Source organism: Malaclemys terrapin, chromosome 6 (genome assembly GCF_027887155.1).
Source record: "Malaclemys terrapin pileata isolate rMalTer1 chromosome 6, rMalTer1.hap1, whole genome shotgun sequence".
Classification (NCBI taxonomy): Eukaryota; Metazoa; Chordata; order Testudines; family Emydidae; genus Malaclemys; species Malaclemys terrapin.
In genome coordinates, this window is record NC_071510.1 from 11,605,880 (window position 1) to 11,677,968 (window position 72,089).

The following is a 72,089-nucleotide window of genomic DNA, read 5'->3' on the forward strand; positions in this document are numbered from 1 at the left end:
CAGAAATGGCTGGGAAGGGGTGGCCTTACGCTGCCAGCCAATCACGGCCCGTGCTTCTTGATAATTGCTCGGGTGGTCCCTGCTGGCCTCAAACTCTGACTCTTCCGTCCACACCACGGCACAGGTCACTGACTTCTTGGGGCCAGACATTTCTGCAAATGGCCCTGTTCCAAACGAGCACTCACGTGCTTGGCGCATGGCTCTGTGGGTAGCCACTGTGTGCAGAGGGGCTGTAAGGGAAATATCTTGATAATAGACGTGCCCTTTATTTGTTTTCACATGGGCTTCCTTTGCCAATGTTCCTGTTCAAGAGGGGTTGATGGCTTGCACCTAGACATCATTAATCAGAACATCCTGAGGCGCCAGGCATGCACTAAAGCAATCTCCTTTGGCTGGCAGTGAGAGCTCGGAGCTGTTGCAGACGAAGGTTGATGGGCCATGTCTCCAGACAGCATTCGGAGGGGCTGGAGTAAGGGGTGTATGTTAAACTGTGTGTGTGGCCACCAGTAAGCAAGCTCTGGAGAGAGATTGTGTGTTAAGCGGCCAGCAGCCCCTTGTGAGCAGACCCTGGGGTGAGACAGAAGCAGGACAGCTGGTTGCTGGGACAGGGCAGAAGAACCGGGCAGGAGGTTTCAGCCCGAGGGGTTTTGCTTGTGTGTCGTGTTGTTTGTTGCCATCCTGGGTTCAGAGAGTAGGACTCATGTACATATAAATAAACAAATCACACTGAGAAATTACCCGACGCCGTGTCCTCGATCTCTGCTCCCAGCGGGAAGGGGACAGCGAGGCCCTGCAAATCTGCCCCGCTCGGCCGTGGGGCAATGATCTCTTCACCTCCCAGGCGCTTCTTGCTCTCGCTGCATATTGATCGGGGGGTCAAATTATCCTCTGCTGGCAAACTTTGAGAGAGGCAACGTTGAGTGCCTTGTGCTATTACCTGGGCAGGCTGGGTGGGGTGACTTCCTGGCAGCCCTGCATACGCTTTGCAAACGGTCTCCCAGAGCTGACACCTGGGCAAAGCAGCTTTCAAGCCAGCTCCGTTTGCAGGATCAAATCCCTTTAACCAGGCCCCGGATAGGTGTGCGGTATCCTCTTATTGCATGGACTTACCTGGAATATATCCCTTCCCATGGATACCCCTGCTCTGTGCATGTTCTCTCACTCCAGAGTACAGTATCAAAGGAGAGCTGATGGAGGGAATAGCAGCTCTCCTACAGGAAAGGTGTGTAGTGTCACAAAGTTCCTTTGATAACAAGTGTTGCAAAGACACTTCTCCCTCCTTTAACTTCCAGGGTAAACTTCAAAGGAGCAGCATTGGTGTAGTGGCATGGAATATAGCTGTCGACAATGAGTTCAGAATGCATACAAGTTTAGCAATTACGTCTCTTCAGTGCCAGCTTTGAATTTTAGATGTCCAGGTGGTGCAACTTGGGAAAACAAAAATGCACCGTTCTTCCCCACTCCCCAGGACTAGCTGAAGTAGCTGTTTCAGTTAAAGCTATCTCTGTATATCCAATATTGCAGAGAGTAAAATCACGGCTTTTATTCCAGTCCCCCAATTCTGCAGTTAGAGAGCTGAATGAAGACAAATGAGTGGGCTGGGTTCATGATGCAGGGATGATGATGATGAATGTAGGCTCAGATGCTCAGTCACCTTGAGTTCATCTTTGGCTCCAGCAAGCTGTGCAGAATCATAAGCAGAACCACTTTGTGGCTTGGGACATTTCATGGGGAAATGATTATTGCAAATATTTTTTCCCCCCATGATACCTTTAGATGTTAATGCACAGAGAAAAAAAAATACGTGTCACAGAGAGTTAGCTGATGTCATTGGTACAAGACAGCAGAGAGCTCAAACCCTCAGCAGGATTCTAAAAGGATGACATTTACATGGATAACGAGACCTTCCAGAGTTATGAATAAGAAACAAACAAACAAAAAACTCCATCAACCAGTAGTTAGGAAGGGATATAAATGCTCCTGCTTCAGGGGACAAGCCAACTAGGAATAAATAGTCTGTGAGCTCTCTAATGCTGTTCACCATGGTCTATAGTTTTAGAAGCACACCAAGCAGAGGTGGAGGGTGATGGGTGAGATGGGCAGGGGGCTAGGACTTGCATGTTGTATATATTCAGTAAACAGTTATTTGGCCCCCATCCCACCTGTGTTCTTCCTTTGTAGAATTATTGTTACGTAAAGAGCAAAAGACACAAGGCCAACTGCTAACTTTGGGGAGTTAGGAAAAAACTTCCCCTATGAACAGATTATGTCATAACTGCAGGGACTCCTGAACCTTCCCCTTAAGGAGAAGGTGGGAAGGCTAGTGGGGAGAAAGGCAGATGTGCACATGAGATAAAAGGAAAAGCTAAATAAAATGTGTCAAAAGCAATATACAGAAAAAATGTGTTAAAATCATAAACTGTCACTTCAAATTTCAGGGGTTTTCCTGCTCCTGCTTGCAAGCTAGGGAGTCTATAGGGAAACCTGATCTGGGTCTAGCAGAAATCAACTGCAAAGAGCTGGCCTAGAACAAGGTGGGGTGAGTTGTGGCTGTTGTGGGGAGCAGCCTGCTTTGTTTCTCTCTGCTTTTGGGTCTTATGTGTTAGAATTCTGGATTTTAAAGTAGTGTGACGTTGCAACCTTCCAGAAAGAGTATTTATTTTATGTTGTTAGCTATAGTCTCTGTTTATATGTTGTGAATAAACGGGAAAGTAACCATTTGAAGGGAAAAACAACTGAGAACAGGAGAGAAAACTAAACAGAAACTGAGCTGGAAGAGAGAAAAATAATTGTAGAGGTAAATGAAAGATGAATCCTATTGCAAATAAATGGAGAGGAACTGTGCTGAAGTGTTCCCAGAGTAATAGAGCATCATTCCCAAGGGTTATTCAGATTTTAATAAAAGTCAAATTTAACAGCTACGAAACTCTTTTTGCAAGAAACAATATTGACCTAAAACTCCATAACACTGGATTTTAAAATGCTATATCTTCACTGACTCATTTGCTGTTCCTCTCCTTTACATCGGCGCCAGATGTCAAATCTGTATTGCCTAAAGGAAAATGCTCATCATCTGTTGTCTATTAAATGAATGGGACTGAAATTAAAAGTTTGAATAATATTCCAGCTACAGAGGGCTTCTGCGTGTGCTTGTGATTTATGCCTGCCTGCTTCAGTTTACATTTAGGAGCTACCTGTCTTTTTCTGCATGAGCAACACTCTCTGCAAATTTGATCAAGGCTTGTTGTTCAAGGGCAATACTGATCTAGTGCACAAAGGAAATGAACATTTCTTACCCAGCAAATTGTCTGTTCAGTTGCTGTGGAATCCATCCTGGGCTGGGAAGCATTCACAATGAATAAGTGTTAAGGTCAAATCCAATCAGATGGGCCCGTCTAAACGCATGAGTTTTGTCATACTTGGAGTTTCTCCCTGTAACACGGGGGGGGGAGGAGGAGGGTTGTTTTTGTCTTTGTTTTTGGGGTTGTTCTGGATTTGCCCCCAAAAGGTGATTGTTCAGGAATACGACAGAAGAGGATAAAATGGGGAATAATTCCTAGAGACACCCATGTGCTTTTAAAATAATGTTTCTCTCAACAAAAGAGGGGGTGGGTGTTGGCTGTGTGATCACGCCAGGTCTGTTTATAACTGGAGTTTTAATGAGCTTTTCCGGAAAGCCCACGTTTTTGCTAGCTTCGAGCACAGGAGATGTTCGCCCTGTCTCCCTGCAGCAGAGCGACTGTGAGCCTGGGCTGTGTTCTCAGGTCTGGCTGAACTATGCTCATTGCGGTGACGGGGGCTTTCTGCCACCTCAGCTCTCCTGAGTCTCAGGACCAGCTACCCACAGTCCCAGGCAGCCGTTCTGGCAGCTGGGAATGGCAGGGGTGGGGAATGCTCTGTCCACATTCCCTTCTGAGAATGCTCATTATACCAGAGACCAGTAGGTCAAGCCACCATGCCAGCCGTGTGTCACCTGGGCATTCCCATTACACAGAAGGTGTCCTGAGCACCCGCAGCTGGTGTCATTCCTTTGGGGTTGGTGCACACAGCTGTAAAGCTGATACATTTCCTTTATTAATCAAGCCCTAAAGCTTTTAGACAATCCTGGATGTTCATTAGTGTAACTCCTCTGCCTGTCAGAGTTGGCAGCAACAACGGCCGGGTTCTGTATCTAGGGGTTCCGTTTCAATAACACAATGCAAAACCGGTTCGAGCCCCAACCCAGTGACCTGGGACAATTACATACCACCCCCTGGGCACCTCTAAGAGACAATACTTCCCCTCTCGCAAGCACAGAATTTGAGTGTAGCAAAAACCTTTTAATAAAGGAGGGAAACACTGTGGTATTATGTTGGTGAAACATCACAAACAGGATTCATAACACAAACCATGAGCAAAAGACCCACTCCCAAGTAAGTTTGGATGTGTCCTTTTCCCCTCAGAGTCTTAAGTCCAGCAACCCAATAGTCACCCCACCCACAGTTTCTGTCCTTGGTCAGCACAGCCCCCCAGGGATCAGAAGGGGCCCACACTACCAGATACACATACCTGCCCCCAACCTCTCTCAATTCACTGGGTTTTGGAACCCATGTCCCTTGCCTAGTGAGTGCTACTTAGTTGAGGGCGAGTCCCTCAGTCATAAAATGCCAAATACAGTTCTACTGTCCTTGACTCTCATAACCAGGATAACAACCCTTTATTACTCCTGCTCCAATAACAAGGGGATCCCCCTAAGACTGGGGATCCCACAGCAGCCAAAGTGACCATTTGGGCAAGCAATCCCATCATGCTAGGCAGGGTGAGTGTGCCTATGCAAACGAGATCAGCCCCTGAAGTCCTTTTCCACAGCTCACCACCAGATGTCAGAGTAGAGCCCATTCTGACTCTGCTTACATTAGTATTATGGGAAAGAATGGGCACCTTTCATGGGCTGACCTAGTAGGCTGCTGGCTTTAATAAGAACAGGGCATACACAGATAATATCCATTCACCCTCCCAAATCACCACCTCCTTGCAGAGGATTTTATCAAGCTGGGCGTGTGCATGCGTGTTGTTTAAAGAAACCCTTTCCAATTTCCAGAAGGGTCTTTTGGGATGACGCCTCCACACAGACTGAGCTTGTGTGTTACACAAAGGTAGGAGGAGCTCCAGCGCGTTCTGGACTCAGCCTTGCATCTAGAAGCTTGACGCTGCCCTAGGAAGTGGTTTAAAATGGATTGCTGTGGCCCCAGGCAGGTGCACTGGGGAGCCGAAAAGAAACGTGTATTTGGAATGTGTCTCTGAGCTCGGAGCTGGCAGCAGGATGGTTGTATCTACATTCCACCAGCTGCTAAAATAATATTGCAATGGGCTGTGAAGTGCCTGCCAAAATAAACGTATACTTAATGGGCTGAAGTTTTAACATACACTCTGGATGCTGCAAAGAGTGTGCATGCATGGAACCCGAGTTCCTGTGATGCACAGCAATGCATGACTGGGTCCTGGAAGGCAGAATGCTGTCCTGTCACTGCAAAGTGTTACTAACACTGTCATTAACTCCTCGTTCTGGCCTCACATTTGCTTGCTTGCACCTTAAATTCACAGATCATAAGAGCAGGGGGATATGGTAGCAATGGATGCGTTTCTCACAATATGTAATACAGCAACACAAGGGTTAGCAGCACTCATCCCGTTTAAAATCACCATCTGCACATGATTCTCCCTCTGGGTCTTGGGCTGCCAGATCAGTGCTCCACCAGCTTCAGTGCTTTCATTGCCAAAGGCGGTATCCAGTGCACCGTACCTGGCCCTCTGGGCCAGTTGCCAGCTGCCAGTCCAGCGGTCACCTTTCCAGTGGCCATAGTTAACTGTGCTTCCTCGATGGCTCTCTCTCTCCTTAGCTGAGGCAAAATGGACAGAATGTTTTAAAGGCAACCACTGGGCCTCCTCAGGCTCTAAAATGTCATCAGCTCATCAAGGATAGGTGGGGAGGGTGTGGAGGGGAAGGTCTCTCTCATAGAATATCAGGGTTGGAAGGGACCTCAGGAGGTCATCTAGTCCATCCCCCTGCTCAAAGCAGAACCAATTCCCAACTAAATCATCCTAGCCAGGGCTTTGTCAAGCCTGACTTTAAAAACCTCTAGGGAAGGAGAATCCACCACCTCCCTAGGAAACCCATTCCAGTGCTTCACCACCCTCCTAGTGAAAAAGTTTTTCCTAATATCCAACCTAAACCTCCCCCACTGCAACTTGAGACCATTACTCCTTGTTCTGTCATCTGGTACCACTGAGAACAGTCTAGATCCACCCTCTTTGGAATCCCCTTTCAGGTAGTTGAAAGCAGCTATCAAATCCCCCCTCATTCTCCTCTTCTGCAGACTAAACAATCCCAGTTCCCTCAGCCTCTCCTCATAAGTCATGTGTTCCAGCCCCCAATCATTTTTATTGCCCTCCACTGGACTCTTTCCAATTTTTCCACATCCTTCTTGTAGTGTGGGGCCCAAAACTGGACACAGTACTCCAGATGAGGCCTCACCAATGTCGAATAGAGGGGAATGATCACGTCTCTCGATCTGCTGGCAATGCCCCTACTTATACAGCCCAAAATGCTGTTAGCCTTCTTGGCAACAAGGGCACACTGCTGACTCATATTCAGCTTCTTGTCCACTGTAACCCCTAGGTCCTTTTCTGCTGAACTGCTGCCTAGCCACTCGGTCCCCAGCCTGTAGCAGTGCATGGAATTCTTCCGTCCTAAGTGCAGGACTCTGCACTTGTCCTTGTTGAACCACATCAGGTTTCTTTTGGCCCAATCTTCTCCTGTTAGCTGGGGTGGGCAGGAAAACACACAAGGATGCTGCTGCAGGCCACATCGCCCAGGTGAGGGCTTGATGGATGACAAAGCTAAGGCTAGAAGGGATGCAGGCCAAGCCCAAGCCACTGAGCTCAGAGAGAGGGATTCTCTTGGCAGGTAGGTCTCCTGTTTGGGGACATTTTGGCTAACGAGTAAAGTGCCTAAACCACTGTCGCTTGTTGCTAACAGTAGCTAAGTTAGCAGGCCATACTGACCCATTCTTGCTTATTGCTAAAAGTAGCCAAGTCAGCAGGTCGTAAATTGGTCATGCAGCGGCCTCAGCGTAACCAAGGCAGGCGGGGAGGGGTTTTTGGGTGCCATAGACAGGGCCCTTGACCCTCGTCCTTCCTGCTGAAAATATTGAAATTGCTGATCTATGTATTTTAGAAAAACAGGAAGTCTGTCTATATGCGCCCCCGGGAATGTTTGTCAGGGACCTAAGGCATGGACATTCTGAAAAAAAACCCCACATATCTGGTAAATTGATGACCATAAGAAAATCTCTTGCTTGATCTTTAAAAACTGCTTGCTTAGCAAGTTTTCTTTAAGGGACATGTCATTGTATTACTAATGTATAACTAAGGGGGGAAAGTTTGAGGTAACTGGACTTCTCAGGAGGGGTTCTTCGGGGATGCTCCCTCTGGACACATCTTGGTCTGCACTGGCAGACGGAAGCTTGGCCAGCTGAAGCCTGTTACGGTGCCACTCGAAAGCCACGCTCAGCTTCGGTAATTATTGAGGGTTGGGGGTGTGTAAGTGCTTGAGACTAAGTAAAGTTTAGCTTTAAGTGAAAGCACTCTTGTGTTGTCCTGTTTGTGCCGTCAACCATTGGTTAGACGATCATGTCTCCCCGATTTATTTTCTGATACCACCTCGCACAGAGTAAAAGTTACCGAGAGCTTTGGGTTGAAAGAACCCCGGGTAACGCTACCACTCCCCAGCAACGATTGACTAGTGAGCCTATGTGGTTATGGGAGAAGCTGTGCTGTGGATGAGCTGGGAGCTGCTGGAGAAAAGCATCTTTGAGAAGGTGAGGAGAAGCTACTCTCCTCGCTGGTGGCTTGTCTCGTCTCAGCGTTTATCTATGTCCTCCCTCTGCTGAGGGGCCCTACAGCCTGGCTCTGTAGCTCAGGGGGGTAGCACAGTGGTCTCAGAATGCAGTAGTTGCAGGTTTGAATCTCACAGGTGACTCTGTGTCCATGCATTTTACTCCTGGGGAGATTGTTGTCACAAACACTAGGCTACGTGACTTCCTTGAAGGATGAAGCCAGCAGAGGCGTCAGAGTTGTGTAGGAAAAGCTGGAGGGTGCTGAGGGCAGGGCATCAATAGGTCTATCTTTTCCACGTGCGTGGAACACCCACCTGCCATGGGATTGAGACATCTGACTCTACAAAACCCAAAGGCCTGACCTCTGTGGTACAGCTGGGTTCCCTGAACACCTCTTCAACCCAGTATGGTACTTATGGCCCCTATCACCGTAGTATCTGAGGGTCTGTCTAAACGACAATGTAAGCCCTGGGGTAGTAGAACTTGAGTTAGCAGACCCTGGGTTTGTTCACCTAGGGCTTGAGTGTCTACACTCATTTGTAACCTCAGGAAAGGAACGGTTGAACCCTGGGTCCCAACCTGGGGCTTCAGCATCTACACTGCAATTATGTGGGCCCGAGTCCAACCACCCATTTCCCAGGCTTCCTAGCACCCTCCCCAAAGGTGGCCGAACTAACCCTTTGTTCACGATGCAATGTGGGACAATTTGACTGTTCAGAGGACAAAAAAGTCATCCCGTGGCATTGTGGGATACATTTGGCAAACTCCTAGTGCACAAGTTCAGTGGGGCTGCATCCACACTGCAAAGCAACAGGGCTTGAACCCTGGGTCCCTGCTTGACTCAGGCTCAGACCCTCCACCCTGTGGGGTCCTGGCACACTGGGTCTGAGCCCTGAGTTAGCATGAGTTGTGTGGACAGAAGGGGGCATAGGCTTGATCGTGAGTTCAAACCCTGGGCTTACATTGCAGTGTAGACATACCCTGAGATGTTTTGAGGGACTCAGGGTATGTATCCTTACAAGGAAGTATTGTCTTAATTTTATGAGGGGAAACTGCGATGAGAGACTATGGGTTCATCTAGATGGCAGTCATGGGGTGTGAGAGCAGCTTGAGCTGATGTCCCTGAGCTCAATTTAATCCAGCTCGCTCGAGTACCAGAACTGGGACTGTGCAACCGTGACTTCCGTGACCTCTGTGACATACTCGTCGCCTTAACAATGACTAGGCAATTAAACCGCCTGGCTGTGTGCACACCTGAAGCGAGGGGCTGAGTGATCTCATCGCACTGAGCTTTCTCTTCCTCCTCCATCCCTCTCTATGGGTTTGTCTCCAGGGCGGACAGTGGGTGCCTGCTCAACGGGTGCTGCTCACAGCTGAACTGCAGGTGGAGATGTGCACAAAACGCTCAGCGCCCATTCATCTGCGCCCATGATCAGCAACGGGTCATTTGGGTGATTCAGGCAAACCCTTACAGGCATATTCTCACTAAGGGCAGGTCTTCACTACCCGGGTAGTGATCGATCTATCGGGGGTCGATTTATCGCGTCTAGTGTAGACGCGATAAAATCGATCCCCGATTGCGCTCCCCGTCGACTCCGGAACTCCAGCTCGCGAGAGGCGGAAGTGGAGTTGATGGGGCAGCGGCAGCGGTCGACTCGCCGCCGTCCTCACGGCCAGGTAAGTCAACCTAAGATACTTATAACTATTTTCGTAACTGAAGTTGCGTATCTTAGGTCGACACCCCCCCGCTAGTGTAGACCTGGGCTAAGGCTCTGAAAACTCCAGGCTACTACATTTGTGGCAACTCTGCCAGATCTCTGGCACAGGACCAAACCCAATTTCAAATTAGAATATTTGCTTATCATGAAAGACAAGAGAGGTTAAATAGTAGTGTGAGAGTAAAATGGAAACAGGAATAAAGAGCAGACATCTCAGGGAATGCGTCATTTAAAGTTAACACAAATACAGCTGTTGATTGAGATTTAATAAGACAGGTCTAAAGGGTCATAAACTGAATATTAAACATATCGAGTGAGGCTTTATGTTTAGGTATGCCACAAAGCTGTTAGCCCACAAGAATATGGGTGTGTGAGAATTGGTTGGTATTTTAAAATGGTTTAATTAACTCTAAATTAGTGAATATGGCAACCCTCATTTGAAACACTAACAGCCTGAGATTAGAATGAACCCGTGGGTTCCAGACAGATGACACTCCTGGTTGATTTCCATTGACTTCCCCAGCCAGTGTCATGAGCTAACCTTTAAATGTCACTGCCTAATGTCCATTACTTCAGCCCGGTGCACGCTTCTTTCCAGCCATTAGTTTGCCTAAGCGACCCGCTGTGATTTTCCTCCTGGACAATGGAGTAGTTTTACTGTCAGGCTAGGAACCCAATTGATGGACCACCTGAAATGGACTCTGCTGCATGGGCAATGCTAACCTGACTGTCCCCTTCTCAATGAGCAGAACACCAGGCAGCTCCACTTGGAGGCATGAGGCTGCATCGCCGATCACTGCAGGAGCGTTTCTAGTCCTTTCATGGGGCATTATTGCTGTGATGAACTGGGAATACACACAGAATTCTGTGTGAGATTATGAACCCTGTGCGTCTGTGTCAGGCTGCAAGCTGCATGTCATACACACAGCCTTTTGCCTTCTCTGTGCTCTGATTGCCTCCGTGGTGGGTTGACCATTCCAAAGGCTGGTGGCAAAAGAATAACAGTAGAGGGTAGTTGACTCTTAAGTACCCAATGGTTGGAAATCTGTTACCCTGAGACAAAAGACTAGTCCCTGCCCAGAAGTAGCAATTTGCAGGGAGGAGGTTCCTTTGGCAATGAAATCACCTGGCATCTGTGTGAGGAAGCAGGTAAGGAGATCTACTGCAGTTCCAAGGGTGTTCTGGGCCTGGATCAAAGACTCAAATATGCCCTTCCCCCATCCCACCACAAACTGTCCTCCCCTGCAATCACCTCTAAGTACTTTTACAAAGGCACCTTCCTACCCTTCTCTGAAGCAATCTCATTAGTTAGTTCATCCCAGTCTATCCACCTTGCTTCTGAGTTCTCCATAGAAATCACGGCCAGATTGCTTAACCTTCCCTGCCCCACAGATGTTCTTGGCTAGGTCTTGATTAATTTTAGCTTGCTGAAACTCCTTGCGTTAGCTGCCACGGTTACAAGAAGACAGCAAAAAATACTCAGTCCTGTTTCTGTGTTAGGGAAACTCGCATCTAAAAATCTTTTGTGACTGTATCTGTGACTTCATTTTCAAGTCCTCCTTCAATATTTGCTTGAAAAAGCTGGCAAAGAGCTTGTATACCACATCTTGGCCAAAACAGGAAATGAAAAGTCTAGAATATTTGTTTGTAAGCTATCCACTTCCAATTTAAGAGATTGTGTGAAGCTTTGATCTTGTCTAAAGCATCAAGGACACCCTCAACCCAATTTCATAGAGGATGGATAGCGTCTATCCTTGCTGGCCATCTTGTGGGGCTTTGGCATTTTATGAGGGGAGGGATAGCTCAGTGGTTTGAGCACTGGCCTGCTAAACCCAGGGTTGTGAGTTTAATCCTTGAGGGAGTCACTTAGGGATCTGAGGAAAAATCAGTACTTGGTCCTGCTAGTGAAGGCAGGGGACTGGACTCAATGACCTTTCAAGGTCCCTTCCAGTTCTATGAGATAGGTATAGGTAATGCCAATTTTTTCAACACATCCCAGTGACTAGTAGAAGTGGGAAACAAGGTACACAATCTCTGAACAATTCCATAAAATAGAAGCATGTGGGGAATGGCTGGTGCAGCAGCTTCTCCAACAAGATTCCCTGAGTGGGCAGGACATGGGATGAAAGACACATACTGATTAATCGGCTGAATTCAAAACACCTTTGTATGCGGCAGCCATGTTAGCTCCATTGTCATAGTTTCGTCCCCTGCAATCAGCCACATCTAAATGTCTTTGTTAGCTTCTCTAAAATAGCTTCATAATACCCTCCCCTGTTATGGCATGAATATCAGCTAAATCTATGGGACACTAAGTGGGGCCCTGAAAACATTAGAGTCACTACAGGGGCCCCCAAATAAATGATGGGGGGCAGTAAACAAGGCCCAGAATGGTCCATTTGGAGCATTGGAGTATCTGAAGGGTCAGCGCTGCACCCAGAGGGACTGGGAGGCTGGACAGGGGTTCCAACACTCAGAGAGGGGTGCCAGATAAGTGTGTGCCCTGAGAGTGTGCCTAGGGACCCCGAGATTGGGACAGGGCCTGGACGGCATTCAGGCTCCAGGAGCTTGAAACACCCTGGGATCCAGAGCATAGAGGCTTGGGGTCCCCTCACAGCAGCCCTAGTGGGTGGCCAGGAGGGTGCACTCCCTAGGATCTGTGACACTTGCCCATTAGCACCATCCTTTTCCTCGTGTCAGGGAAGCACCCCCAGTCCCTGCAGAGGACCGTGATTGTTTACTGTAGTGAGGGAGATGAGGAAGAGGGGATGTGATAGAAGGAATGGCCTAGAGGAGGAGATGGGGCATTCCTATTCACCCTCTCCCCTGTACAAGAACAAGGGGCCATTCAATGACACTGAAAAGCAGCCCATTTGAACCTGAGCAGAGGAGATGTTTTGTTTCATATGAGGCACAATTAGCTTGTGAAGTGCTTACAAGGGGGTAGAAGTGTTTTTAGGAAGGCTTTCTCCCTCTGGATTTTGAGCAATTCTGCACCAAAGAAATGCAATTTTAGTGTGGAATGGGGCTTCCCCTCCCCCCGGAAAGGTGAGTTTTCTGGCTTTCAGGGCGAAGTGGGTGTGAGCACTTCCCAAGGGCAGGCCGTCCCCCTGAGCAATGTACCGCTCTGCACAGGTGCTGCAGCACAAGCCTTGTCTCTGTACTGAGGCCCCTCTTTGCTAGTGTTGTATAAGGGCCTGGCCGTGGGCCCTCACTCCTGGAAAATTATGGGAGACTTTTCATTGATGCTGGTAGGGCTGGGTTGGGCCCCACAGCCTGGAATTGTTCTCTCTGAGGAGATCGCTCTGTCATAAAACAAAACAAGGAAGAGGATGACAATGACCAAAGGCTTGTTTTGATCTATATACTGGGAAAATATATCCGATCCCAGGCTGCAGAAGCGAGGAGGAATCCAGAGGCCAGTGGAGAGCCTGTAGCAATGCAGGGCTCTGAGATCCCCAGGCCTGATTCTCCGCTGACTTACCGCAGTTTTAGCCCGGTGTTACCGGAGCAATCTGGGCCGCTTGGTGTGCTGGGTGCAAGCAAACAGTGAATTTTCAATACAGCTATGTATAAACATCTACACCTAGGAACAAGGAACGTAGGCCAATACGTACAGGCTGGGGGATTCTACCCTGGGAAGCAGGGACTCTAAAAAAAGATTTGGGGTCATGGTGGATAATCAGCTGAACACGAGCTCCCAGTGTGACCTTGGCCAAAAGAGCTAAAGTGATCCTGGGATGCATAAATAGAGGAATCTCGAGTAGGAGCAGAGAGGTTATTTTGCCTCTGTATTTGGCACTGGTGTGACGGCTGCTGGAATCCTGTGTCCAGTTCTGGTGCCCACAATTCAAGAAGGATGTTGATAAATTGGAGAAGGTTCAAGGAAGAGCCACCAGACTGATTAAGGGTTTAGAAAACCTGCCTGATACTGATAGACTCAAAGAACTCAATCTATTTAGCTTAACAAAGAGAAGGTGAAGGGGTGACTTGATTACAGTCTAGAAGTACCTACATGGGAATGAATATTTGATAATAGACTCTGCAATCTAGCAGAGAAAGGTCTAATGCGACCCAATGGCTGGAAGTTGAAGCAAGACAAATTCAGACTAAAAATAATATGTACATTTTTAACAGGGGGGATAACTAACCATTGGAACAATTTACCAAGGTCCATGGTGGATTCTGTATCACTGACAGTTTTTACGTCAAGGTGGGTTGTTTTTCTAAGAGATCTGCTGTGGGAATTATTGGGGGGCAGGTCTCTGGCCTGCGCTATACAGGAGATCAGACTAGATGGTCACGAAGGTCCCTTCTGGCCTTGGGAATCCATGAACTGCATTGATTTGACTGAGTATATACAGAGGTGGCACCAATCAGGAAATGAGGAGAAATGCCCTAAGATTTCTAGCTGCAGCTGGTCAGAGAAGCCTGTGTTGCCCCTGAACTTTGTTTAAATAGGGCAGCATTTGGGGGGGGGGGAAATACTGGCTGATTAGTAAACACATATTGCTGAGAATGAGCAACTGTATTATAAAATCAAATCTATGGCAGGGTTATTAAACCTCTGCCAGGAAGTCTAATACTCACCCTGACACCGGATGCCTGAGCCTTTAAATGTCAGTTGAAAGTGCATTTGAATGTGAAGTAATATTTTCAAGTTACAGGGCTGCCAGCATCCCCTGCTCTCGAGGGGTCACTCAGGTTTTAGGGACTTGCTTCGGAGCTCTTCCCGGAACTGCTCCACGGTGTTCTCAGAAGTGGAGAGGCCGAGTGTCAGTGCTTGCGGTTGGAAGCTGAAGGTTTTGTGGAGCTGGGGTGAGGATGGAAGGTCCATTTTGTGAAGGATTTCGAAATGTGGCTTCACCCTGAAGCACTCTGATGGAACCGCACGCTCCGATGGACCATCTCCTTCTGTTTACCTTTCTCTGACCAGTTCTAACATTTTGCACGGTTCTAGCGAGTGAGAGGCAGTTGGGTAATTCTGTCATGGCATCCAGGAGAGGGCTGTGGTGATGCATTCATGCTTCCCATCCTGAAAGGTCTCATTTTTCCATCTGTCTGATGTCTCAGTTTACAAACTGTGCAAAATCAAACCGACCCATTGTTAATGCACAGAGCAGTGCCACAAACTTGGCCTCTTTTTCTCTCCTGTTTACCTTTCGCCGGAGAAGTTAGCTTTCCCTATACACACAATGACACAGTGATCAGTGTGAAAGTGGAGAGGCGACCCTTGGAGTTGGTTGAAGACTTTGCCCATTTCTTATAGAAAGGAGGGATATTTCCTGCACAGATATTTGACAGATGGCAAAGCGACAGCCAAGACACAGTCTCGAGAGCCCGGTCTACCCTTAAAAGTTAAGTCAACATACCTAGGTACTCAGGGCTGTGAAAAATCCAAACCCCGAGTGCCATAGCTATACTGATCTAGCCTCTGGTGTGGACGCAGCTAGGCCAGCAGAAGAATGCTTCTGTAGACCAAGGTACCACTGCACAAGGAGCTAGAGACCCTATGGTGACCGAGAAAACCCTTCCATTGTTGTAGGAATCCCCTTTCCTACCAGGGCCGGCTCTGGCTTTTTTGCCACCCCAGGCAAAAAAACCTCCCGCCGCCCACTGCCCCCCGGCGGGGAGCGTGGCAGGGGAGGGCGCCGAGCCTGGCCGCAGCCCCGCTTTCCCCGGCCGGCCGGAGTGCCACGGGGAGGGCGGCGAGCCTGGCTGGGGCCCCGCTCTCCCCGACCGGCCGGAGCACTGGGAGGAGGGCGGAGAGCCCGACCGGGGCCCCACTCTCCCTGACCGGCCGGAGCGCCGGGAGGAGGGCGGAGAGCCCGGCCGGGGCCCCGCTCTCCCTGACCGGCTGGAGCGCCGGGGGGAGGGCAGCGAGCCCGGCCGGGGCCCCGCTCTCCCTGGCGGCCGGAGCGCCGGGGGAGGGTGGCGAGCCTGTCCGGGGCCCCACTCTTCCCGGGTGAGCGCCGCCCCCTCCAGGTGCCGCCCCAAGCACATGCTTGGAGGGCTGGTGCCTGGAGCCGGCCCTGTTTCCTACAGCGGCCCAGTTACTGTGCCGTAGCTGTGCGGCTGTAGTGCTCGTAGCGTGTGCCGACGTGTCTGCTCTCAGAGTCACACACTGTTTCCATGGCATACAGGAGCCCTCAGGGTCTTTGTGAATGGTATAAGTGAGAAAGCTGAAGGCCAGATATATTTCTTAGGAGCCGGTGATGGAGTGTCCGCCCACACAAGCCCTGAGTGGGTCAAGGCGGGTCAGGAGGGGCCATGTAATATTAGATGCTGCGACTGGAGGGGAACCAGGGCTTGCAAGGGCCTACCGGCAAAAGGAAGGGAGTTGGCCAGGGACAAGGAGGAGATCCAGGGGGCGAGAAAGACCTGGCTCCTGCCCTTCCTGCCCTAGAGGAGTGGAGGAAGCTCTGGTGGTACCCAGAGCTAGGCATGGAGATAGAGAGGTGGAGTAGGAAGGAGCCCAGGGAAACAGCCCCAGGGTCTGAGACTTAGTAGTCCATGGTTGCTAGTCAGAGGGTTCCTGGGCTAGAATCCGAAGCAGGGGGTGGGCCTGGTTCCCCTACCAGCCACTGGCGAAGTGGCCCAGGACTTGGAGTTGGAACACAAGGCTGCCTGACATGGCACAGGGACCCCTGTCTGGTGGGACTGTGCTACCCCAGAAGGGGGGCTGGTATAATGAGCTGGCTGGAGGGACGAGTCGCAGAGGGAGCACCCTAAGTCACGGAAAGAGAGGGGCCCCAGGGCATCAACAGGGCAGGAGCTAATTGCCAGACTTAGCCACAGGAAGGTGTCCCAGCGGTGAGCGAACCCAGGTAAGGTTCTGAGAGTGGACAGACACAAGGCATATCACTCCCGGCTTCAGCGAGCTTTGTAGCCTGATTGCCAGCAGGTGAAGCCAGGAAACCTCTTTCAGGTAACAACCACCCCTTTGTCTGGTAGGGGGGTCAGGCCATTCTGGGGGGCCAGACAAAGGGGCTCGTTCGAGTTCAGTTGTTTCCTAACTGTTTCTATCAAGCAGTAGTGCAAGTCAACGGGTACAATCAGGTATGCCGCACCATCAAGACATTTATTGCCGGTATGCCGTACCAGAAAGACACATTTTCAGAACCGTAGGGCTCTCCTGGGAACCACAGCGGTGAAAGGAGCAGAATGTGGGGCCACTGCTCCCAGGAACCAGCAGCCCACACCGGCAGCTCCTCCGGCACGGCTGTACCGCCCCCAGCCCTGCCCCAACCCTTCCAGGCAGCTGCATCTCCTGTCTGGGGTCTGTACAGCCCCACTGGAGGACAGGGCTGGTGGCTGCATGGGGAAAGGGCGTCGGCAGGCAGACACCTATTTGGGACACAGCTTTCATTCTGGTGGATTCTTCATCGCCTGAAACCTTGAAATCAAGACTGGATGCTTTCCAAAAGACACCCGGCTAGCTCAACCATCAGTTAGGGGCTGGATGCAGGAATTAGTGGAACACATTATCTAGCTTGTGTTCTGCAGGAGATCAGATTAGATGGTCATAATGGTCCCCTCTGGCCGTAACAGCTATGAAAGTGAAAAAGGGGAAATTATGAACTGATTTTTTTGAGGAGTAGAAGAAAAGTCTAGCCAAATTCAGAATGATTCTTTATTTAGAACATAATAACATAAGAACGACCATACTGGGTCAGGCGAATGGTCCATCTACCCTATGTTCTGTCTTCCAACGTGGCCAATGCCAGGTGCTTCAGAGGGAATGAACAGAACAGGCAATCACTGAGTGATCCATCCCCTGTTGTCCACTTCCAGCTGCTGGCAGTCAGAGGCTAGGGACACCCAGAGCATGGGGTTGTGGCTCTGACAATCTTGGCTAATAGCCATTGATGGACCTTTTCTCCATTTATATATTTGGCCTTCACAACATCCCCGGCCACGAGTTCCATATGTGGACTGTGCATTGTGTGAAAAAGTATTTCCTTTTGTTTGTTTTAAACCTGCTGCCTATTAATTTCATTGGATGACCCCTGGTTCTTGTTACGTGAAGGAGTAAATAACACTTTCTTCACACCAGTCATGATTTTATAGACCTCTCTCATATCCCCCATTACTCATCTCTTTTCCAAGATGAACTGTCCCAGTCGTCTTAATCTCATATGGAAGCTGTTCCATAACCCTAATAATTTTTGTTGCCCTTCTCTGTACCTTTTCCAATTCTAATATCTTTTTTGAGATAGAGACAAGAACTGCACACACTATTCAAGGTGTGGGCGAACCATGGATTTATATAGTGGCAATATATTTTCTGTCTTCTTAGATCAATCAATAAAGGATCGATAAGTTAGACACCATCAATTTGTATGTACAGTTGGGATTATGTTTTCCAATGTGCATAACTCAACATTTCTCGACATTGAATTTCATCTGCCATTTTTTTGCCCAAGAAGCCAGTTTTCTGAGATCCCTTTGTAACTTTTCAGTGTGCTTGGCACTTAACTATCTTGAGTAGTTTTTATCATATGCAAATTTTGCCACCTCACTGTTTACCCATTTTTCCAGATCATTTTCATATATTTCATCATATTCATATATGTTGAATAGCACTGGTCCCAGTACAGATCTCTGGGGGACACCGCTGTTTACTTCTCTCCATTCTGAAAACCGACCGTTTAGTCCTACCATTTGTTTCCTGTCTCTTAACCAGTTACTGATGCATGAAAGGATCTTTGCTCTTATCCCACAACTGCTTACTTTGCATAACAGCCTTTGGTGAAGGACCTTGTCAAAGGCTTTCTGAAAGTCCAACTGCATTATAGCCACTGGATCACGCTTGTCCATGTGTTTGTCCTCCCACCCCGAAAGAATTCTAGTAGATTGGTGAGGCATGATTTCCCTTTATAAAAGCCATGTTGACGCTTCCTCAACAAATGGTGTTCATCTATGTGTCTGGTAATTCTGTTCTTAACTATAGTTTCAACTAATTTGCCTGGTACTGAAGTTAGGATTACCGGTCTGTCATTGCCAGGATCACCTCTGGAGCCTTTTTAAAAACTGGTATCACATTAGCTATTCTCCAGTCATCTAGTACAGACGCTGATTTAAGTGATAGATTGCATACCACAGTTAGTAGTACTGCAGTTTTGTATTAGCGTTCCTTCAGAACTAATGGGTGAATACCATCTGGTCCTGGTGATCTATTTGGCGCCCTCAACGTTAGGTTATGCCAGTGGAGACTCTCTCTCAGGTACCAAGGTGTAATTGACATCCCTAGACACCACTGCTGAAGTTGGCCTTAGGACTCCCTTAGCTGAACATTGGCCATGATAATCACACTATTCTTCAGTATTTCGATGAAATGAGCCTTTCATGTTGTGCGCTCCCCTGTGTAAATCTGTCTGGAGTGGTTTTAAACATTCATCCTACTCAGTAATACTAATCTATGGAGATAAAACAATGGGAAAACCAACTTGGAAGGAAAGTTCCATGAGATTTCACTGATCAGAATAAAAGAGCACATTCCATTTGGCGCGTGTGAGTTCTGCACCAGCACAGGAATACACACAGCAGTGAAACACAAAGAATAGAGATTTAGGGAGACAACTCCTGACACGGTTTCATATTTGTTGCCAAAATGCCTTCATGAATAACAGCATCATCTCTCAGTGGAAAGCTGGAGCAAAACCTGAAACAGGGATGGGGGGGGGAACCTGGATGAAGTAAAAGGTTTGTGCTTTCAGCTGATCTCAAATCACACAGTGCCATAACTCTGAATAATACATAAGGCTCAAATTAGACATCTCCTGAGCTTAACACTTGGAAGTTTTAAGATCAGAGGGTTCGGATTCTCCGATCACTCCATTTTGCTTCACAGCAAAATCAACACATTTCTCAGGGAGCTGCTGGCATGCAGAGCCGTGGGCCTGAGTGATTTCCAGATCAAGCAGCTGTCCGCAAGCTGTAGATTTAAAAACCAACCACGGTTCCCGGGCAGTAGCTCGCCATGGTGGAGATGAAGTATTTTGACATGTATCTGTCCTCTTTTGCGCACTTTTCCACAATGACATGTGCTAGCAGCAACAGCAAAACTTCATCAGAAGAAATACTTTTCCCCCTGATAGTTACTCTCTCAGATGGAGGTTTTAAATTCTGCCTAGGGGATTGGGATGCCCAACTGCCCTTAATTTTAACCAAACCGTGTATTCAAATCCTGTAGGTGGTCTTGAAAATCTCAGCCTATCGGTGAAATCCTGGCCCTTCTGAAGTCAACTGCAAAGCTCGCTTGGGCCAGAATTTCCCCCTAGGCTTTGCTAATGTCCAGGCCTGCCCCGGGTGAGATCAGTAGGTGTCTTGGGATGGGTCAGGGCAAGGCCATCTTTCTTCAATAGCAACTGAAGAAAATAGGGGTAATAGCCTCTGTTTGAAGGGCTGATGCTCTAGCATCTTCCTGGCTTCTGTATCCCCAGTGACCTCCCACCAGGATTCATTCCCAGGGCCTTTTATTCCATGCAGTACTAAAGAGCAACAAAACAAAACAAAAAAATCCAAAGAGCTTTGGAAGGATCTAAACCTTCCTGCTTCAGGCCATAAACCAGCCTCTAATTATGGGGGCTGGGAAGACACTTTCCTCTGGAGCAGCTGGTGCTGGCCACTGTCAGAGGAGGCAGAACATGGGGCTAGATGGCGCTTGGGTCTGATCCACTCTGGCACTTCCCAGGGGTCTGTTTTTATAAAATTGCTCTTATTGCCTTATTTAACAGAACTCTATGATGCTGTGGGGCACTGGCAGCAGTGGGTAACTCCACACTGGGAGCAAGTCAATACGATACCATGACGGAATAGAGTTCTGTAATGGCCTCCTATCCGAACGTGGTGGCATTGGCCCTTGGAGCTGGGGGATGGTTCCTAGCTCCCTGAGCTACTGGAGTTAAACAGTAGTGTAGACACGGTCAGATGGGTGAGCCACCCTCAATGCACCCACCCGGACCCTGTGGGTACACACTTGGGGCAGCTAGCCTGTGCTGCTACCACAGCTACGCCACCATTTTTAGTGAGCTTGTGTGAGCGTCTCAGCTCAAGCTGGGAATCATACCTCCAGCTCCAAGTGTAGACGTCACCTGTCCTCCACTTACGGAGTCTGAGTCAGAGGGTGCGTGGGACCGAAAGGTGCTACGTGCATCCTGCAAGGTGCTTAGCACCCTCAATATGCACTGAGGTCAGTGGGTGTTGAGGTTGAAAAGCATCTCGGAAGATCAGACCCTCTAGGTTAGATGGTGCTACACTCGTGATGGATTGTACCTCTCTGATGGCCCCCTTGGGCTGAGGGGGCACCTCTCTTGTCCTGGGTGTTTTTCTCTGGATGGCAGCATGGCTGTTGGCTGGGTTCCACACTTGGGGTACAGCCCTCCGGCTGCACCTCTTTGGGCATCTGCGCCCTTCTTGAGGGCACTGAAGTAGCCCAAAAGAAAAAGGTAAAATACCTCCATGACCTTCAAAAGTGCAGGGCCCCGAGTCTCATGCAGGGTAAAGGCCAATAGTCCTTGGGATCTACTTCACACTGGGGTGTCCAAACAGCCAAGGCTGAACCCCAGTAAAGAAAAGCTGGTTCCTCCGAGGGGTCTGGCAGCTGGTGCTCTCAAGCAGTCTCCCCAGTAGACGACGCCTCTTCCCTGGGGCAGAGAGCTCTGTGCACCAGCTCCACTAGCTCCTAAATGCCACCCGTCCTTCTCCAGGATTGGAGAGCAGTACAGGTGTGGTGAGTTGGGCTGGCTGGGCCCAGATGAGCCCTTTCACCTCATCTTGACTGGGGTGGGGAGCTGCCCCATCATGCCTTATTCAGGGTGAGCTCTGAATGACACACAGCGTGCCACTGCCTTCGAAGGACTCACCAGCGTGAGCCGGGCTAGGCCGTTCTATCTAGCCCAGTGCTTCTCCACCGGGGACGGGGGTCACAATCCGGTGGAGGGGAAAGGAGAGCAATCTTTTATTGCAATCTAAACCAAAGAAAACTGACTTCCCTGCCCACCCTTCCCTTCAAGGTTGAGTACACCCGATCAGCCTCCCGAAACACACACACCGTCTGCAGGCTGAGCGTTCTACCGCTGACCCATTTTGACTTGCTTTTGCAGTAAACGTGAAGGGGCGCCAAAATATCTGAGTTCGAATACGGGGTTGCAAAGGCTGATCTAGCCCTTCGTGATGGCCAGTCCGTTAGGGTAGCGGTAAACACGGCCCCGTGCACCAGGTGGTCTCATAGGGTTGAGCTGGAATGATGCATTCCTGACCCACTCCTTGTGGGGTGGGGCGTGGCTGAGAAGATTGTGCCAGGACACCTTGGTAATGTCTGGAGTCCTCTGCTTCCCTTGACCCCAGTCAGTCTGGCCTCAGGCCTTGTACGGTACCGGAACTGTGCTAGTCTGGTTGCCTTGATCAATGATCCCCTCCAGGCGGTGGATGGAGGGCGGGCGTCCATGCTGACTCTCTAGATCTGCTGGCTTCCTTTGTACCAGCAGCTGTTAGGAACAGTCTCAGAGGACATATTTATGGTGGCCGCCTGGGGTAGAGAGAGTAGCAGTTGAGTGTGTCTGCTCCTTTCTTTCACAGGTATCCTAGGGGCAGTGCTGGGTAATTGCTTCTCTGCGCTGAACGCCTGCTCTTGTGTGGTAGCGCAGTCCCTTGCGTGCATTGAAGGGGAGCGACAGCAAGCGCAAGGCAGCTAGGAAGGCGAATGAGGAGATGTGCATTCAGGAAAGTAGTCACCACTACTTGTCAAAAACTTTCCCTCAAAACTGGTGTTTGACGGAAAATTATTGTTTTGACAAGACAGCATTTCCTGTGGAAAGTTATCTGGTTGCTGCAGAACACTGTTTTTTTGTTGGTGTTGAAATAATTCAGCTTTGGGCTGAAATCTGTTGGTTTTGGAGAAAATTTCTGCGTAAATAATGTTGTTGAAAATGAAAGTTTTGTTTTCATCAAAAATTTCACACGGGAACAAAAACTTCAGAGCCGCGATAGTCATGATGGCCAGCAGTCTGCCTTGGCCTTGTCGGAGCTAGTTGGGTCAGAGGGGTAATTTAATTACTGTCTTCTGGCCAAAAGGGCAGGGTTGGGCTAGGGCTTTAGGGGGGTGGATTGGGGGAGTGGTGATAGGGCCAGTGGGGGGATCTGCGTTGTTACTCCCCCACCTACGGGGCTTGACTCTAGCTCAGGCTGTAGTAGCTCGTGCTTTTAGCTCTGTAGGTCCCTGATTCAATGCCCAGCGTATTGGCCCGGAGAGCAGCTCTGACACATGAGTTGAGTATTGTATTGGTTTATAAATGGGATGTTTGGAATATTGCTCATTTAGAGGTTTTGAGCAGCAAAGCTCACCTTAGGGAGGTTACTTTATGGATGTAATTTCAATTACAAGTTTGTTTAAGCATCTGATATTCAGCCAGACCCTTTAGAAAACAAATAATAGCAGGCCACTGACGCCTGGCTTGGGGGGAGGGATAGCTCAGTGGGTTGAGCATTGGCCTGCTAAACCCAGAGTTGTAAGTTCAATCCTTGAGGGGTCCATTTAGGGAACTGGGGTAAAAATCTGTCTGGGGATTGGTCCTGCTTTGAGCAGGGGGTTGAACTAGATGACCTCCTTCCAACCCTGATATTCTATGAAATCTATGAAATGCCTCTGTAGCGGGGCTGATTCACCGCCACGGTGCCTCCTGCTGGTGATGCTGGGAATTAGCTCTCTTGGACCACCAGGGCACCTTTTAGTAGCAGTGTCTCACTTGCTGTTACTTCCACATCCTCCATCGTCTCCACCATCTGGACCCACGTTGCTCCCAGACTGCAGTGTCCTCTTTGGGACACAGCCCTTTGGCTGTGCCCCAGCCCACTGTCTCCCCTCCTTTTGGGGGACAGGTGGTCCTCAGTCCTTCCACATGACTCAGCGGCCAACTGCAGTCTCTAGTCTAGCCCCGGCTTCAGGGGCAAACTGCAGTCTGGATTTAGGTCACTCTCTTCATTGGCAAGTAGAGGTAAAGGGGAGGGGGTCCCAGGCCCACCTGCTACTCTGGGTCCAGGCCCAGGGACCCTATAGCCGGCAGCCATTTACTGCCTCTCCTCCTATTCCCACTGCCTACTTTCCCTGGGTCACTTCCCCCATAGTCCTAGCACCTTCCCTGCCCTTGCTTCAGGGCCTCAGTCTGACCATGGTCAGCTCCTCTTGCTCTGCTACCCTGCCCAGCACTGCAGTATCTCCGGTGCTCCTTGGCAGACCCCTTTATATATGGGCTGCTCCAGCAAGCCTTCTCCTGATTGGCTCTCCCAATAAACCCTTTCCTGGTTGGCTGGGTTCTCTTCAAGGATGCCTTAACCCTCCTCCTTCCTGTGTGTGGCAGTTGCCCCACCACAGCCTCATTTTGGCTTTGGTCTCAGAAATTAAAAAGAAAATATTTACAATGTATGGAGGGAGCAGTGCTGAGTACTAAATGCTCAGCTTACTGGGCCAGATCCGGGGGGGGGGGGGGGGGGCATTTGGTTTAGGGCCAACCATGGTTCCAAAGCCCCATATATCCATATACACAGGTCCCTTTGGCCTTCCCCTTTCTGAGAAGTGTGCTCCCCATTGGTTGATCCTCGTTGAGTTTGAAGTCCCAGGAAGGGGACTGACTCTCGATGTAGATCAGGACTAATTGCTGGGACAATCCACATTGTTAAATATCAGTTCCAACGCGCAGCCTGTCCCTGAGGAACCCCGGTCTGGTGGGAGACCTTGGCAGAAGCAGAAACCCTTCAGCCTCAGGACTCTGCTCTTTGTTTGGCAGAGGCCCCGGGACAGTTTGTAAGTTTTGCGAAAAGTTGCACAGTGACACTAACAGCTAACTGAACATTTTCGCTTTTTTGTCAGCTTTGGTTGGTGTAGGCAATGTGACAAACCTGCTACTTGACGTTCAAGCCTCTCTCCTATGACAGGTTATCAGCTGGGCTGAACGTCCCAGTGTTTTTCCAGGGAGTTCTCCTTCATCATTGAGCCATGAAGGTATCTCCCCAAAAGACACGAGCAGAGACAGGCGTTTCATGGCCATGTGCTTAGAATACCGAGGCTGCTGTCCTTCCATTTCACACTTCGTTACTGCCCGTTCCCTGGGCGTCCCAGGTTGGCGTAGACGGGATGCTGAGAAGAAACACTCCCCTGTCAAACATTGAGGGGATCCCCGATTTAAAGTGATCCCCTCCATTTCTTCTTTAGACCCACTGCAGGCACCCCACTTCCTGCTGAGAGCCTCACTGGGAGACCGTGGTACTGCCAGTGACAGCCCCTGCAGGAAGTGATGGACGGCGCCTCCGCTCAAGCGCTCGAGTGATGGCCGGCTGTGTCGTTCACTCCCAGTAAACGATAATGACGGGCGGTGCCTGGTGGGCCGTTTGCTATTACTGAGTGTATTTGAAACAGTCTCGCTGAGGCCACGCCGGTCTGCAGCAGCAGTGAATAGCTGTCTGTGCTTCCCAGGCCAGTCAATAATCCATTATACCCCTAGTCTCCAAGCAAGCAGTCCCCCCCCTCCCTGTTTAATCTTCCGCAGGAATGGCAGCCAGTGCAATAGAGAAGAGGTGCCAGTCTCTTGACCTGCCGTTCATAGTTTGCGCAGGCCCGGCTTTCTGCACACACTAGATGTGGGCAGCGCTGATGATCATTTGATTCTTGTTCTGGCCCAGGGGGGAGGAGAATGGTAGCACTTAAAACACTGCTCCTTCTTCCCCCCACCCCCACACACACATCTGCTCCCAGCAGAGGGGGCAGAGACGAGACAAATATTTATCAATCTGTCCAGCAGTTACTGAGTTCTGGGTGAAGCTGCATTCGCCAGCTGTTGCTCCCATCCAGTCTCTACGGTCCTGATAAGAATGGTACAAAGAGATAATTGAAGGAAAGCCTGAAACCGCCAACACAATCAATGCCATTAACTCCTGCTCAACGGAAGAGCGGGGGAGAGGAAAGTAACACAGTGACTAGATGGAAAGTTGTTATCTCGAAGACAAGCTGAGTCCGGGCCGGCGTAGCAAAACACATGGCTAGATTGTGCCCAGCACCTCGGGTAGCTGTGCAGGGGTGCGGAGAGCCATGGGACCAAACTGTAAACCTGGTATGGGATGGAATTTGCTTCAAGCCGTACCCCCTGCTCCCCAAGTTCCAGCACCTAGGGCAGCCGTGCAGGGGAGAGCCACCCGTTGCTGATTGGCCACATTTATACTTTCCAGCTCAGGGCACTGGTGGGGAGAGCCGGGCTGTCTCTGTGCTCTGCTGCACCCTGTATGGGGAGAGTGCAAGGGGAGGCACCATGTGGAACGGAGAGAGAGCAGAGCGCTGCAGGCTAGCGATACATCTAGTGTCCAGGGCCATGTCACTGCTAACCGGCTGCCCAATCTGGGCCCTGATCCTGTAATAATTAATACTCCCTAGCTTTTATCTAGCTCTTTTCATCAGTAGATCTCAAAGCGCTTCATTGAAAAAGGCCAGATCCTTATCTCTGTTTTTTCTAGACAAGGAAACCGAGGCATTGAGAGGGGAAGTGACTTGCCCAAGGTCACCGGCAGGCCAGAAGCAGAGCCAAGCATAGAATCTCGGTCTTCTGAGGCCCAGTCCAGTGATCTGTCCACTCCTCTCTATACACTGCTTCCCATGGACGTCCCCCTGCAGGGAGCCTCCAGGACTTCAGTGGAGATCTGTCTGACCAGGCGCAGGATCGGGGCCTCAGACTAACGTGGCTAATGCACACCACGAAGGGTAGCAAGTTCCTGGCAGGGCAGCAATGCACAGGCTAGCCTTGGAGCACCATTTCCATGCCTGACTATTTCTATAACTGCTGCCTTGTATTTATGTCATCCCAGGATCATAGAATGCTTTACAAGCCCTAATTCACACCCGCCGCTCTCTCCCCCCGTGAGATGTCCCCGTTTCACAGAGTCCGAGCGTTTAAACAACATGCCCCGTGGCACACAGCAAGCCGATGGCCCCAGCACTCTCAGCAGTCCCGACTTGTGGTCTCTGACAGCAGCTGCCAGCCGTCACTCCTATTTCAAGTTTCCTGCCCTCTGGGCACGTGCCCATTGGCTCATTTCCTTGATGATCTCCCTGCATAAGTAGCTGCATCCTGTACTCTTGATTTGGTTGGCTGTCCCGCCCTCGGGCTGACCAATCGGGGGTGCTGCCGTCTGCACTAGATCCCAGAGATCATCCTGCCTGATGGAGAATCCCATTAACGTCCCCTCACCAGCTGGAAGGACCAATCCCAAAAATCTGCCAGAAACATTTGATCCCCAAGGGTGTCTATGCTGCAATGAAGCACCCCCAACTCGCCGGGCTCGGGCTACGGGGCTGTTTAATTGTGGTGTAGACATTCGGGCTCAGGGATCCTGTGAGGGGGGAGGCTCCCAGAGCCAGGGCTTCAGCCTGAGCTGGCGTGGGAGTTCAGTGCTGTGGGTGCAGCAACCGAGGGAGGGACGGACGGCATTCCTCTTCCAGCCATCCACCGCAGAGCCCCCCTCTGTGAGCCAGTTTAGGAGCACAGGGGACTGGGCTTAGCACAAGCAATGTGGCTGACATCAGGGCAAGCGGTGGGTTTCCCTTCCAAACGGCAGAGCCCGGGTGAGAGACCGCCAGCTCGATCGACCGACCCGTCTCCGTCCTGCTCTAGGCCGTGAGCATGGAGACCTGTAACCAAGCTGCTCCCCAGATGAGCCAGGAAGCCTGCAAAACAGACCTCATGCAAACAGACGTTTTGCTGAGGAGCTGCAGGCAAGGTGAATCCATTTATGTATTATAGCAGGGAGATGATATCGACAATGAAACTAATCCAGGGAGCAGGGACCTGGCACACTCAGAGTGTTTTTCCTGGGGCAGCAGCAGAGGCTTGGAGCTAAGGTTTAATGATTAGGTTTTGCATGATCCCTTTGGAAACACACGGAGGGGCAAAGTGAGATGAAGGGCTAAGCGAGGGAGGGGGCTTCCTTCTTTGTCTGGGGGGATGGAGAAAATGAGAGCGTCTTCCAAATGTCTGCACCGCGTCTGGCTTTCTGGGGGGGGCTGCTGTATAATCTTACAGCACTTGTGGTAATGTCACTTATGTAGTGAAGAGGAGAATTCCTTCCACTGCAGGAATCCCTGGGTGCAAGTATGCAGGAGGTCAGACTAGATGATCATAATGGTTAGGGTTACCATACGTCCGGATTTTCCCGGACATGTCCGGCTTTTGGGGGCTCAAATCCCCGTCCGGGGGGAAATCCCCAAAAGCCGGGCATGTCCGGGAAAATCGGGAGGCTCGGCCGGGGCCTCTTTGTGCGGGGCCGGGGGCATGGTGCCGGGCCGGGCCCGGGAGCCGGCCCGTGGGGCTGGGAGCTGGGAGCCAGCCCACGGGGCTGGGAGCCGGGCCGGGGTCGGGGAGCCGGGCCCGCGGGGCTGGGAGCTGGGAGCCGCCGGCCCGCGGGGCGGGGAGCCGGGCCGGGGTCGGGGAGCCGGGAGCCGGCCCGCGGCGCTGGAAGCCGGGAGCCGGCCCGCAGGGCTGGGAGCCGGGCCGGGGAGCTGGGAGCCGGGCCGGGGTCGGGGAGCCGGGAGCCGGGCCGGGGTCGGGGAGCCGGGAGCCGGCCCGCGGGGCTGGGAGCCGGGAGCCGCCGGCCCGCGGGGCGGGGAGCCGGGCCGGGGTCGGGGAGCCGGGAGCCGGCCCGCGGCGCTGGAAGCCGGGAGCCGGCCCGCGGTCGGGGAGCCGGCCCGCAGGGCTGGGAGCCGGGCCGGGGAGCTGGGAGCCGGGCCGGGGTCGGGGAGCCGGGAGCCGGGAGCCGGCCCGCGGGGCTGGGAGCCGGGCCAGGCCCGCGGGGCTGGGAGCCGGGAGCCGCCGGCCCGCGGGGCTGGGAGCCGGGAGCCGCCGGCCCGCGGGGCGGGGAGCCGGGCCGGGGTCGGGGAGCCGGGAGCCAGCCCGCGGCGCTGGAAGCCGGGAGCCGGCCCGCGGTTGGGGAGCCGGCCCGCGGGGCTGGGAGCCGGGAGCCGGCCCGGGGTCGGGGAGCCGGGAGCCGGGCCGGGGTCGGGGAGCCGAGAGCCGGGAGCCGGCCCGCGGGGCTGGGAGCCGGGCCGGGGTCGGGGAGCTGGGAGCCGGCCCGCGGCGCTGGGAGCCGGGCCGGGGTCGGGGGGCTGGGAGCCAGGAGCCGGCCCGGGGGGCTGGGAGCCGGGGGTGGTCGGCCAGGGCCCGAGCCGACCCAGGCTGGAGCCGCCGGGGGCCAGCCTGGGCCGCGCCTCCTCCCCCCCACACTCCCCCTTACCTGCTTCAGGCTTCAAGCAGGGGAGGGGGCGGAGACTTTGGGAGGGGGCGGAGTTGGGGCGTGGGCGTGGGCGGGGTTGGGGGCGGGGCCGGGGCCCCCGGGAGTGTCCTCCATTAGGAGGCACAAAATATGGTAACCCTAATAATGGTCCATTCTGGCCCTGGAAACTAGGGGCCTGATTCTGTTGCCTCGCATCATGTGCTGACATTTAGCACAGTGCAAAGCGGGTGTCAAAAGCCTCCGTTCTCATCTGGGGGTGTTTTACCTAAGTGCTCCAGCGCGTTGCAAAAAAATAAATGTTTTTTGTTTTTCGGAACAAGATCTTGCTCCTGTCCTGTCCTCTGAAGTAGCAACTACTTGACCAGGTTTTGGAGATTAAGTGTAGAAGGGGTAACGTGTCTGTGAAATTAACCTAAATCACTGAACATAATTACCTGACAGTGCTTGTGATCAGCTGCGGCTAGTGCAACTCTGGCGGCTAATGTTAGCATTATTCTTACAAGGATTGTTGTACATCAAAGCTAGATGTGCATCAAAATTATAATAAGGCAGAAAATGGTTGTCTCTGGCCTTGGAGCTGAGATTTCCTGAAGGCATATCTCTAATGCATGTGTGCAGTTCGGCATAAGTAGAAAATGAAAACATTGCCAGTGGAAGCACGGAGATTTAGCCGAGTATCTTGCATTTCAGACGGTGGATGTACTTGCAGGGGGTCCCTAAGTACTTTACTCTTTCTCTTTGTTTAGATTTCTGCTGGGCTCCCTTTATGCACCCCTGAAATACAGCCGTTGCTAGCTGTTAAATAGCTGCTCAACTTTTTAAAACAAGAATTAATCGCCATTACCAAATCCAATTGAAACTGCGCGGGGAATTTTCGATAGGCCTAATGCAATGACCTCCACTGGAACATATCCAGGACACTGAGGTGAGTGCCTCAGGTTCTCTGGAAAGGGCCATGACCACAGGTAGTCAGAATCTCTGGCGTTCGGCCCAGTGCACCGGCCTTGGGTTTGGGAGAGCAAGGGTCGATTCCTTGCTCTCCCAGGCTTCCTGTGTGCCCTGGGTTAAGTCTCTGATCCCATGTGCCAGGCTGTAAATTGAGGATAATAACACTGCCCTACCTCACAGGGGGCTGGAGGGATATATTTAAAGAAGTGAGGTGCTGCGAGATCTGCTGATCTACTATTTCACCTGCAAGATGGACCCACAAGAGACGTGTTCTTCTCTCCTCTGTCTAATGCTGGGCCACTGGCTTTGTTCTGACCCAGAGAGAAATCCTCCCCCCCCGTCCAAATCACTATCTGTATCATCTGGGTTTTCTATCCAAGTACTTAGGCCCAGCCCTGTTAAGTTTGTGAGGGCCAATGACAAGGCAGCCCGAGGGGGTTGGCTGGAGGCCAGATATGAAAATACAAACTGCTGTTTAATTACAGGGAGGGAGAAGAACTGAGCTGAATTTTTAGCGCAGATGGTAACACAAAGCTTCCCAGACACGTACTGGAGCATTACAGAGAGAGGCTTGTGAAAACCAAGCAAATGGAGGCAGGTTAACACCTAGAGGGCCAGTGCTCTTGCTGAGCATTCAGAAAACATTTTATTGCCCATACAACTGAGCAGGAAATCGTTTGAGTGAGAAAAAACTCACTGTCCCAAACTGGGGTAAGAAGTCAAACCCTTGAATATGTTCATGCATTGAAAAACTGGGGGGTGGGGGAGGGAATCAGTTCAGGTCAACTGAAATGTTTCATTTTGATTTCCACCCTTTTCCTTCCCTTTTCTCAGTCCAGTTAGCTTAAAGTTCCCAGTTAAATGCCATTGCAAATTAAAAAAAACAGAATTTTTCATTTGGAGAATGTGGAAATGTTTTTGAAACTTTCTTTCAAATGTTTTTTTCAAGGCAAAAGATTCATCAAGCCGACGTGGGTTTCGACGACTCAGTGTTTTCTAACAAGATAAACAATTTGTTGAAAAATTCCTGACCAGCTCTAGGGGCCAGGACTATTTTGTACTTTCTCCACTGTCTCATGAGGTTGTGCTTCTATGATCTTTGCACGGCAGGATGCCTGAATATGGAACGAGTGAATATGGACAGTAACCCAAAGGGGGTCTGACTTTCCATCCTTCAGAGCCCATATGGAGCTCTGTGAGTCTAGGGATTCTCCACACTGGCTTCGTGCCATTGAGTTCTTTCCCCTGACACGTGCCAGACAGACTCCTGCCCTCACCAGAGAACTGTGACAGCTGTACTGTGGCACGAGTGTTTGTAACATGGAGCCCTCCTACACAGTCTCTGCAGACCGTCAGAGTAGGGGTGAGATTCAAAAGCAATATTGAAAGAGCAGGGGGTGGCCCAGGGGGCCGGAGCCCGAGAGATGGGGCAGCATGAATGAACACAGGGCTTCCCTCTCAAATGGGAAGGCCAAGGACAGAGACCGAGAAGAGCCAAGATTGTCAGAGGACAGTGTGTGGGCAAGAGGGTGTGGTTGCAAATCAGCGAGCAAGGTGGGGTCTGGGAACAGCTGTTACTGTGGTAGGGCTGTGATGCCACCTGTTGGACCTGGTCTCAATATCCTGCACACCCAGATGTGGCTTCCATTTCCCAGCTGCTGCTCTCTATCCGGCTCCCATTCTGCCCCATGCGGCTGTGACGTTCCCCTCTGGAGTTAGCCGGACGGGTGATCTGCTAGGTCACTCCAATCCTTGACTCTGGGAGCCAGCCTTACCCTGCTCTGCTGTGAGACCCCCACTCCTGGGCTGGTCACACACAGTCTCTGGCGTGTAAGCTGCTCCCAGCTACTTGCAACCAAATGACACTAGCCAATATCTCCAGTCCCAGACACAACCCTAGGAACCTCCGTCTTGCAGTGTCCAGTTATACCTGCTGGACACTGCAAGTTTATATGAGTTCGTCAATTTAACAAAGAAATTGATATTGTATCAGGCTTGTTATCCCAAGGGGAGTCTCTGACATATTTCAAACCAAATGCACTGCTTCAGGTAGAATAAACAAACAGATTTATTAACTATGAAAGATGGATTTTAAGTGATTATAAGTTAAAGCATAACAAGTCAGATGTGGTCAAATGAAATAAAAGCAAAACACATCCTAAGCAGGTCTTAACACTTTCAACTTTCTTACAAACTTAAATCTTCTCACCACAGGCTGGCTGGTTGCCCTTCAGCCAGGCTCTCCCCTTTGATCAGTGCTTTCAGTCGCTTGGTGTGGTGTCTGTAGATGGAGGTGGAATTGAGAGGAAGAGCCTGGCAAATGTCTCTCCCTTTTATCATGTCCTTTCTTCCCTCTTAGCTTTGCCCCAGACCCTTCAGAGTCAGGTGGGCATTACCTCATCACAGTCCCAAACTGCCCAAAGGAAGGGGGGTGACTCACTCGAACAGATCCTTTTGTTGTTGCCTAGGCCAGCGTCCTTTGGTCCTGTGAGGCTGAGCTGGGTGTGTCTCATACCTGCCCTGATGAGGTGTGAACTGCCTCTCTGTTCTTGGAGAGTTTTTGCCTGGGCTTATTTTAAGACATGAGGACACATTTTCAGCCTCATAGGTTATAATTTCACGTATATAGTTATAACATTACTGTAACAATTACTATAACATCACTATAACAACAATGCTCAGTGGATCATGAGCCTTCTGAAGACACCCAACGTGACAAACTTTGCATTGCATACCACACAACCATATTATAAGGATGAACATGGAGGTGCTGGGTGTTCCCCCGAGGGTACAGAGCTTCACACCTCCCCTCTTAGTTTACTGCAAGGGGGTTAGTCACTGACTAGCTCAAAGGCAGTTTTTTGTTCTAGTTCTCTTGGCATCCAGCCAATAATGCCATGAGGCAGCATGCCTCAGTTTCCCCATTCTCACACAGCAAACCAGGTTTTTTATGGTTTCTCTGCTGTGTTGCCTAGGTAACTGGGGTGAGGGGGGAAGGGTGCCCTGTATCCACAGGTACTTGGAGCAGTGTGTGGGGAGGTGCCCTGTACTCACAGAGGATGAGGGAGAGGGTGACCTGTACCCTTGGGGCCTGGGAAGGGGTGCCCTGTACCCACAGAGGCTCAGGATGGGGGGAGGGTACCCTGTACCCCTGGGGAGGTGGAGGAGGGGTTCTCTGTACCCCCAGGTGACTGGGATGAAGAGGGGAAGGGTGCCCTGTATCCACAGGTGTGTGGAGTGGTGTGGGAGGGGTGCCCTGTACCCATAGAGGCCCAGGATAGGGGGAGGGTATCCTGTACCCCTGGGGCCTGGGGAGGAGTGCCCAGTACCCACAGGTGACTGGGATGAGGGGGGATGGGTGCCCTGTACCCACAGGTGATTGAGATGAGGGGGGGAAGGTTTCCCTGTATCCATGGGGCCTGGGACGGTGGTGGGGGAGCAGTGCCCTGTACCCACAGAGACCCAGGATGGGGGTAGGAGGATGCCCTGTACCCATGGGACCTGGCGAAATGGGGGAAGGGTGCCCTGTGCCCCCAGATGACTGGGATGGGGGGGGAAGGTTGCTCTGTACCCATGGGGACTGGAGTGGTGTGGGAGGGGTGCCCTGTACCCACAGAGGCCCAGGATAGTGGGGAGAGTGTCCTGAACCCATGGAGGCCAGGGGAGGATCCCCAATACCCACGGGGCTACTTGCCAAGGAGCAGTTGAGGAACCCTGCCATTCCGTGCCCATCTCACTCCTCCCTGTGAGCGGGGCTGCAACCCATGAGTACTGGCCCCCCTGCCACACACAGGACCCTGGGTCTGCAGCATGGCCCTGCGTGGTCCTCGCAGCCCCCCCGGTAACTTTATTGTGCCCACGATGTTATACGTGAAGATGGTTGTGATGGTTGGGCAGAGGGTTATCTAAAGACTGCCAACGCTGGTTTGAAAGGGAGGAGCCCTCGAGGCCAGAATGAAAGGGGGAGAAGAGAGGGAACATGCAGGAAGAGATGGAAGGGCAGAAAAATTAAATCAGGGGAAAAAGGCAGAGAGAAAAAGCAGCCAAGCGAACCCCAAGTCTTTGTTTCCTATGAAGTACATTAGTGCTGGTAAATCAATAACACTGTATTAAGATAAAGTGAAAGCCTGAAATAGGGACTTGTCATGCCGTCTTCATATTTGCTATATTCCAGAGGTGTTTATTATTGGATTTGTTTTACTGTGAGGCTGTGTGTTTACATAGAGGGGATACTGCGGATAGCTTTGCAATCGCTCATGGATTGATCATGGGGAAGGCCAACAGATTCACAAATACATTGGTTGAGTGAAATCAATATTCTCTTCAGTGCTGTGTGAACTATACCTCCCTGGGGCTGTGCTGAGCTGCAGAAAGCCTTGGAAATTGCACTGACTATTGTAAACAAAAGAGTGACCAAATAAAAGACAGTTTTCATCCAATGACTTGTACAGACCCAATGGTACCAGGGAACTTAGCTTAACTACCAGAAAGGACCCAGCGGCCTTCGTGGGCAGCAGACATCCTGCCCTGGGTCATTGTGGTGTGTGCGACGGCCACGTAGGGGTTTGCTCAGACAGGTCTCTAGAGACACCATAGTGTCACGGAATATGGGGGACTCAGGGCCCTGCACCCCCAGCTTCCTACGATTCACCATGACTCTCAGCCAGCCAGTAAAGCAGAAGGTTTATTTAGATGACAGGAATACAGTCCTAGACAGGTCTTGCAGGCACAGACAACAGGACCCCCCTCAGTTAGGTCCATCTTGGGGTCTCGGGGCACCCCAGTCCTTTGGGAGGTCAGAGCCCCGTCTGCCTCCCAGCCATCTCACCAGCCAGCTTCTGAAAAACTCTCCCTTTCCCCCAATGCAGACTATCCTAGCCACACTCCCCTGTCAGCATTCAAAGACCACAGTAAGAACAGTCCCAGTTCGTCACACATAGCCACTGGATTCCTACTCTGTGGACTTGTGCGTCCAGCTTCTCAGCGGTTTTTGGCCCTTTGAGGCAGTGGTAGGTATGTCTCCGGTACAGATTAGCTGCTAGCGCCCCAGTGTTCTTGGAATGCCCATGAGTTCCCTTGTGGCCGTGGCTCTCAGAGCAGCCCCCTCTGCAACTGGGACTGTTGGGATAGGTTCTGGCTCCCCACCCCCCAGAGCTGGGGACTGGGGTTTCCTTCGATTGGCATCCTGCACCCTGTCTACCCTGTTCCCGGTAGCTTCCTCACTGCCTCCAGTGTGACTTCTTGGTCCTTGGGAAGTTTCTTAGCTTCACGGCTGAGCTGCACCTCAAGCCACCAGGGCTGAGGCCTCTGTCTGGGAGGGCTGTGATGGCAACTGGGGGCCAGCCTGGGGAGCGGCATCAGCTTCCCAGGAACTGTTTGCTTTGGCTGCGTCAGTTCCTGGAGAGTGCAGTGCAGGGCTCTGCTGGCTCCTCCACGCACACAGTCCGTTCACACAATCCCTGGCTTTTGCCTTCCCATTTAGATTGAGAAACAGCGGCGACGGCTGATGGCTGGCGACTCCTTTGTGAGATCATGGGGCAGCGCCCCCTCCTGGAGGCTTCAGCACACACTCTCTGCATGAATGCAGAATAAGTCAGACCTTCTGGAGCCCCGGCTGAGACTTCCGGAGCTGCAACCCCAACTGCCTTGGATTGCTTGGTTCACTGTCTGACGGTGAGAGAGGCACTTTGAATATTCAATAGTGTCAACAGGCTGTCACATTCTGGCGTGCAATCCTGACCAGCGAGGCATTGTGGCACCCCTGCTCTATAACCCTGGGTGCCTCACGATGCTTTGCTGCTCTAGATCCCAACTTGGGCCCCTCACAACCAGCCTACCAGCCTGCAGGTCTGTATAGCCACAGCCCTGGGCCAGCAGCTCTGACCTCAGCAGCCTGTCAGCGACACTTCAGCCGCACTCTGGCTCCCACCAGCCTTGGTTACTACCTGCAGGGTGACCCCAACACACTCCCAGTCCCGAATGTTCCCAAAAACGTGTGTTCTGCACTGTGCAGCCCTGACCTGGGCAGTTCAAATATTACCGGTCTCTTGCCCCTGTGAAGTGTCAATATTCAACCGTCTGCTACTTTAACTGGAATACCCAAACAGCTCAGTTTAAACACAACACTGGATTAGTTTTGATTAAGAAAATAAAACAAGTTTATTTAACTACAAAGAGAGAGATTTTAAGTGAGTCCAAATATAAGATTTTAAGTGAGTCCAAATTAGGGGAGGGATAGCTCAGTGGTTTGAGCATTAGCCTGCTAAACCCAGGGTTGTGAGTTCAATCCTTGAGGGGGCCACTTAGGGATGGGGCAAAAATCAGTACTTGGTCCTGCTAGTGAAGGCAGGGGGCTGGACTCGATGGCCTTTCAAGGTCCCTTCCAGTTCTAGGAGATAGGATATCTCCATTTATTTATTTATAAGGCATTAGAGTCAGAAATGATTACAAGAGAAATGAAGCTAAAATGCTTTCTAGTAACTAAAACATAGCAAGCTGGACTTGGTTCCAGGTAAAATCCTTACCACGGATTCCAGCACCAAGGCTGCCCAAATTCTTAGGTTAGGATCTCCCCCAAAGTCAAAGGGCTGGTTTCTTTGTCATCTTAGGCGAGAGAAGGAAAGAGAGAGAGATCCTTTCGGGTTTTCTGCCCCTTTCTTTTGTAGTTCAGTGAATCCTTGAAGTGGATTCTTCTGAGTGTTACCGCTCAATATAAAGTTTATTCAAACAGTAAAGAAGGCAAAATGGAGTCTGGGGCTGAAGGAGACTCCATGTTGTTTCTTCTCCCCTGTGTTTGCTGAAATGCAAATTTACTTTGTCCCCTGCCATCTCCTCTCTCTGCTGTCTCGAGGACTTTGTTTACTACTTGAATGTAAATTGAGGTAAATGCACAGTTCTTCATTCGGGATACTTCTGCCTGGGCAGGGCTGTGTGGGTATGAACATGCGCTAAGAATATTATGCAGGGGGATTTCATGGTTTTACAGGTAATGTTGCTACATACATTTCACCATGATATTATTGACCCACGAGTTATTCGTTTTCAATGATACCTCACAAGGCATATTTTGTGCCAAGATTTTTACAATCTTGTGTAGGGTGTGAACAGAGGGGTTCTTTCAGTCACCCCGGGCTATGAGCCATTGGCCTTCCTAGTGCCAGTTTATGTCTTATATTCTTAGAGCTCATGCTTCACGGTTTCAGCTAGCCGCCAGCAGGGGTCAGGAGGGGATTCCCCCTCCCCTAGTGCATTCTGGGTGGGTTTTTTATCTCCTTCCTCTGAAGCATCAAAGATGGACATGGCTGGAGATGGGGCACTGGGCAGGGTGGACCAGGGCTCTGAGGTGGCGCTGAGCACAGAGGTTGGCTGGCTGGTTCTTGCCCACCTGCTCAGGGTCTAGCTGACCGCTATATGTGGGCTCGGGCAGGAATTTCTCCCCAGGTCAGACTGGCAGTGGCCTGGTGCGAGTTTCGCCTTCCTCAGCAGCTTGTGGGTCACTTGCTAGGATTATCTGGTTGTAACTTGTGTAATCATTTCCCTGCCATTGCAGGGGCCTCGGACACTGGTGCACCTCGGGCCCTCCTGCTCTCTGTCTGTGCATGGAATAGTCTAGTCTCCTGCGGGTCTCATTGATTTTGGTCTCATTTCCATTGTTGTTTAGTGTGTGGGTGCTGGGTGGTGCTGGTGGCCCGGGATATACAGGAGGTCAGACTGCATTATCTAGTGATCCCTTCTGGCCATATGACTCTGTCTGCGGCTGTCAGGGAGCTGTGACCTTACATTTCCTTAGTATGGAGAGCTCCAGCTACCTGTCCATGCCACACCTGTCGGTACCCTGGGGCCCTGTGGACAGCTGAGGGGTGTGTGTTCTGCCATCAGATATCTCAGCAGCATCTCCACACTCAGTGCCTCCCAGGATGCTAAGGCACCCAATGCAGGATTGTTTCTGAGACTTGCACGGAGCCAGCGTCCTTACTGTCTGTCTCCAGGAGAGCGCCCGTTCATTCTGCTTGGCGAAGGCCTACCCCAAGGGACGATTCGCTGAGGCTGAGTGCTCCTCAGGTTTTCTCCAGGCAGCTGTGGTTCTGAAGTCGACTTCCCTGGTGCTCGTTACACAGAGTGGGTGGGCTGCTACCGAACTACAGCTCCCGTTTCTCACAGCACATGGGCTCTCTGTATCATGCTGTCAGCTGCTGCTCTGTGGCTGGTGAGGGCTCACGCCGCTGTCACAGATCCTTCTGTTCCAAGCAGAAGAAGAGCCGTTTCCCTCTCAAAGTCACTCCTAGAAACAGCGGTACCTGTCTAGAATGAGGAAATTAATGAAAAGTCGATAGCCGTGCCCTGTTAAGTTGGGAGCACCATCACTGTAATGGGAAATACATTTACACACTTACTTGAGGTTCCTCCCCCAGCTGGCATTGGGCTTGCCTGTGCTCGATGGCCGGGACTGACTGGACTGTGGCAGAGTCTCAGACAGGTCCTGGCTCATACCATAACTGGAGCCGCTGCTTGCATGTCCCCATCCTCCTCCTCTTCCTCATCCACTGTGCCTTCCTTGCTGTTCACAGCAGGGACCTGTGACTTGGGCTCCTTTGTGATACCCATCCACAGTGGTCTTGTGGGGGGCAGGGAGAGGGGAGTCTCCACCTAGCACAGCATGCAGCTGTATGTAAAAGTGGCAGGTCTGTCACTCGGTACCAGATTGACTGTTGGACTTCCTGTTCTTCTGGTATGCCTGCTTCAGTTCCTTGGCTTTCACACAGCACTGCTGCTGGTCCCTGTCGTAGCCCTTCTCCTGCATCCCCCGAGCAATCTGTCCATGTTTTTATGGCCTGCAAAGCCTTTTCTCTCCACGGGCTCAGGAGATCCAATATCTTCTGTCTACTCCAGGCCGAAGCATGTCTGCAGCGTGTAGCCAGCACGGTCAGCTGGGCAGTTGCACACAACAATGGAGAGCTGCTAGGTGTGCTGACCAATCAGGAAATGGCATTTCAAACATTCCTGGGGCTTTAAAGGGGAGGGGAAGCCTTCCAGCCTACATGACCCATGGGGTGTGGCATTCACAATGGTGACCAGAGCCGTCAGTGTTGGCCATTATGGTACAGCTGCTGGAGGACTGTTAGGGTAGATGTAAGTAATGCAGCATCTACATTCACATGGAGTCCACCTCAGTACATCGACCAACACTCAACACTGCTGGGAGAGGCGGTGGTACGGTGTCGTACATCAGTGGGAGACAAATCCAAGTGTAGACACAGGCACAACGAGGGCGATGCAAGGTGGCTTATGTTGACATAACTTTGTAGTGTAGACCTGGCCTGAGTAATGTAGGAACCTGTCTCCCATTTTCAAAAGTAAAGTAGTCACTTAGGAGCCAAAATCCCATTGACTTTTGATAGGTGGGATTTTCAAATCTGCCTTAGGAACACACATCTCAGTGGGACTTGTGCTCCTAAATCACCTTTAGATGTTTTTGAAAACTATAACCTTGATCCTTATTGACTTACCCCAAATGTAGTCACCCCAAAGCGGCTCTTGTTCTGGGCATTTCTGATAACTGCGCCATGACAAATCCCTGGAGAGGACTTATCTCATGCTGTGACGCTACAATCAGAACAGCAGTTTTACAATCGCACTGTGTTATGGTTTTGTGTGACATAAACTCAATGGGATTATCACTCAGATAAAGCTTCAACAGATTTAAAAAAAAACTAACCTGAACAACAAAGTAAAAGAAGCAGTGAGAGGCAAAAAGGCATCCTTTAAACCCTATTGAGGAAAACAGAAAGGAGCTTAAACTCTGGTAAGTGAAGTGTAAAAATATAATTAGGAAGGCCACAAAAGAATTTGAAGAACAGCTAGCCAAAGACTCAAAAAGTAATAACAAAATTTTTTTTAAGTACATCAGAAGCAGGAAGCCTGCTAAACAACCAGTGGGGTCACTGAAGGATCGAAATGCTAAAGGAGTATTCAAGGACGATAAGGCCATTGCAGGGAAACTAAATGAATTCTTTGCATTGGTCTTCATGGCGGAGGATTTGAGGGAGATTCCCAAACCTGAGCCATTCTTTTTAGGTGACAAATCTGAGGAACTGTCCCAGATTGAAGTGTCATTAGAGAAGGTTTTGGAACAACTTGGTAAATTAAACAGTAATAAGTCACCAGCTGGGATTCACCCAAGAGTTCTGAAGGAACTCAAATGTGAAATTGCAGAACTACTAAGGGCTAGTCTACACTACTGTGCTACATCAGCAGAGCTGCACGTATCTGGTGAAGAGATGCACTATGCCAATGGGAGAGTGCTCATCCGTTGGCATAATTACTCCACTTCAACAAGAGGCAGACGTTATGTTAGAGGAAGAGCATCTCCCACCGACATAGCGTGGTACGTACACCGCTTTAATCTGATATCATTTACATCGCTCGGGGGTGGCTTTTTCACACCCCTGAGCTATGTACGTTACATCGACTTAAGCAGTAGTGTAGACAAGCCCTAACTGTGGTATGTACCGATCATTTAAATCAGCTTCTGTACCAGATGATTGGAAGAATAGCTAATGTGACGCCAGTTTTTAAAAAAAGGCTCTAGAGGTGATCCCGGCAATTACAGGCTGATAAGCCTGACTTCAGCGCCAGGCAAATTGGTTGAAACTATAGTAAAGAACAGAATTATCAGACACATAAATGAACACGATTTGTTGGGGAAGAGTCAACATGGTTTTTGTAAAGGGAAATCATGTCTCACCAATCTACTAGAATTCTTTGAGAGGGCCAAGAAGCATGTGGACAAAGATGATCCAGTGGTTATAGTGTACCTAGATTTTCAGAAAGCCTTTGACAAAGTCCCTCACCAAACGCTCTTAAGCAAAGTAAGAAGTCATGGGATAAGAGGGAAGGTCCTCTCATGGATTGGTAACTGGTTAAAGGATGGGAAACAAAGGGTAGGAATAAATGGTCAGTTTTCAGAATGGAGAGAGGTAAATAGTGGTGTCGCCCAGGGTCTGTACTGGGACCAGTCCTATTCAACATATCATTAATCATCTGGGAAAAGGGGTAAACAGTGAGGTGGCAACATTTGCAGATGATACGAAACTACTCGAGATCGTTAAATCCAAAGCAGACTGTGAAGAGTTACAAAGGAATCTCACAAAACTGGGTGACTGGGCAACAAAATGGCAGATGAAATTCAAGGTTGATAAATGCACAGTAATGCACATTGGAAAACGTAATCTGAATTGGCTGTTACCACTAAAGATTGAGCTCTTGGAGTCACTGTGGATAGTTCTCTGAAAATATCCACTCAATGTGCAGCAGCAGTCAAAAAAGCGAACAGAATGTTGGGAATCATTAAGAAAGGGATAGATAATAAGACTGTGTGCTGGGGTGGTGCCCCACACCCTGAGAAAAAGGGCTGAACTAGGCCAAAGAGGCTGAGCGGGCCAGCAGCCAATCAGAGAAGGCCTGGGGAGAGCCAATCAGGGCAGGAGAAGAGGCAGCCAATCAGGACTGGGCTAGGTCCTATATAAAGGCTGCCTAGCTGGGGAGAGGGCAGTCACTCCCTGGCCAACAAGGGAGAAGGACCGGCTCCCGACGAAAGGAGCAGCACCTTGGACAGAGCAGTGCTGGACAGGCTTGGAGCAGATAGGAGCTCCAGCCCTTTACCTGCCAGGCTGCGGCCCTGCTGAAAAGGGTCGAGAAGGTGCATAGGGCCAAAGGGGAAGTGGCCCAGGAAACAAGGCAGTCAAGAGGGGAAGGAAGAAAGGAAGAGAGAGACTGCTGCTAGAGGGTCCCTGGATCAGGACCCAGAGTCGCGGGCGGGCGGTCCTGGGTCCTCCCCTTCTCCCCTTATACTGCACCCGGCCACAGAAGATGGTGGCCAATACGGACTGCAACTTGCCCCTGTGCTAAGGGGCTAGACTGTGGGTTGCGGTTGGCCACTGAGGCAGGTGCGAGTCCCAAAGACTGCAGTTAAACCTCCCCGCTTCCCCCCCCGGAAGGGGGTGAGTCTGGAGTAGTGGGCACTGCCGGGGTCAGTGTCCTTAATGGGACGCCGCTGAGCAGAGAGCAACGCGGGTCCCAGAACGGATAGCGGACAAGACACCACGCTGTGAGGGCGCACCGCAGTGGACAGAGCTAATTCCCAGAGCGACCAGCGGGAAGCGCCAGCGGTGGTGAGTCTTGACCCCATCTCACACACAGAAAATATCATATTGTCTCTCTATAAATCCATGGTACACCCATGTCTTGAATAGTACATGCAGATCTGGTAGCTCCATCTCAAAAAAAATATATTGGAATTAGAAAAGGTACAGAGAAGGGCAACAAAAATTATTAGGGGTATGGAACAGCTTCCATACGAGGAGAGATTAATAAGACTGGGACTTTTCAGCTTGAAAAAGAGACAACTAAAGGGGGATATGATAGAGATCTATAAATTCATGAGTAGTGTGGAGAAAGCAAATAAGGAAGTGTTATTTACCCTTTCTCATAACACAAGAACTAGGGGTCACCAAATGAAATTAACAGGCAGCAGGTTTAAAACAAACAAAAGGAAGTATTTCTTCACACAATGCACAGTCAACCCATGGAACTCTCTGCCTGAGGATGTTGTGAAGGCCAAAATTATAACAGAGTTCAAAAAAAGAACTAGATAAATTCATGGAGGATAGGTCCATCAATGGCTTTTAACCAGGATGCGCAGGGATGCAAAACCATGCTCTGATGTGTCCCTAGTCTCTGTTTGCCAGAAGCTGGGAATGGGTGACGGGGGATGGATCACTTGATGATTTCCTGTTCTGTTCAGTCCCTCTGAAGCACCTGGCATTGGCCACTGTCTGAAGACCGGATACTGGGCTAGATGGACCTTTGGTCTGACCCAGTATGGCAGTTCTTGTGTTCTTAACCCTCACCATCTCAGAGTCCTGAAGCCAGAACTGTAGCTTGGGGACACAATAAAAATGCTGGTTTTAAGAGCCTCTGAGCTTGTGATTTGTCTTCCATATATGGTAATGAATCTGAGTACATAAAGAACCTTTTCAATGCGAGTGCTGAGTTTAACGCCAGGACATCTGAAAAAATTCATTTTTACTCTAAAGTGGAAACAATGTATTGGAAGTGTAAGGAAATGGAATTCATTGGGACAAATGGGAAAACTGTTTATTTTATATTTGAAAACACACCATTGTTCATGAATTTGTCTAGTGTTCATCTAGACAGCAATGAACCTCTGTGATCAATATCATAACAAAAGTGGGTAAAATATGCCTCTTTTCAGCTTTGCAAGATTTCTGTGAAATTGGAGTGACTGTGAATGAAATACATTTTCACTTGATATTTTTGAAAAATTTCTGCTGACCAAAAACGCAGCTTTGAACGAAGAGTTGCTGCTTGTTAATACAACTTTGGGAAAAGTTACAGGAGCTAAAAAAGCCACGATTCAAGCTCAGGATTGTCAGCTTGGTGACCCTGAGTTGTGTGCCCTGGTCTAAGCAGCCTTATGTTTGACAAGCATTATTTAGTCAGTTGATATCATCACCTTCTTTTTATCAGATGGGCAAACAAACTCCCATAGTTAAGTACCATGCCCAAGGTTGTACAGCAAATCATTGTTAGAGCCAATAGTGGAACCCAGCCTGATGCTAATCCACTAGATTGCAGGGCCTTATAGACAATTTACTGTCCTGCTCTGAGGCTGTTTTCCCCCTGTGAAATGGGAAATTATATTTCTCCCTCCATGTAGCTGCAAATATCTTAAATCCTGCAGGTTTCTGGATTTCATTTACACTGCAGGTCAGAGAGGTTAGGGGACCCAATCAAGCAGAACACTTAAACACACGAATGGCCCCACTGAGATCAATGGGACTGCGCCTGTGCTTAAACATAAGCATGTGCTTAGCTTGGTGGGGGTGGAAGTGCCGTGCCTGAAAGGCCATGCAGCCAAAGGCAGCAGGAATAGACCTGACTGTGAGATGACTTGGAGCTGATGCTGGTAAGATGCTCGGTGACCTGTGACAAGTCACGTTGTATTTCTAAGTCTTTAGTTCTGCACCTGCAAAATAGGGGTCCTGGTATTTACCCACACTGGAGAAAGGGGGAGTGGAAAAGTTCTCTGGGGGGGTGATAATGTAACACAAAATGGCAGAGACAGTAGCACTACAACATAGAGCAAGGTTTAAAGGGGAAGAGAGGAGCTGAGGTAGCCCAGAGGAGAGGACCCTGGTGCTTGGACTGTGGCCCCGCCCCCACTCGGCCTTTTCCTCCCAAGGCCCCATTCACAGCTCGCTCCTCTCTGCCTCCTCCCCCTGTGTGAGCAGCAGGCAGGGCCTCGGGAGGAAGAGGCCAAGTGGGGGCGGGACCTCATGGTGGAGCACAGGTGGAATGGGGGCGGGGCCTCGGGAGGAAGAGGCTGAGTGGGGGCGGGACCTCATGGCGGAGCACAGGTGGAGTGGGGGCGGGGCCATGCTCCGGGTGCTGGGGGCCCACAAAAGGTTAATCTGGTCCTGGTTACAATCTGGGTGGGCCGTCTCTTTGGAGAAGGAGCATGTGATCCCCTCAGGCCTGTAGTTTATGTCCCAGCACATACCCCAGGCCTCAGTCGCTTGATAAGGCAGGAGAATTTTAAAATGAGTGTAAAAGGCTCCCATGGGTGGCATGCAGTACAGTGGGGATTGCTGTTGCCCTCTGCCGAGCAGAGCAGATTTTCAGGGTCCCACTGGTCACTTTCCCGTTGGGAGCAGAGATCGGGGAATGCGGGGTTGGGTATTTGCTCCGTGTGATTTGTTTATTTACATGTACACGTGTTCTGCTTTTCTGGAGCAGGGATGGCAATGCAGGACAGGACACGCAGGCAAAACCCCTCGGGCTGAAACCTCCTGCCTGGCTCCTCTGCCCTGTCCCTGCAACCAGCCAGGGCCGGCTCTAGGCACCAGCGCTCCAAGCATGTGCTTGGGGCGGCACTTTCCAAGGGGCGGCACTCCGGCTCCTTTTTTTTTTTTTTTTTTCTTGGGGCACTAAAAGCCGGGAGCCAGCCCTGAGTAGAGGTGAGCTGCGGCGGTGGGGGGTGTGGGGAGGGCCGCAGGAAGTAACCCTGGAGGGGCAGGGGCAGAGGAACCACTCCCCCTCAGCTCACCTCTGCTCTGCCTGCTCCCCCGAGCGCTCTGCTTCTCCCCCCTCCCTCCCAGGCTTGCTGCATGAATCAGCTGTTTTGCGGCAAGCCTGGGAGGGAGGGGGGAGAAGCGGAGTGGTGGCGGTGCACTCAGGGGAGCAGGCGGAGCGGAGATGAGCTGCGGTGGTGGGGAGGGCCACAGGAAGTAACCCTGGGGGGGGCAGAGGAACCGCTCCCCCCACAGCTCACCTCTGCCTCCTCCCTGAGCACGCCGCCGCTCCGCTTCTCTCGAGGGAGGAGTAGGAGGGGAAATGTGGCGCGCCCGGGGGAGAAGGCAGGGCCGGGGATTTGGGGAAGGGGTTGGAATGGGGCGGAGTTGAGGCGGCGCTGGGGGGGCGCGGGGAAATTGTTTTTGCTTGGGGCGGCAAAAAACTTGGAGCTGGCCCTGCAACCAGCTGTCCTGCCTCTGCCGCTCCCCAGGGACTCAGCCAAACCCAGCAGCTCCTCGGTAGTAGCTTAGCACGCACTGTGTGCTCCAGCCCCACCAGCTCACGTGGCCTGGAAATGGTGCATGAGGGCACAACCTTCCCTTTGTGTCGCTGCTCTGCAGCGCTAAGGAGCCTCCCTAAGGTCTCCCCCCATCGCTAGGACAGTGGGTTACACCCACCCAGTCTCCTGAATGGATATCGGGGTCTCATCACATCCCACACCAATCAATACAGTGAATGCAGCTAGCTGCTTGCTTCTCCCCTGTACCCCATCTCTTGGAGCAGACCTGGGCCCATCTTACCCACCAGGTAAAAGGGGGCTGTCTAATTGCACCCCAGGATATTCATCAGATGCCACACGGAGGGGCTGGAGCATAAAACACTAAGCGAGACAATAGCTCTGTTTATTCTCCAGCATTTCGCATCACGGCCGGCTCTGCAGACATTACATGAAAGGCTCAGAAATCTGTTCCTGATAAGGAAGTACCGAAGAGAGAAAAACAAAGGCACGCCGCCTGTGGGCCTGATCCAAAGCCCTTTGAAATCAATGCAAAGGGCCTTGACTGCCACCGGCTCAGGCCCTTTCTGCTGGAAAGGCCTTGGCGGGGAGTCTGACAGCGGGGGAAGATGCTGTCCAGGCACAGAGCTGTCTCACGGCCCGGCCGCATTCCTTCCCACACTGGTGCTGCTGTCCTGCTCAATCCGCTGCTGTGCTCAGCAGGGATTTTGATTCAATACAAGCAAACGTTTCATAGCGTGACGTGTCCTGCGTGCAGGTGAGGGAGGGTGGGGCTGCAGCTGGGACAGACGGGTGGGCAGAGTTGGCAAAAAGAGAAACTTTTCAGGCAGCCTGGGAGGAGGGAGGGTACAACCAGCTCAGGCTTTGTGCATCCCTGTGACCTGCACTGTGCACCCGTGGGGGGAGCAAAGCGCCCTGCACTGCCTAAACTCAGGCGATGGCGCAGGGCAGCGGGAGACCTGTCTCTCCCCGCAGGGAATGGGTGAAGCCTTGACTCCACTCCTCTCAATGCAGAGAGGCGGTGGGAAGGGGAAAGTAATGGATGCTGGGTCTAAGGGCTGGCCACACCTGGAGCCAAAAGGGAGCCACAGATCATACCGTGACTCTGAGTAACAATCCACTCCCCGCTCTGCTCCTGGGGCAGCCCTACTCTTTGCAACCCTCCCGAGCTCCCCTTGCTCCATTGCACCACACCTAAGTTACCCAGCCTCACTTTCAAGGCCCTTCCCAGGCTCTCCTGTCCTGACCTGTCCTCATTCATTCAGTGCTGAAATGTTCACTCCTGCCTCCATCGCCCACTGGTCACGTTATCCGACAAACATCTTCCTGCTTTCTTCCCCGTTGCCCCCCACACATGGCAGGAGCTCCCTGTGGCCACCTCCAAAGCCGCCTCCTCCAAACCCCTCCGTAAAATCTCCTTGGCCGGGATGCCTTCAAGACACTCAGTGGTTAGGGTCCTGTTGTGCTGAGCTGAGCTACGGACCATCCTCCTGAGCAGTGGCAGTACCTTCTCATTGCTTCCTCGTGCTGGCCTGTCTGTATCCATCTCATGTCCCTTGTCTTAGACTGTCAGCCCTCTGGGGCACGGACTGTCCCTTTGTTCTGTCTGTACAGCGCCTAGCACAGGGGGGTCCTGCTCCAGGACTAGGGCTCCTAGACACTACTGCAAAACTAACAATAACCCCACTCTGGCAGCAGGTCTGCATCCAGCAGGGATAGCAGTGACTATGACAAAGTTACCATTTACTCAGATGATATCAGGTTATCCCCAGTGACTGCCTGTTCCACGCCTAGTCCTATTGGTACTTTGAACACCGGCGTGAAGTCACTGTTGGTTAAATGTACCTTGGGAATGGCAGCCGCTCTCCCAGGGTTTGACTTCTAGCGAGAGAGAGAGAGAGAGAGAGAGGTGGGCATAGGCAGCAAGTTATTTGGGCCCGTGGTGCCCGTGCTCCACCAATATTTAGGAACGTGGGCCCAGTTCCACCAATGTTTGGGCTTATATTTTCAGAGCTGTCCTGTCCATAGGATGGATCAGGGCAACCACCCTGGGCCCCGTGCTTTGGGGAGCCCCGCGCTTCAGGGGGATGTGAGGTCCAGGGTGGCCTGGGGGGTTAGTGGGGGTCCTGGCGCCGGCAGCAACAAGCGACCCACCCCTGCTCCGCCCCCTTCCCGCCCCCAAACCACCCCTTCCTCCAAACTCCCCCCCACCTCTTTCCGGCTTCCACCCACTCCCTTGAGTGACGCTGGGAGCCGGTGGGGCGGGCTGGGGCCGGGTCACTTGCTGCTGCCGGTGCCCAGCCCTCCGCTAACCCCCCAGGCTACCCTGGACACTGCGTCCCCCTGAAGCACAGGGCCCCCCAAAGCGCGAGTCCCGGGGTGGTTGCCTGGGTCCATCCTATGGACAGGATGGCTCTGCTTGGACCCATTCTGGGCACCCCCAAAAATTATACAAACCTGGCACCCATGGAGGTGGGGTGAATGCTCTGAGAAGAGTGGACTAAGCACTGATGGCAGGGTCCAGGCAGGGCCCTGTGGGGAGAAGGAGGAGAGCAGGACAGTGCCAACTGGACAAAGCACCAGGAGAACTGTTCCATGCAAATGCATGCGTCCAAATGCCGGGATCTTTAATGAAGGATTGAGGGGACCCCCACCCTGGAACTCAGGCTATCCAAGAGGACCCTGTCTCCTCTCTGTCTGGCGATGCTAAGTGCTTCGCAGATGAGCTAGTCACTTTTAATTTTGCATTTTTTTTTTTAAGCATGTGTGACTACAGATGGGCTGAACAGTTGCTAATAGGAACGCTGCCACTACCTGTGCACCGGCCCGTGCATAAGGGCAGGCACAAGTCACAACAGCTTGTGCCACCAGCTTTGGAGTCTTCATTTCAGTCTGCTCTGCTCGTGCTCCAAGCAAACTGCCGAAGTTGTCAGAGGCACGAGCCCTAGGCCGTGCACAGGGTTATGCTCTGAGCTAGTCGCATTAAGCCTGCCTGAGAGCAGTTCCCTCACTTTCTGCACCAAGACTGCAACCCAGAAAGTTGGCTTGGATGCATCCTGCCAGCTGCACCCAAATTAAGTGGGGCTTTCTGTGTCCTCTGCCCTATGGCAGGAGTCCCCAAAGTACCGGTATGTCAGGGGTCCTGAGGGTGACTGAAGGCATCACATTATAATGAGAGCACTTTCCAGCTCTGTCCCCGGCACCCTGTTGTATTGCTCGCTTTCTTTAAGCGGGGAAGAAATGCAGTTCCAGGATGAACTGCTTCCCTTTTAAAATGAGGCTAACCACACTGAGCTCAAACCCATGCTCACAGTCCCTGTGTAGAACACCTTTATCTGTGAACAGAATTCAAGCACAGCGGCCACGGGCTTGGAGAACGGTGATAGAAAGCCATGCTAATAGGTCACTTAAAGGGGGTCTTGGGAGAAAAAAAACGTCTATCAGCATGGACGAGTGGCGGGGGAGCAGGGGGACATGACATGTTTAAATATAGTGGTAGTTAGTGCACACACAATTTTATCTCTAGGTCAGTGCCTGGAGCCCACTCCAAATCAATTTGGCTGGAAATCTTGTGGCTCTTCGGCTGCCTACGTGAAATGAATGAATAGTCTCGGTCCAGTTCCTAGTGGATATGTATGCACATGGCAAACCCACCCTTGTTGGCACTCCCAGCCAAAAGGCCAAGGGCTGAATGGGCAATGGAGGTTGAGCTACTCTCTTGAACAGAGTTCTGATTCCAATATGGAAAGAATTGCAAATGCTCGCTTGGCCTCTGCCGCGCTAGATACTGCTGTCCTGTGTGTGCTTGCAGTCCTGCTGCTGCCCTTACCTTCTTGATGTCCTCAGAAAGTCTAAGCTCTGCAATTTTCAGGATCATCTTGGATCATGGTAAAAAATCCCGAACCTGCAAAAATGTATGCACATGAGTAACGTTATGCACAGGAGCATATATGTACATGTGTGTACAGTTTGTCATGAGTGCAAGTCTGTGGGATCAGGGATCTGGTTAGTAACAAGACTGGTACTTTTTCTGCTTGCACAGAAGCCTGATGGGAATCTGGGGTATTGCCCTGACAAAACTTTAGATCTGTTCAAAACCATAAGAGGTATCCTCACTGTTACATACAAGAACACATTTCAGTGGGTCTCCTATTTACCAGGTTTGTATAGTTCCACTGTAGAATGAGATGTTTATTTGCAGTATATTATTCAGACTCCAGGTGCCTCTCTCAGCTGTAGAGTTCAAGGCAGGGCAAGGTCCTGGTAAACAAGAAAGACAAAGCTTGACCTTGAGTTGTGTGGAAGGCCGTTTGGGCATTGTGTGTAGCTGTTTTCTTTCATACAAACTACCTGACATTTGTTTGGAAAAAAATGACACCGTCTTTTGGGGGAAGCAACAAAACATAACTCCTGTTATTTAGTCTAGTTTTCAAGAAGTCTTGACTGCATGTGCATCTTAGTATCAGCTAGGTAAATCCTTTGAGTGAACGTTAGCGCCCTCTGGGGGAAATGGTAAGGGTTTTTTCTCCAAGCATCTTTTAAGTTCAGGAGCCAATACAAAAGTTCTCTGGTGACTGAAATGATTCCCCAGATCCTCAACTGGTGTTACTTAGTGTCGCTTCATTGGCTTCAGCCAGGGAGCTGGCCCGATTCCTCTACATTTCATTATTGGCTGAGCAAAGACTATATCCTAGTGCAGGAGCTGTCCTGCACCAACAGCTGCATTGGCAACTTCCCAGGTGCTGGACGTCCACACCGCATTTGCAATGTAAATGAATATGCAGATTCAGTATATACACAACATTCTCCTTGCAGCTCCCCTGTTTCTGCTCGGGAAATGCAGGGCAATGGTTGGAGGATGAATAGACAAATGGAAGGCGCTAACCTTAAAGCTGTGCGCATCTCGTCTTGCGCTTGCCGTTTCTTCAGAACCTCTTTCTTTTGTTCCCTCTTCCACTTTCACTTTCCTGTTGTGTTTCCATACCCGATTATTGTCTTCTTCCTTCTACATTATTTTCTCTCACTTTTCATTGTATCCCTCTACCCCACCCACCCCCGTTTCTCTCTCTCCAGCCTCAGCTCTCTTGCCCTTGTCTCACTTCCCTGGATACCCCTGTTTCCCTTTAGCACCTACTCTCTCTTTCCTTCCTTTCATATCCTGGGCTCCCCACATGTCCTCTCCTGCCCCCCTTGGCCCTTCGTCTCTCCCCTTCCTAGGTCCCCTTATCTACATTTGTCTCTGACTCCCATTTTTCATCTGGTTGGTGCTGGAAGCAGGATAGAGTTTCCAAGGAGAGGAATTGTGGGTTATATTCCCCTTGCTAAGCTAAGTCAGAGCAGGCTCTGGCAGAATCGAAGTGGAGCAGAAGGACTTAAAAGAGAACCTAACATGAGATGAGAAGGAATTAAAACAGGGGTCTGGAGGCTTCTCAGAAAAAACAGAGAGATGGTTGCAATCAAACCTAATCAGCTGGAAATAGAAACTCAATTGTAGCCCAGCTACAAAATACCCAGGCTGGACTGGCAAAGCAGATTGACGAGGTGACCAGCACTTGACTAAAATGGACCAAAAAGTTTCAGGGGCTAGAAAATAACTAGAAAGTTCTGGCAAACCTGGAACTTGCTAACAGAGATGAGCTGCATCATCCCCGGGGAATTGCCTGCAGAAGAAACGAACATCTCTGTAAACTTCAGAGTCAATAGATGCTAGGAATCAGCAGAGGTCAGAAAGATCAGGAGACCCTGGATCTTTCCCTGTTCTGCTGAGAACTTTGTAAAACGGCATTTTATCTCATCTGTCAGGGATGTAAACAAATGTAGACAGCCTTTAACTCAGGGCGAGTATTAGCCAGCCTGCTGCAGAGAGCACATGAATCACAGCGCTGCTGCGTTGTAGCCTTGTACGGCTATAGAATGGCTCAAACACGCTTGCTACACTAGTGGGATCAGGGACAGTGACGTGAATGTGAATCTTGAATAACCCCTTAGTCGCTAAAGAACCGTATCTGTCGCACTGGAGTTTGTGGTGAATTTTCACTGAGGTCTTTTATAGCCTATTCAGGGGGTATCAGATTCAGGTGAACTGAAACGTTGTCTGACTGTCGCAGTAGCATGTGGTAGATCGGTAAAGCCCAGGGCTGCCTGCGTGTGCTGTGTATGGTTTCTGCAGCGTGCAGCAGGCATGCCTTTCCCAGGGACCAGCATCGAATGCTGCAGCAGGACTGGGGAAAAAAGAATAAGGTCAGGATTAAAACAGTGAGGGCCTGAAGTCAGGCTCCTAAATTCCTAATTAGGCACCTGAATAATAAGCCTGATTTTCAAAAGTGCAGAGCACCCAGCAGCTCCCACTGACTGTCATTAACCCATGAATCTATCAGGGCCGGTATTAGACTCATTGGGGCCCAGGAGAGAAAATAAGGAGTGGGCCCCCACCGCTGATGGCTGAAGCTCCTGGGGTAGAAGCCCGAGCCGCCTGGCATTGCTGCTTTCCCCCTGAATGTTCCTCTGCGCCCCCCTAACGAGGCACTCCCCCAGTTTGAACATATCTGCTTTAGTGTGATTTATTTCCCGTATAGAGATTAAATTACTGTCATACTCGCATTACATTTACCCAGTGACTCTGTAGCTATGATGTAACTTAGCTTCACGGGGCCCCCTGTGGCCTGGGGCCCCAGGCAATTGACCTGCTTGCCATCCCCTAATGCCAGCCCTTGAATCTATTCTATAGGGCTGGGGGTTTCAAAGGAAGCTAGGAGTGTTAATTAGAAAGTTAATGGGATCTGTGCACTTAGCCCCTGTAAAAGTGCCAGTGTAGCTGTCTAAACACGGATCGAGGCGCCGGGTATGAGACGCTTGGCCCAACGTTCCATCTCCGATTTCCCAAATTGTTTTTATTGAATAATTTCAGAGATTCCCATCACCCTGTGTGACTGCTTCCACTCTGAACAGGCTGGGAGTACTGCATGGCTCAGGGGGAGCCCAGAGCGCTCTCTGTGGAGGAAGAGTCAAGCTAGGCTGAGGAGATGTGGTCCCTGCCTCTCAAACATAACTACAGACAAGAGGCAGCCAGTGGAGTGGAGGTAACGAACAGTAGGAGGGGATAGTGTGCTGTGGTTGGCTTTAGTGACAAAATCATTCAGGGCCAGACTTTGCCCCTCTTCCATACCCGGTCCAGCAAGACCTTACGACAAGAATGAAATCAGTGGGACAACATGGGTGGCTGGGTTTTTTTAATAGTAATTTTAAAAAATTCCCTCTTAATCATATTTGCCTCCTTCTCCCCACCCCTCCACTATCATCTCAGTGCTGGCTGTGTCTGTGTCTGTACCGGGTGGGTTCAGCTGCTGGGTGGTGCCCAACCATGAAAGCACAACCGTAGTGAACGCACTGTTATCTGTGACTGTGCGGCCTACTCTGGTGTTCAGGAAAGCACAGGAACACTGGCCTGTCTAGTCGCTTGCCAGCATGATTAAATAGCGTCGCTCCTTGCTGCAAAGCCATTTTAAACAGATTCACAGCGCCTCCAAGATATAAAAGACTCTGCAGTAACCATACGTGAATGTGATAATGAATCCAGCTTTGTTAAATAGGAAGTGAGGGACGTTATGGGAGCCCTGAAATATGTACAATGGAAGGATAAAGCTCGGCTGATTACCCGGCTCCCATCGACACACATAACAGACAACACCTGCTTTAAAGAAAAGCCATAATTAGGTATTTGATGAATGAGACTCCATTTATTTTTAAAATTAAAAACTAGAACGCAGCTAGCGTCACAAGGATTTCTTTCTTTCTGACTGTGTGTGTCTCTCCTGCACCACATACCCCTCTCAGATATACTCCTTCCTGGGCAAAAGATGGTTACACTGGTACACTCCACAAATCAATCAATCAGCAGACAGACAGAAGTGCAGGCAAACTGATTTCCCAAATGATTTGCAACCCAACCAGCCAGTCTGATGTGTGTAGAAACAGTTTAGATGATCACCCACCCAACAGGTCTCCACTAGGGCCTGGCTGAAAATTTTCCATCGCAACTTTTGATAGAAAATTGGATTTTTGATTAGATTAATTTTTTCAGGAAATGTCCGCTTTCTGTGGAAAATATTGATTTTTTGGGGGGAGGGGAGGGGGATCGTCAAAATTCCAACATCTGAAAACTGATCCCCTCTCCCTCGGTTTTTAGCTGAAAATTGAAAAAAAAAATTTAAATTGGAAACACCACCCCTGTGCCTCATGCCCCTAGTTCTCCTCTCTGAGACAGACTCCCCAACTGGACTATATATCCCATGATGCATTGTGACTATGGGACTCTCATGATGTACCACAGCTGCTCACAGTAGAGTGTCATCAGAGATGTAGTCCAGCCAGGGAACCCAGCCCATAGAGAAGGAGGGAACGATGCACCTCAGTTACAGTACCCCTGAGGCACTGCTGCAGTGTTTCCAAAATTTTTGGAAATTTTTGGTTTTAATTTTTCACCAAAAAGTCAAAAATTTCCATTGGAAAAACCAGCCAGCCAACCAACAAATGTACCCATGGGCAGAGGGTTCTGTGCCTGTTCCCCATTTAAGTCCTATTTTGAGGACCTAAGTAGCGCCTAGGTGGGATGCACACTCAAAGCCAATGAAAGTCAGGAAAGATAACGGTTAATCTTTTTCAGCAACCTTAACTAGGCCATGTTCCAGTATTTCATATCCTAGCCTGTTTGCTGAAGATGTAGCATATTGTATTCCTGCTTCTGTGTTTGAATGTTTTCCATAAAATAGTCAGAATGTGCAATGTGATGAAGTTAACTTTGCTGCAGGGACTGTAACTTCGGCATTTTCCTGGCTTTCTCTGAGATTTTGGGCCTAAAGTTACCCAGGGCAGTCAAACTCTGGTGTCTCAGTTAGCGCTCTGATAGAGTAGAACTGTGCCAATAACTGATTTTTTTGTTTTTCTGGCTGTTCTGAAAAATCCAGTAAAAAGTTCGTTTTGGGTTGACCTGAAAAGAACATTTTTGGAATTTTTGGATAACCAACAAGTCAATTTTCTTTTGGTTTAGATAGAACAAAATGTTTTGTTTCGGAGTTTTTAACTTAAAAAAAGAAAATTGAAGCTAATTTCAAAAGTCATTTTGAATAGAAAAATCGAAAGGTTTTGTTTTGAAAATATCACAATGAAATATTTCAAGGGGGGGGGGAGATTTTTTTTTTTCTTCCCTCCTCAGAAAACCATTTGGTGAATTTACATGAATTTGTGACTTTTTTTAACCCAAATCAGCATTTTTCAGAAAAAACAAAACAAAAAAAGTTTAGTCTGAAAAATGTTCGGTGTTAGTGCTAAGTACCTGCAGCTCCCACTGACGTCAATAGCAACAGCAGGTGCTCAGGGCCTCTGGGGATCCTACCATTTCTACACAAGAAGCTGGATGTGCATTAGGTCTCCTGGGCCTGTGCCAATACCACAAGACCATCCTTCCACTCACAAAATCAACCCTTTCTTTCGGCAAACGAAAAGCCTGCGGCCTCTTGCTGCCCAGGTTGTATGGTTCACCTGAGAGACTTCACCGATTTATGGCTAGCATTTCTTCTTTTATGTGGGCAGTGTACATTTGAAAGCAGTACTGTTTAATGGATGCTCAGATCTTGTAGTGCGTTCGGCTGTTTCTCAGAGGAGATTTTGAAAGTCTTATGCAGAGTAATGGGCAAATACCGATAATTGCTGACCTGGTCCAGGCCTTTTTAAATATATGCTACCCCAGGGCATGGATTTGAAATGAGAAAATCCTAGCAGTGAAAATCAGTCTATACGCTTGGGGTACTGAACAGGAAAGTGTACAACCCAGCATTGGAAGGTGGAAAAACCTACACTGGGCTTCATGTGAGAGAGCCAAATAGTCTGTTTCCATTTTAGGGCCGGTGTCTGTGTCAGAAAGAAAGAGAGAGGTAGTATATGTGGGGATATAAAGGTTTTAACAGCATGAGTTTTGGGTGGCTACACTACTCGCAAGAGACAAAGACACAATGGGGCAGGTGATGGCAACCTTCTCACGGTCTGCCCTGGTATGTGTTAAGGCACAAACAGTGTCATCAAGTCAGCATCCGAACATTGCTGTTCAATCCAGGACTGCACTGAGCAATGGATATAGTTACCCTGCAAAGGGTGACTCCCTCCAGAACCCTTTAAGAGAACAGTCAGCCCAGTTCTGTGAATTTGCCGGTGGAAAACTGAAGGAATGTCTCGACCTAAAAGCCACAACCTAGCTCACAATATGCAAGACAACATGATTGACGTCATCACCCTACAAGAAGCTCATTTTAAAGATGGCTCCCAAGACACACGCTGCTGTATTGCCAGCTAAAATCACATTGCCTCCCTCCATCACTCAAAACATGGCCTTGCCATGTACATCAAGCAGGTCATCAAAGATTATAACACGGTAGACGATAGGAGCAACTCCAGAACCTTTGCCTTCTCAATAAGAACGGACAAGATAACAGTGGCTAACGTGTATAAACCCCGAATACAGACTGGCCTTCTCTCACATTACCCACAGCCTATATGGCCGTGATTTCAATAGCCAGGCCAGATGTGGGGCTATTATAGTAATGATACCGTGGGCGAGGCACTTGTGAAATGGTCATTAAAGACCTTCTTATGGATGAGAAAGACAGAAGCACTTTTCATTCTGCCTGCTGGATCAGAGACTACAGCCCAGATTGGTATTTCATCACCACAGACCATTTGGGATCCCTCAGAATGCCTCCAGGACTATTCTTAGCAACTTTCTACACAGTCAACATCGAACGGTGATCATCCATATTGGCCTGGCCCAAATCACTATGGAATTTTCAAAAGGCAAACTGGTCAGGATTTGCTGTGACTGTTGAGGACACCATCAATATGATTCCACTGAAGACTGAAAACGCCAACCATTTCACTCAGATCAGCTGAATAACCTCAAAGAAAAATTCTCATGGCTATCGAAAAAGATAAACTCCATGCTGCAAATCAGAAACGGAAAGGCTATTAAAGGAAAACCAAACATCGAGTGACCCAAACACTGCCAAGTCCCTGCTAGGGTCTCGGAATTTAGTGCGCCATCAAAAATGGATCAAGACAGCTGAAGCTCTGGACTTTACTCACTGCAGCTGCAAAACTTGTTGTTGTGACAGGTTGGGGCTGTAAACCCAATGAAAGATAGAAACCCTGAAGTCTCAGCTGGTGGGATTGCAAGAACGCTCCTCATGAACTCAAAACCACCAGGGGACAAGCCTATAAAGCGCAACGTGTGCAGAGAGCTCTGACAAATAGGCAGCAGCGCTCTACCCTTCTCCCCTATCATTGCCATTCACTGTTGAGGAGGTAAATAAGACCCTTTCACTCATGAAAGCCAGGAAAGCTGCAGGACTTGATGGTGTCTTTCCAGAATTTCTTAAAAACCCTAGAGCCAAGGGATGGGAATGGCTGGCAGCATTGTTCTCCAAAATCCATTCCCCAGGGCTCGTCCCAAGAACCTGGCATGAGGCTATGGTTATTGGCACTGCCAAGTCTGGAAAGCCAACAAGTAATCCTCCATCTTACCCACCTATATCATATTGTACAAGCTTCTGGAGAAAATATTCCTGGCAAGGATTACACTGCTTGTGAGATCAATGTAGTTGAATGAACATGTGGGTTTCTGACCAGGCTGCAGCTGCACTGACCAAAGATTAGCCTTGACAACACACACTGAGGTGGGATTCCAACAAAAACTCAAGCCTGGGGCAGCTTTCTTAGATTTCTCTGCTGCCTAGGACACCCTACACAGGAAGGTCTTCTCCTGAAAGCCAGCAAAATTATCCCATGGAACGCAATGATAAAATTCTTCTGAGAAGTTCTGTCCAACTGTAAGGTCGTGTGTTTTCCTTGCTGGCCGGAGCAGCAGGCCACGCACTCTCATGGATGGCCTACCACAGGGATCAATCTTAGGACCAGCGGCAACCTTCCCTGAATATCATCACAGAAATTTCCCTAGGCTGATGACATTGCTCTGACTCCTCAGGCATGGTATTTATCTACCATAGAACAAATTCTAACTAAAATCTATCCTTAAAATCATGGAAGAATATTTCTTCTATTGACCACTAAAGCCAAAGCCTAATAAGACTGTTGTGTCAGCATTTCATCTGACCAGTTGAAAGGCTAAGGTCGAATTGCACCTGGATTTCTGTGGCCAGAAGATAAGACACAATGCCACCCCGGAATATCTTTGTGTAACATTAGACCCAAGCCTCACATACCACGTCTCATTCAGAAACTGGCGGGAACAAACTGGGAAACTGATGCAAAAACTCTACGGACCTCTTCGCTGGCCCTTGTCTACTCTACTGCAGGATGTTGCTCACCTGTCTGAACCCATAGCTCTCACATCTCACTTGTCGATTCTCAGCTTAACGCTGTCATGTGGGTTATTACAGCACAGTAAAATCAATGTCAGAACCATGGCTTCCTGTACTTGTGCATATCCACCCAACCAAAATTGGCCATGAGTTGAGAATTCTTTGGGAGTTCCACCATATTTGAGGGAACAAGGATCTTCCAATACATGAAGACCTACATAATATACCAAGTTTCTGACTCAAATCCAGAAAACCTTCTTGGCCTGCAGCACAAAAGACCTTGAAGACTAAGTGCTTCCCTGCAAAGATTAATGGTGAGCAAGTTGGAAGGATGTCAACATCCGGAATAAACACCTCATTAAGGACCCAGCTAAAGAACACAATGGATTTTCACTTCACAGAAAACATGGTGTGATTTGAATTACTTCCCAACATCACATGGCAGATGTGCCTAACCTCTCCATAGCTGGGGACTGAGACATAAACCTATTTGTTACTGTGGAAACAGACTTCGAACTATGGAACCCTTAATCAATCAATGTCCCCAAATAGTCATATTCCAGTAATATCTCTGCCATCCACTCCATCCATTCCACATCACCTGAAGCAATTAATTGTATTGCCAACGTAGACTTGGAAATCTACCATTGCTGTTTTTAAGATGTATGAAAAGAAGAAGACATAGCCTCAACCACAGACATTTTTGCAATAAACCGTTGCTGTATGTATGTACATATAGCAGCAGAACCCCAACCTGACTGACGTTCAGTGTAATTGAGCTGTTGTCTTGAAGCTTGTTGTACCTGGATCTGTCACCCAATCCATGTATAACAAGCTTTTGATTGACAGCTTAATAACGATAAAATCACGCCACCCATATATTACTCCCATCACATCCAAAATTATCTTCATATTCATGTTTAGACATATTAGCACTTTTGATTAGCATAGATCTGCTCTCAGAGGGGAAGCTATGTAAGGTTTCTCTCTCTCTCTCTCTCTCTCCCCTACACTCACACATAGATATAGATTTAGGTACCAAAAAAACCTCATCATTGCGATAGCAAGTAAGTGATGGGTCATGCTACTTGGAGCCTGTCTACATGGAGACTTAATGCACAGCAAGCCAGGATGTAAAGGTACGGCACACTAGCCTGCCGCACACCAGCTGGCTGTGTGGACCCTGCTACTATGCACTAAAAGTTCCATAATGCACTTCGACGTATTACTGTTTGAAACTTGTAACTTGTCACCAATGCAAATGAGCAGCAGCTGGGATGAAATGGATTGTGCATGACAGTCAAGGACTCAAGTAACACATCTATTGTTTTGTACAGGAAACTCTGTAGACAATATAAGACAATTGAGAGCACTTTGACAGCATCCTTCATAAAGAGTATCGCAAACGCTAAACCTTTTTGAAAGAGCTAGTCACGAATTTAAGAAAAAATGAAATGTTTATTCTGAGATCTAGGGATAGAAGGAAAAGGAAGAAGAGGAATTTTAGGCGATGGTGTAGCACATGTGGAATATTGGACTGTCTGACTGCCTGAGTAATGCATTGTTATGAAAATCACAATACATTGTGTGGTATTTGTTTCTATATGAACTGTAATTAATAGGAGTACTTGTGGCACCTTAGAGACTAACAAATTTATTAGAGCATAAGCTTTCGTGGACTACAGCCCACTTCTTCGGATGCATATAGAATTCTATATGCATCCGAAGAAGTGGGCTGTAGTCCACGAAAGCTTATGCTCTAATAAATTTGTTAGTCTCTAAGGTGCCACAAGTACTCCTGTTCTTCTTTTTGCGGATACAGACAAACACGGCTGTTACTCTGAAACTTGTAATTAATATGCTTCAACACAAGTCACTAATTCTTAAGTCAAATTGATCTGCACGTGAAATACGGTGTCAGACACATTGATTAGTGAACTGTATTGAGTCATTTATTTTATTCTGAAAATCATTTTATTTAAAGTAATAATGCTACCACTTATAAGTAATAAAGGCAATAAGTAAACAGGGTGATAGCTGTACATCTAAGTACCACAAATGAATAGATGAAACATTGGCCAACAGGGAAGGAAACAAGAGAGACATATAAAAACTCTCAATATATTGAGCTATTGCTGTTGCATATTACGGTCGCCATCAGAAAGCAAGACTGTCACACCAGAAGAAACGCCAGAGTCTCCATGCTTTGTGTCATTGCCAAATGAAATCGCACCATACTGGCTTGTTTAGATGGATTTGCAAGATGGGGAGACATTAGCTTGTGTAGACTGTATCTCTAGAATATTCCGTTGCAGGACGACGGCATGTCTCAAGTAAGGGTTCATCCATGCAGAGAGTTTAAGGCCAGAAGGGACCATCAGATCATCTAGTCCGACCTCCTGTATATCACAGGCCATAAAATGTCACCCCTGCATTGAGCCCAATGACTTGCGTTGGCTAAAACAGATCTTCCAGAAAGGCATCCAGTCTTGGGTTGGGGTAATGACATCTATAATCTTTCACCTGTCAACTGTTCAAATCCATCACAGGTTGGTAGGGACCAAAAAATGTTACCATCTGGTGACTGTTTGGTGTCTTGGGTGAAATGAGGCCAATGGGCTTGCTTCACTTTCCAGTGAAAAGAGGTCTGCACCACAGAGACCATCCCCACTGTATTAGGGTCAGTGGAGCTGGAGTCAGAGGGCCCATGTTCCTTGGAGGGAGAGTTACTGACGGGACACCAGTGGAAGAGGGAACACAGGGAGGTAGGCTGGAAGCAACTCAGCCGCATGGACAGAGCGGTGCACAGAGTTTAATAACGTCCTGCTTTGTGAATGAAACCACCACCACTGGTGGGTTGTTTTGGGAAGTGGCCGTTGAGAAGTCAAGAACTCACTGGGCTTGGAGTTGAGAAAGCATGTGGAGGGTAAGCTTGCACCGCTGGTAGCTGGGCTGTACCAGTTCTCAGAATAAACAGACATTATCTGGGCTCTCCTGGCACAGTTCATGAGCACCCTAGAGCAGCATGAAACCGGTTTAAAGCTTAGAAAAGCAGGTTACAATTTTTCAGCTAAAATTGGGAGAAGGAGCAGTGAATCCATGGGTAAAGGAATTAGGATTCAATTTCCATGATGACTTGAGTTTTAAGCCGCTATCACTTCCTCAAAAAACCTCAACAACTCTTTCCTGCCTCGAATTTCCCTTCTGTGGCCTGGCCAAGTGAGGCTGTTGTCAACTGGCTAGCAAGCAGGAGCAGCAAACGGGAATGTTGTGAGGAAGTTCTCCAGGAGAAGGAGGAGCAATTGCATGACGCTGGGGGGGACGGGACAGTTTGTTGTTTGTTTGTTGTTGTTGGGTGCTAGCTTGCCGTGTGCCTCCTTGATTGAGTTTATGGTGTGGTCTGTTGGGGGGGCGGTGACCTGAGCTTAGCGGTCTGCTGGGCAAGGCTGAGAGCATCCTAACAAGGTTCTGGCCTGCCATCCTTTAATCTCTACTCCTTCAGGGTCCCTTGACAAGGTTGGTGTTACTATGGTTGCAATCCCCCCCCCCCCCATGTGTGCATGTATTATCCTACAGGGATAGGCGCTCTTGCTCAAACAACATAAACTACCGGCTGTATGAGGTGGGTGAAGGCAAGTTCTGTGATGATGGTGGAGAGCAAAGCAGCAGATGTGATAGCACAGGACGCTGTGGCAGCGAACCTGGACATAGGGCAGAATAGGACATGGATTACTCCACTGCAGGAGAGAGGCAGCAGCATTGTGGGTTACTATACAGCCCTTTAGAAGGCCATACTTCTCAGCCCAGCTGGGGAAACACTGAAGGAGGGTGAATGAACTAAGGTGTCCCATTGTTAGAAGAAAACACCATTGTCCAGGGCCAGGACAAATGCACATGCAGAAAACAGCAAGTGCTGCACTTCAAAGACAGCCCTGCCACAAGTGCCCTTGCATGAGTCTTATTGGCCATCCGAGCTTGCATGGGAGAGCTAATCTTCAAACTACACAACAGCAATCAGCATCAAATGGATATACTCTGGTCATCTCAAGTGCTAATTTCTGCACAGTTCTCTGCTGTGAAGTGCCACTGGACTATGAAAAATGTTCAGTGTATTAAAACTGCATCTGTTGTCTCCATTAAGCAGATTTTAATGGAACAGAAAGTCCACCTCCAAGGAGCCATTCATAATGAAATTCAGGTTTAAAAGATGGTTTAAAAAAAATCAGAGGTGCTAATACATTTTGAAAGATCAGAAGGAAGAGCAGACAGGCTCCATGGTGGTTTTAAAATCTGCATCTAGCAGAGAGAATTGGCTCGCCTCTGTGCAGTAAATGCCGTGTGCTCACAGTAATATTGTACATAGAATTAGATTGCAATTGATTCTTTCCAAACATTTGCGAGGTTAGCACCTTTTGCAGAGGGGCATAATGATCAAAGAAAATAGCAGCGGGAAGCAGGAGATAAATTATTGATCTGAAGTGAATCTCTATTACATTACAACATCTCCATAATGCACATGAACTCAAATCTTCAAATCCATTCTCAAAGGCTTTGTAACAGTCAGTGCCTTCGTGTTTCCGATACTTCACCTCCCTGTCCTGCTAAGCTGGAACAATGCATTTGCTGGGGAAGTCTAGAAATTTTGCATAACGCTGAATGGAATGACGGGTGGCCAGAGAGAAAAATAAAACAAAGGGAGAGGAAAAAAATATAATAAACTTCCCAGTAATTTCTCACTAGCCATGTAAATTCCTCAACTCCAGGAATGTTTCCATCCATGTTCACCTGTTTGCTGTTACGCTCGTCTCTCACACAATCACCTCTGTAGCTTCTTCCACATCGCTCCCCCATGCATGGCTTGACCTCTTTGAATGCATCCGTCAGCATTGTACTATTCCAACATTAAAACACTCTTGACACACCCCCATCCCCACCCTTCCTGCCTTGCTGCCCAGCATGTTGATCCCTTTGGTTGTTCCCTTTCCCTGACCTCTGTCTGCTTGTTTGCCTTTCTGTCTATCATGAGACTCTTTGCTTCTTCGGGCCAGGACGGTCCCTTCTTGAATGACTAGGAAATGCTTAGCAAATTGCAGGTATTACCACAAACTCCTCCTCCTACTAAATGAGAAACTCTACTAATTAAGAGGCCTGCAACTAGAATTTAAAAACAAGGGGCATGGGTATTCAAAACTGAATCTTCTTATTCGGCAATTCAGCTGAGCTTCAGAAACCAATTCTTCCCTTGAGATGTCACATCAGAGGCTCCTTTTGGGGGGAGGGGAAGGAGCAAGTGTGGGAGGGTAATTGCATTGAATGACTCCTCTTCTCTTCCCCTTATAGGCCTGATGGCGACATCTTAGCACAGTGCCAATGAGGCAAAGGATACAGTGAGGCTTGGGATAGGTCTGAGAGGCAGCACGGAGGACCAGGCAGCACTGTGTCTCCCAATCATCCCCTCTCATTACTCCGTGATGGAAAAAGAAAACCCGGGCCCCAGGACGATAAGGAAGTGACTGACTTGGTGGCCAGAAGCAAAATATAAGCCCAGCCGCGTGTGTGTAAAAATAATGAGCCTGCCAGTCAGTTTGAATGGAGGGCCAATTTTCTCTTCAGAAATCGGGTTGTGAGACAGCATGATTGCTGCTCGAGTGCAGAATGGGGCCCTGTCTCCCTGATAATATCCTCTTATCTCAGCTGCTTTGAATGACGGTCGATTCCTACCCCCTGATTAACAGCAGTTCCTTAGCTCCATTGTCTCCCCTTGTCACAGAGGAAACACCCAGCCTTCCCAGACATTGTCTTTAAAATTTTGCTTCTCTAGACACCTGCCTGTTGTATTGTAGCTCCAGTGCTGCTTAGTATACACCACGCAGCCCAGCAAATCACCACTTTCCTTAGAATCCTAAAATCCTGGGATTCTTTTGTTCCAGCCCGACATCAGCACCGTTCCCTTTGTTATGGACCCTCTGTGTATACTACAGCACGCTCTCTGGGTGTGCAATTTACTCTTGCTCCAGGGCTCCCGGGGAAATGAGCTCTTGATATGCAGCGGTATTATCGTTCTACAACATTTCGAATGAATCCATTCTTATCCACGGTCTGAGATATTCACGACCCAATCATCAAGGAACTGGGCTGTCACACTGCTGTAACTCAGGACTAATTGCACTGATGTGGTGTTGTAAGTCAGATCAGAATAAAGCTCTGTAATCTCTGAGTGCCAAGATGGGCTCAGTTTTGCTCTGCAGGCTGGAGGAATTAATTTCTTGGGGCTTTCCTACATGCACACAGGTGAGTGTGTGTTACAGATCCCCCTCTAGGCCTGATCCCCAGCGGGAGCCCCAACGGTGCTTTCAGAATAATGCCCAATAGGTGTAATAACGGATGGGTCTATCTCTATACCCTGGTGGCTAGGGTCCCTGGCCTGGGATGTAGGCGACTGTAGCCTGATTGAGGCATTGACCACGTCTGACTGATAGATTGATACCTCAGACCACAGTGGTTACAGTGGTTTGTAAGAGCAGGAAGATTCTTGCCAATATCATTAGAATGAGAGCCAGGAGGAGCATGCGAGAAGCAGGTTAAATTGATTGCACATCCGTTTAGTAATAATGTCCCTAGGCAGATAAACCATGCCACAAACACGGACACAGAACAGAAGATAGGGTGATAATACAAACTGGTACTTGCATCAGTCACGTCTCCTGGCTTAGGGACCCCCCCGGGGTGTCAGTCATTCTCTTCATCATCCTCATCCTCGTTGTCCTCCTCATCACGGGGGTTGTCATCCTGGTGTCTCCCACAGCACGCAGGCCAGGCAACATCTTTGCTAATGAGTTATGCTGACACCCGCTGGGGTTCAGACTTGTTCATGAAGGTTTTAACCCCTTTTTGGTATCTATACTTCCAAACCCCACTAAATTTGGGGTCCCGCATTTTTCATAGTCCCCCTTATACTCATTAACATTTACATAACTACTTGTGGTTAGCACACTGCTGATACCCTGTGTCTGCAAAAATCTCAGAAATATTCTAACCAGCTTTAACTGGCACATTGCAAGATATATTTTCCAAAGATCAGCAGTGAGCACATCTATTTACTGTAACCGAAAATTTGTACGGGTACCAGGCTATTTATCAGTTAGCTACTGGTGGCAGCCTAATTCAGGCCTGAGGCCCTGTTGGGATAAGCTAAATATGTTACAGGCCTGGGGCCTGAAGGACTTAATCAATCCCAACATTTTACCCATATGCCTACAACAAGCAAATACACACCCCTGTTATACCCCCATACTGCTATCCTACTTATATCAAGCCTTATCCTATATCTATTTTAACATTAGCTGCAAATCCAAGGTTCAAGTCCCAGGTTTGCATCATTCAGAATGATCCAGGATGCAAAACTGCTCTGAATCAGTGGCTTGAACATGGCGCTTCCACACCATAGGTGATAAACACCCTTTTCCTGAACAGTAAAAGCTCATTTCAACCCAACTCTGTTTGCATGAAGGTGTTTGAAAGGTCGGGTCTTTGTGGCAAGTTGGAACGAAAACAAATTTCACCACTTCGAGAGCTGTGGCGAAATGGCATTGCCGTCCTCCCGTCTCGGCTAGCTGTCAGCTCACTGGGGGATGATCTTCTCTTGCTCCCAGTGCACAGGGGGCTGACTGGGCCAGGAGCCTAGAGGTGATATTGCATTACTAGGCTTGGCAGAATTCCATTTTTATTTATTATAATTTTGACGGCTAATATCGATGTTTATTTTGAAGCATTTTTTTATTTTGATCAATTTCAGTTTTGACAGTTGTGGGGAGTTCTGGGGGAATTGGATGGTGAGGAAGCAGACAATAATAACTTAACAACAGTAGAAGTTGAGGTTCAAAATTAAACCCTTTATAACCATTAAAACACAAATTTTTGACATCACATCAAAATATACAAAGTAAATATCCTTAAATCAAACTCTAACAAGTTCTCAAACAGCTGGTTTTGTGTGTGTTTGTTTTTTTTTTTTTTTTTACACTTTGTCTATCTGCACATTTCAATTATTATCAATGGAAATATTTTTTCATTGGTTTGTGCATGTATGGTAAAATCAATGTTCACTGAGATTTACCGATACAAATCTAATGTTTCCAAACCTATGGATTACTAACACTGAATGATAATAATCTAGCCCCAAAAGGATATTCCACATGAACAATGGGGGTTCCATAAACCCCTGCTGAAGCTCAGTGTTAAGGATATTTTTCTTATAATTTGCTACAGGATTAAATTCACCAAAATAATACTGAGAGATATCTTCTGATCTTTTCATGGCTTTAGCTCAATCTACATAATGGACTTGCTAATAATAATAATTCAGAATAATTTGCTCTAAAATATCTTATAATATTATGATTAGGAGGAGTCAATCATATTTTTACAATAATTATTTCTTAGCATCTGTAATGATAAAAATCCCCCAGAAGCTTGGAAATGAAATTTGATTCCTTAATGAAATGTTTTACCTCCATCGCACTCTTCTTCCAGTGCTGGGTAGGAGGCATCGATTTTGTTCTTCGAAATAAAGATCATTGAAGCAGTTATTTATTTGCTTTCCAAAGCTGTATATAAAGAATTACATGGAGTTTGCATATAGATGCAAAAAAAAAAAAAAGTAGGTTACATTTGGGGGCTTACTCACATTGTGAGTGTCTCTAAATTGAAAAGAATATCAGTGTAGGTTGGTTACTGATGGCTTTGTTCAAAGAAAGATGGGTTTTGTGCTCTACTTTGTCAACTTGCTTTATTGGTTCTTTTTTCTAGTTTAATTAGTGTGGTCTGAAGCAAAGGATTTATTCAGGAGATAGCAGACTATTGACTGCTGGCATGTAAATAGAGCAGTAGGACCACCTTACTGATGTCTACTTTCCTGTGGCTTGCCTGGAGCCGTCTTTCCCTAGGACTGTGAACTGCATGGGTCAATATCTGACAGTATGGCTGGCGTCTGCTTTGTGTGACTGCTGCTGATCTACTGCAAGATGTGTTGGGCGTAGGGGATAGCAGATATTGAGATGTATGGACCAGGTGAAGGTCTTCTGTTATCTCCTGATCGACACCAGCTGAGGATCCTTTCTGAGTCCACAGTTTATAGGTGCAAATAATTGTGGGCCCGATGTTACACTTGCAGATGTTTGTATCCATGACAACTGTGAGTTACAAACACACGTGGATACTTAAATATCCCAGGATCCTAACCTGCAGGTGCAAAAATGGAGGCGTGGTGAAAGCCAGGCTGAAAGTGTATTGTACATGGGGGCCCTTTGAAATTAGGGTTGTATGCTACACAGCTGTAGTGCCCTCCCATGCGGGGCTATTGCGGAAAGTGGGGTTTGTGAACGTAACAGATCATAACGGCAGGTCAAAGCTGGGCTAAAGCTCACGAGACACAAGAGGCCATGCAGTGGGCGATAGGTGAAAAAAGAAATTAGCCCCAGCAGAGCAGCGGCTGCCGTGGGTCTGGGGGAGGATTGGCAAAGGTGGGGGCAGGACAGCGTTTGGATCAGGAGGGAGGATGGCGGTGGATGGAAGAGCAGGAGAAGGGGATTAGCCAGATTAAGATCAGGGGTCAGTTTCTTGGTTTGGGGGTGGGATTTTAATCTCCCACTCCCAGAACAGAGCAATAGGGAGGACTGGGAATGGGTGAACCACAGAGAGGTGGGAGTGTCAGTTCAGAAAGCACCCAAAAGGCAGAACTGCCCGACCCAGAACTCAGAGGGTCTGTAAGGCCCGGCTCCTGCCTGGCTTGCAATGGGGCTGCTCCCGGAGCCTACCGCTAGCCACGGCTGTCAGTACAGGCTGAGGGCCGGAATGTGGCGCAAAATGTGCTGCCATGAGACTTTGGTGTGTGTCTGCCGTTGTTCTCTGCTTTCAGCCTCGTCACAGCTCCCGCCGGAGAAGCCTGCCTGGTGGCATCTCCCGCCCATCTGCAGCCCTGGCTGAAGCCGGGAAGTTCGGCGGCATGCAGGGGGCGCAGGTCTGGCTCCGCGATTGCTCTGTCCGAACCGGCTCACTGCTGTGCCCTCGTGACAGAGCCTGGGGCTGTGTCGCGACTTCAGATTAACCCTATGGGGGAGGGCTTGGGGAGGAAATTGTTCCACTGGCTGGGTGAGAATCCTCTCCACAGCACCGAGCCACTGAGATAGGCCTCACTGCCGGCTCCGCGGCCTGTCCCCGGGCTCCATTGCCACTGAGCGAGTCTCTGGCTTTGGGCCAGCTGCCCGTCTTTCCCTGACCCCCAGCCAGGCGACCGCCTCGCCCTCAGTTTCTGTGCTCTGGTGAGGGGACCAGAGCGGGCTGGGGGCTGGGAGGAGCCGATGGGAGAGGAACGGAGAGGCAGGTCTGGCTCGTTCAGCCGCAGGAGTTATGCTGAGAAGAGGAAGGCGCCCGGCCCAGCCTGTGTGAGGGACTGGGTGTGGGGTAGGGGAGGATGGGTTGGGAACAGGCTGGGAGGGGAGGGAGGATGTGTGCTCTTGGAAGAGGTGGAATTAGTGGGGCTTAGAGAATGAATGCACTTGCGACAGGAGAGAGCTGATGGAACGGGGGAAGAACTGGTGAATTGGGGTGGAGGGGGTCGTGGAGTTTGCCCCCTGAAATTAGCATGTATAAATAATGCTCAGAGTCCGCTCCAGCTTTCTGCGGAGCCTGGCCCACGCCCTGCCCCCGGGACATCCCCTGTTCACAGATGCCCCAAAAAGGAGAGACCCCCCTGGTGCTGGGCTGGCTCATGAGAAATGTCCAACAGGTGCCTGCTGTGTCAACCTTCCCTTGTCAGCTCTGCTTGGAGTGCATGGGGGGGATGGGGTGACCGGGCAACCCTAAACGGCACCCGGACACAGAAGCCAAAAACCGGACAGGCAGCAACCTCAGCTGCAGCTTGTCTGGCCTCTGCCATGAAGGAGGCCAGACTAGATGATCACGATAGTGCCTTCTGGCTTTAAAATCTGAGACTCCGTAAAGGCCCTGATCCTGCCACTCCCAGTCTCAGTGGGGTCACTGGGATTACTCACGTGAGGAATGGCTGCAGACTGGGGCCTATTTACAGAATGAACTTCTGAACAGATCAGGTGCCACAATTTATATAAGAGACAATCTAAGGCCAGTTCATTTGAATTGAAAAATGAGACGCTCTAAAAGGCTGTGTACTATTTTCCTTTCTCTGTGTTCCTGTTATGAGGAGCCCAAATCCCTGATTGTCAAAGGGGGCAGGTAGGTGCCCAGATTCCATGACTTAGCCTTTAGACAATTTAAATTCCTATGGACGCAACTGGGAGCTTTGCCTGGGGAAGGAGACCAGGGTTTCGGCTCCTGTTAAATGCACCTACGGAGAAGCGTTGAGGAGTTAAATCCCTCTGGTTATGTGGTTATTTTTATGGGAGGCAGTGTGGCCTAGTGGATAGGACTCAGGAGACCTGGGGTCTATTTCCAGTCTGCCATTGGCATGCATGATGACCTTAGACAAGACATTTCCCGTCTCCGTGCCTCAGTTTCCCCACCTGTAAAGCGAGGACAATGGTCCTGACCTCCGTTGTAAAGCACCTTGAGATGCGCTGATGAAAAGTGTAGGTGTTAAGAGCGGGATTGGTGAACGCTAATAACCCAGTCAGGAATGACGTATAGTATAATGAGTGGCTTGTCTGGAGCCATTCTGGTCTCTGTGAGCTGGCTGACTGATTCTATTTACTCATGCGGATGTCTGGGCTCGGGAGTGATTTTAATAAGACGCATTCCTCATCTTGCTGAATGCCACTGTGGAAAAGTGGGGAAATGCGTTGAAATTTAAAAGACAAATCTCTTCTCTTCCAGCATGAGGAGTGTTGTGTGCAGTCCTTGGCATTTATAACGTTGCTAAGCCAGAGTATTTGCATTCAGTTGTGTCAAGCTGGTGGCAGGATTAGCGACTTGGGTGATTTAGTAAGGCCATTGGGGTAGAATACACTGTTTCCCAACAATACTTGAGAAATCACGGCTCTCTGATAGAGGAATCTTTCTGGTGTAGATTGTAGCAGGGATACAGCGCAAGAGACAGAGTGTGTGTTTCGCTTTTCTACTCTGCCTACAAAGTACTAAAACCTTGATTCAAAGGAACAAATTAATCCAGTCTATTATGTTGAATTGTGCTTAACTATACTACCTAGGGCACTGTCCATGCTAACACACACACACGCGCGCTATTAGCTCACTTGACTGTGACAAACCTATTTCATCTTTGTGGATCAATAGTGTCAGAAACCACCATGGTTAGTTAAATTATTTACTGGTCTAAAAAAACCAAACAGTCTAATTAAAGCGGAGGAATCAAGCAAAAAACATGTCCAGTCATTTTAGAATTGGGTTTATCGGGCTAACAGCTTTGAGTTCTTCAGGGAGATTAACTCAGAGAGAGAGAGATTATCCTCATAGGAAAGTCAATGAATAAAACCACTAATGTCAGCAATAACCAGGGCTTTGTACATAACTGAGCATAACCCTGGTGACCCCATTTGAGATTTTATGGTTGTAAAGAAAACCATCTGAGTGTGAACTGATGCAATGCTTTCTCATTGAGGCTGCAGATGGAGAGCCTGAAACAACAGTGCTGGGAAATATGAGCTATCCATTCACCTCATTGGGCTGTTAACCCTGAAGCCTAGTGATGACAATCTAAATCTAAGCCGTAACTCTTTCTCTGCTGATGATTTCAGTAGAAATATTCCATTTTTTTCTGGATTTGTATGTGGATTCTGGGCTTAGGGAAGACCTGTAGGTGAGAACCAGCCCCTGGCTATAGCTGTCAAATGGAGCTGTACATTTATTATGAGACTAAAGGGGGTCATGATGTTTTGAGGGAACATGTGTACTTTGACTGGGTGAGTACTGCTCCTGGTACGCCCATCTGGATGGTTGGCAAAGAACTGTAGTCTCCACCACACTGAAAGAGACATCTGGCCCTGGAAGAGATTCAGAGAAGAGGCTGAAGTCAGGTCTCTGTCTAAGAGTGCGTGGTGAGCAGCAGTGCCAGGAAGATGAGGTGCATTTGCGACTAGGCACATCCCAGTTCCCAGGGGATGGCATAACTGAGGTCTAGCAGGGCAGCTCGGGAGAAGCCTGGAGTTTAGAGGTTGTGTTGTAGCTAGGCTCTATGTGTTGCTACAGGGCGCAAGATCAGGGGGTCCTTTCAGCCTGTCATCCTCCATTTCTTTACAAGGATTTGGAGCGGCTCCAGATATCGTAATACCAGAAACCTGGAGGTAGCCTCTTAAAGAGAGAGAGGCAGCACCAGTAACTTTGCTGAGCTGTATCTGTGACAGCCACCATTTCAGCCAACACAGGGACCTCCACAGCTAAACACATGAGTCTCTACAGCCTGAGTTAATGAGGCAGGCCCTGCATGCCGCAGCCATTACAGATTCATGTCCTCTGTGGATCAGGCACAGAGGCGGGCATGTAACCCCCGCTCACCAGTGGGTGACCTCGCCAATGAAAAGCCATGTTGTGTTTCCTCTAACATCCTCTTGTGTGATCTCATCCTCCTGGGATGGGCCTGTCTGTGAGCAATGGTGACGTCATTGACGGTGTTCTCCTGTAGAAGATGTTGCAACAATTCAAGTAATTGAGTTCCTTGGATGGATTCTGGTCATTGACACCCCTTCTTTGAAGGTCAGGGACTGAGAGGAAGGCTAAGAAGGGTTCCTTTGTTGTCCCGGGATGGGGTTTGCTTTACAAAATGTAACAATGAGCGTAACATTTTAAATTCGTTAGAAAATATAATATAGAAAATTAGAAAACTGATGTCCAGATCCTCAAAGGAATGTAGGTGTCTGACTTTCATTGTTTTCAATGGGAGTTAGGTGGCTAAATACTGATGTGGATCTGGGCCTATTCTCTTCACTTCACTTTGGTTTCTCCCAAACTGCCAGTGTACCTTAAAGATGTCAGTGGGCACAGCCGAAAGCATCTGTCATTTTTAGGTGACATCCATTATATGAAAAAACCACATCATTCAAAGGACCCCTTGGCCGTCTCTGTCTCTGCCAGGTATTTTAAAGGCACAGGAGATGCTCGGGCTTAGACTAGGGTGACCAGACAGCAAATGTGAAAAATCGGGACGGGGGTGGGGCGTAATAGAAGCCTATATAAGAAAAACAAACCAAAAATTGGGACTGTCCCTATAAAATCGGGACATCTGATCACCCTAGCTTAGACACACCAAGAGCATGGCCAAGTTGAGTCTTTTACTGTGCAACAAAGGAACCTTGCACCCAGTGTCTATCGCAAG